Source organism: Hibiscus syriacus, unplaced genomic scaffold, assembly GCF_006381635.1.
Source record: "Hibiscus syriacus cultivar Baekdansim isolate YM2019G1 unplaced genomic scaffold, ASM638163v2 tig00110705_pilon, whole genome shotgun sequence".
Classification (NCBI taxonomy): domain Eukaryota; kingdom Viridiplantae; phylum Streptophyta; class Magnoliopsida; order Malvales; family Malvaceae; genus Hibiscus; species Hibiscus syriacus.
Window position 1 is genome coordinate 629384 of NW_024062831.1, and position 72089 is coordinate 701472.

General features: G+C 34.6%; 6 protein-coding genes and 3 pseudogenes across 7 annotated transcripts; 7 read left to right on the forward strand and 2 right to left on the reverse strand.

Moving 5' to 3' along the window:
- Positions 1-1410: 1410 nt before the first annotated feature.
- On the forward strand, positions 1411-8349 carry LOC120138806 (protein root UVB sensitive 6-like; the record flags this gene model as incomplete). The annotated part of the gene is made up of 13 exons (XM_039154211.1): positions 1411-1833; positions 2066-2164; positions 2288-2401; positions 3905-3976; positions 4066-4176; positions 4256-4375; positions 5914-6015; positions 6123-6195; positions 6337-6420; positions 6519-6583; positions 6685-6786; positions 6886-7056; positions 7960-8349. Coding segments are annotated over 13 exons (1590 nt in total), but the record flags the coding sequence as incomplete, so codon positions are not given.
- A 9923-nt stretch (positions 8350-18272) lies between these two features.
- Positions 18273-26133, reverse strand: LOC120138740 (annotated as a pseudogene).
- A 1738-nt stretch (positions 26134-27871) lies between these two features.
- On the forward strand, positions 27872-32833 carry LOC120138741 (annotated as a pseudogene).
- Positions 32834-33992: 1159 nt separating this feature from the next.
- LOC120138807 (U3 snoRNP-associated protein-like YAO) lies at positions 33993-37544 on the forward strand. Its single transcript, XM_039154212.1, has 6 exons — positions 33993-34017; positions 34519-34915; positions 35032-35374; positions 35601-35825; positions 36131-36359; positions 37210-37544. The coding sequence occupies exons 1-6, from the start codon at positions 33993-33995 to the stop codon at positions 37389-37391; spliced, it is 1401 nt and encodes a 466-aa protein (XP_039010143.1). The 3' UTR covers positions 37392-37544.
- Positions 37545-37663: 119 nt separating this feature from the next.
- Positions 37664-38257, forward strand: LOC120138747. Its single transcript, XM_039154161.1, has one exon. The coding sequence runs from the start codon at positions 37748-37750 to the stop codon at positions 38180-38182; it is 435 nt and encodes a 144-aa protein (XP_039010092.1). The 5' UTR covers positions 37664-37747; the 3' UTR covers positions 38183-38257.
- A 7413-nt stretch (positions 38258-45670) lies between these two features.
- On the forward strand, positions 45671-48483 carry LOC120138744. Of its 2 annotated transcripts, XM_039154159.1 has the most exons (4): positions 45671-45681; positions 46152-46154; positions 47175-47723; positions 47763-48483. In XM_039154159.1, exons 3-4 carry the CDS (start codon positions 47218-47220, stop codon positions 48184-48186), a joined length of 930 nt encoding a protein of 309 aa, XP_039010090.1. In that variant the 5' UTR covers positions 45671-45681; positions 46152-46154; positions 47175-47217; the 3' UTR covers positions 48187-48483. The 2 variants fall into 2 exon arrangements, with proteins under 2 accessions (XP_039010090.1, XP_039010089.1); XM_039154158.1 differs by having other exon boundaries at positions 47175-48483.
- A 5533-nt stretch (positions 48484-54016) lies between these two features.
- Positions 54017-58483, forward strand: LOC120138745 (RNA-binding protein 24-B-like). The gene is made up of 6 exons (XM_039154160.1): positions 54017-54407; positions 54584-54716; positions 55438-55573; positions 55923-55962; positions 57054-57318; positions 57411-58483. Exons 1-6 carry the CDS (start codon positions 54225-54227, stop codon positions 57452-57454), a joined length of 801 nt encoding a protein of 266 aa, XP_039010091.1. The 5' UTR covers positions 54017-54224; the 3' UTR covers positions 57455-58483.
- Positions 58484-60587: 2104 nt separating this feature from the next.
- On the forward strand, positions 60588-63265 carry LOC120138743 (GDSL esterase/lipase At1g71250-like). Its single transcript, XM_039154157.1, has 5 exons — positions 60588-60819; positions 61063-61190; positions 61430-61672; positions 61925-62174; positions 63042-63265. The coding sequence occupies exons 1-5, from the start codon at positions 60588-60590 to the stop codon at positions 63263-63265; spliced, it is 1077 nt and encodes a 358-aa protein (XP_039010088.1).
- A 5166-nt stretch (positions 63266-68431) lies between these two features.
- LOC120138742 lies at positions 68432-70592 on the reverse strand (annotated as a pseudogene).
- Positions 70593-72089: the final 1497 nt, after the last annotated feature.

Here is a 72089-nt window from a genome sequence, read left to right on the forward strand (position 1 = left end):
GAATTTTTGACTAACCCGACTAGAAAAATATATATACTCCACTTGAAACTCGACCTGACTTGGGTTAAGGATAACTTCATCTGACCCGATCTCGACCCATTTTTAAAGAATAAATTTGAATCCGACCCCACCCAACACATAAAACTATATTTATAAAAAATATTATTTGTAATCGATAAAAATAGGAATCTAATTAAAAAATAATATAAATAAGGGTATTATTACAATTATCCCTAAATTATTTTTTGAAACCCAACCTGACCTGAATGTATCCTCTAAAAAACTCGATCCGAACCTGATTTTTTTTTAAAACACGATCCAATAGGGTTAAGTCGAGTTAGAACCCACTGGGTTCGAGTCTCGTATTTATACCTATATGTAAGATGTGTTTGGTTACCAATAATTAAAAATAATTTTAAACATATATTATTTTATAATTACTCTCAACTATTCAAAAATAAAAGAAATAAAAAGAATTCATAGTTTATATTTGTTTTGATATATTAGTTTATATATTTATTAAGCCCTAAAAATTACAAAATAATTATGGTAAAAGTAGAAATAAAAGCGAAACAAACAGTCCCTAACAGAAAAAAAGGCGTTTTAATTTCAAGGGTAAATTACACCGTCCCTCATTGTATTTTATTCTCTCTTTTATTTTATTTATTGTACTCTCAATTTTTTAATTTGATCACAAACTTTACAAATTGAATTATTTTACTCACTTTGCTGTTAACTATTTAATGGTGTTATGACATTGTATTATTTATTTTAATATAAAATAATTAAAAATAAATTTTTTGAAGGTGGTCGGATGCCACTGTCGGCCACCGTCTACCGTCGTTGATGGTGGTCGTTGGTCTCAAAATTCATGGGTCGGTTCATCTCAATGCCCTAAGGTCGAATTTGGTGGTTGTTTCAACAGAAAATGTCTTAAACCCCGTGAATCTAAACTGAAACTTTTTGGCTTCCTCATTTTCAATATCAAATTCATGGATTTCAGAGTAAATTTTGACAAAATGGAGGTCAAATTAAGACTCACGGTGCAAGGTGAAGCGACCCGTAAAATTTAAGATTGAACGACCACCATCTAAGGTGGCCAGCAATGGTATCCGACCACCTTCAACTTTTTTTTTATATTAAAAAATAAATAAATAAATTCCATGTCATCAAAACATTAGAGAGTAATGGGGAGTGAGCAAAATGATTTTATATGTAAAATTCAGTGAGTAAGTTAGAAAAATTAAAAGTATAGTAAGTAAAAGAGGATAGAGAATAAATTACAGTGAGAAACTGTGAAGTTTACCCTAATTTCAATTGGAGTGAGTAGCTGTAGAGCGTAGGCCACGGCCACCTTGGCTTCCCCAATGTCATTTCATTTCGTTAAAATCAAAGTGTCCAAAATCATAAAAGCAAACCAAAAGCGCCTTCCTTTCCATTTTCAAGTCAATCATTCAAGTAAAATCCTCTCAATTCCCATTGCTAACAAAGATGAAGCAATCCCCCAACTCCACCTCCCAAACCCTCACCGCCCAGGAGTCCCGTCTCCTCGTCCGCGAAACGCTGCGTATAAGCGCCAGCCTCGCCTCCAATGCCGGCATAAGTAGCACTGGCGGAGGCGTTACTGAAGGAGCCTCGATTCCGTTGATGGTTGAAAATCGGAGGATGGGACTGGTCGGTGACGAATTCCGAGATTCTAGTTTGAAATTGATTTGTTGCGAGGAAATCGACGGCAGGAGATGGAAGTACGTGGCCGAGAGAGATTCCTTTGGGAATTTCAAGAACAATTCCATGCGCGCTCTCACTTTGCACACCCCTCAGACACCTCTTGATGTCAGTTTCTCTACTTTGTTTCGCATCTTTTTTTTACGAGTGTACACATAGCTTGTACCGAACAACATGGAAGAAAAAGAATTAACTAGTTTGCGCCTTAAATCCATACTTAATATTCCAAGTGAAGCCGCTAGATCTTACACTTTCTGTTAGATTTGCGTCTGTTTTGATTTTATATCGTTTTCGTTTTGCTTGCGGGGTGACTTGGACTGTTATTCATTTGATTGTTCAGGAATTGATGTCATTCGTACGATCGTATGTTGTACCGGAGGGTTTCCCTGACAGTGTTACTCCCTCATACGTGCCATACATGACTTGGAGAGCGTTGAAGGTGGGGTTTCAAGCATGTTGAGAAAATGGAGGGCATTGTAGGGCTCCAATCTTGCCCATGCCTCTCGCTTTAGGATTTCAGCTTCGCTAAATACCATACTGAATACCATCTTGTTCAATGCAGCATTTCTTTGGTGGAGCAATGGGGGTTTTCACGACTCAAACCCTCTTGAGCTCAGTTGGAATCTCCAGAAATAGAGCAACGCCTGGTGCTGTCGCAATTAATTGGATTCTCAAGGTAGGGATTAAGGAAGACATAAGATGCTTGAAGTCAGAGACATATCTCCTTCTTTAAGTTTAGCGGCTAAAAGATATCAGCTTACACTTGCTTCAACAATTACTTTTTCACAACTGTCTTGGCATTTCTTGTTGTCTAGTTTCCAAGTCTATGAGCGTTATCTTTCTCTGGTTTGCATCTATTAACCATTAATGTATTACAGGACTAGACTGGAGTTTATGAAAGAAAAAAAAGCGTACTGAATATTCTGAATCTCTGATATGAACAGTTATTTTAGGATATAGTGAGCCACTGAGTCTATTTGGAAATCCTAAAGGCTGTTTGTCTTGGCACATCTTGAATTTTCTGAGATTGGCATTTCTTTTGCTGAAATTATGTTTCTCATATTAGTATTTCCTTAAGTTGAGGTTCAAAATGTTTGAAGAAGCACCAATTTTACTCCTTATTGGCATCTGTAAAGCATTCAAGAAGTAATGTCATAGAATTTATTAAAAAGCCAAATGGGGTCTGCGATGTGAAAATGTTCATCTATTTCTAAACTGGGTTTCTCCTTTCAGATCACATTATCTTAACATCCTTATTATGTCGAGTTTCCATATAACTGAGATATCTAGTGAACAGTTTCTGATTTTCATCATGTCAATATCTTGATTTATACCTTAGATCATCTTTGCTGTTTCCGTACCTATACTTTGCTTCAGCAATACACTTCTGGAATATTAGGTTGCAAATGCATAATGTAATTTCCAATTGCTTTGTTGATTTGTTCACTGGCTTGGCTTTTGTCATATTAATTTTTAGGAAGCATCTGCTCTTCAAAAGTAAATATGTTAGCAATGCTAGCATCTTATTGTAGTTTTTCTCCCTAAAGAAACTGTGTTGTTTGTCCTAATGAGTTTTTCCTAGTGCAAAACTGGCTAGTAAGTGCTTATGAAATATTGTTCATGTTGGAAGCTTGTCTTGGAGTTCAAATTTTCTCTATACATATTTTCTACCAGATGCAAAGCTGGTGAATTGTTTTACACAATGTTTGAGGATAAAGTTATAAATTCAGATTGTTGTACTCAAAATTGGTTACATACCTATTTGCAAATATTCCTTCCCACCTGGATACTGGAATACTTGTCAGAAAGATGATGTGAGTCTACGATTGATATGACCTTTTGCCATAAATACAGTTTAGTATTTTTCCTGATTGAGCTGCCATTGGCCATTTTAAAAATTAAAACATCTACTTTATTCATCTAAAAGGAAATGCTTCTATGCTCAATTTTGCTCATTTTTGGCACCTGTAAAGCATTCAAAAAGTAATTTCATAGAATTCATAAAATGGACAGACTGCCATCGGTTCATAAACTTTTCATTTCTAACTTAGTAGTCTTTATTATTTTATTTTATTTCCTTTTATTTTGTCGCCTTTTTTTAATTTAATGTCGTATTATAAAGAAAAAAAAATTGTCGAAACTGATTATCTATCAAGCTAAAGTATAACTATTCTTGCAGGATGGTGCTGGACGTGTTGGTAAAATGCTTTTTTCCCGACAAGGGAAAAAATTTGATTACGATCTAAAACAGGTCTTTTTCTTGTTTTACTTTTTGATGATGGATGTTGTAGAAGCGGCAGATTATTTTATAAGGAATTTTTTACATTCCATTGTTTTTAGCTGCGGTTTACTGGTGACCTACTAATGGAGCTGGGTGCTGGGGTAGAGTTGGCAACTGCAGCTGTGCCTCATCTTTTTCTTCCTTTGGCTTGTGCTGCAAATGTGTTAAAGGTGATTATTTTGACCTTACAACTTGTTTCTTTGCAGCCTTTTTAGTATTGCCATCTTATTCTTTGTTGCTTACTTGCAGAATGTTGCTGCTGTAACATCAACATCAACTCGGACTCCAATTTACAAAGCCTTTGCTAAAGGAGAAAACATTGGAGATGTCACTGCTAAAGGAGAATGTGTTGGCAATATTGCAGATCTGGTATGCTTTAAAATATCTTGATATAACCTGAAGCAGTGTTCTTCACAGACACAATTTTCTAAAACATCAGTGATATGAGAGTTTGGTATAACAGTCACTTTAAAGTATAAACCAACATATAGAGAGTTCCCTTTGCAGCAATGTCATTTATAATGACCATGATGGTCTGGGCTTTCTTGTCAACATTTTGTGTTGAGAAAGAGCAAACCATAAGTATTAGTTTGCTGTTTGCTTCTGCTACATGATGGTTTGATACTTCGTATACCATCTACAACTATGACCACAGGAATAAAAGGCAAAAAAGGGGTTGAAATTAGAATTCTCTTAATGCACGATAGTAAATATTATTAGTTTTTGTTTCTAGCCTAAGTCAAAGTGTTGACAGACATCTCAATATTTGACTCAAAATACCATTTAGTTCTTATTTTTTATCCAACATTAAATACATTAAAAATAGGTAGAGACTCAATTTAAATATAGAAGCGCAAGAGCTGTGATAAACACCTGTCAATACCTTCTTTCATATCATTTGTTTCTAGAATAGCAACTTAATTGTTGGAGGCGGTTAGTGATAGAGATCAATTATAGAAGAAATTTAGAAATGCATAAAGGAATACATTTCACAGCAATATATTACAAAAGAGAATCGTACCTCCCAAGTTAGGAACAAGCTTCCGTCCAACCTCTCATTTCTTGTAATTTCAATCTAAGTATCTTTTAAGGTTATCTTTGTTTCTAATCTTAGCATTCATAAAATAATTAAATTGATATTCGGGTAATTAATGACGAATAGTTACATCATGCAGTTTTAACAGTAGTTGATTCTTTGCATTAGAAGGCACTATGGCCATTAACTACAGACCCAGTGGTCTGCTTAGGGGTGTTCAAATGGTGGGTTCGGTTAATAACTGAACTGAGTAGGCATTAGTTGAATTAACCAAAATTTTAAAATTCTTAACCCTTATCCGAATTGAATTAATTTTGGTTAATTCAGTCAGTTTTTAAATTAACTGAAATTTATATCAACTTTTTAGTTTTTTAAAACAACTAAATAAAAAGGAAAAAATATTTATAATAAAAAGGCAAAATTTATAATACCTAAACAGTATTGATGGGTTTAAAAAATAAAATTTGGGTTTTAAAAATTATGGGCCATTGATGGGATTTTGGCTTAAAATTAGAAATATATTAGTTATGTATATTTAAATTTTGGTTAATTAATACCTGAACAAAATCTTTAACTAATACCTGACCAAAATTATTTTGGCCACCGACTGATTAACCAAATTAATTTGTTTAAAACCGAAATATACACTCCCCTAAGCCCATCGACTGTAGAATGTTGGAAATATTCTGTCATGAAAAATTAGTAGTATGTTTGGGTTTTGTGCTTTTGCAATTAATATATGTCTTGCATCTACCCTAATGTTTTCTATCCAATTTCTCATATCATAAATTGTCATGCATTTTTTGTTTGCCTTATTTTATTTAGTTTAGATTTGAGGTTTATCAACTGAACTGCTCAATTTTGTTTGTAGTTAGGAACTGGACTGAGCATTCTTATCTCGAAAAGAAACCCATCCTTGGTTACCACGTTTTCTCTTCTTTCATGTGGATATGTCTTCAGTTCTTACAGAGAGGTTTCATTGCACACTAGCAATTTTGTTATTTTTGGCTAAACCATCTACCTAGTTTTGTTTTTGGAAGTTTACGTTCTGCTAATAGCTTATGATAATTTTCTTTCCAGGTTAGCTCTGTAGTGTTGGACACATTAAATAGAGCGAGATTCAGTGTGGCTGTAGAGTCCTTCCTAAAGACTGGTTAGTAAAACTGTAATAGAACTTCACTGCATTTAGACTATATATTCTTTCTGTTATTGTCAGTGCAATTTCAATGAATTAGAAGTATTTGGAGAATTTCTTCAGATATAAAATGATTCATTGTGTTTCTTTGTGTTGCAGGACGAGTTCCCTCATTGCAGGAGGGAAATATGCAGGAAACAATATTCACTCTTCCATGGTTAAAGGACAGACCTGTTGTTCTTGGTTTGTATTAAACTGCGGTTTCCCCTAACAAAAAAAAAAAAAGGTTCTAGTGGCTATATTGTTTGAGCTCAGTCTAAAAGCTGTCCAATTGTTTGCAGGCTCAAGATTTAGGGATGCTTTCCAAGATCCTGGTGCCTATCTTGCAATAGAACCTCTCTTTGAGGTACACTCCCTCGGAATGGAGATTGATTGAATTTCTAGGTTTTCTTTCTCTTACCCATAAAGCATGTATAAACTTACATGGATTATTCAATTATATGGCAGAAAGAAAGATATATAGTGACATATAATCCTTCCAAGGGAAAAGTATATGCATTGCTCAAGGATCAAGCCAAGTCAGATGACATTCTAAAAGCTGCATTCCACGTGAGATAATTCTCTTGGCTTTACATACTTATTATGTTGGCTAGCCAAACTTTGCTTGCATTTTTTTGTGCTTAGCAGTAATTCCACCTTTTATTACAGGCAAATGTGCTCTTGCATTTCATTCATTCAGCAAATAATCGTCAATCTTCATCTATAAGCCAGCAAGAAGATCTTGTGCCCACAACTACTGATTTTGAGCCTCACGTTGCTGAATCATGTAAGATGGTTTCAACATCATATGGACATTTCAAGAACAAAGCTGCAGAACAGGTTAGCCGTTCTTGTCAGGAATATTCCATTCTTTGTTCACATTGTTCGCCACATAATTTCTCCTTCGTGTTATCAACTTACCCTTCATCTGATTTTAGGTTACTGAGGTTTGTTGCTTGTCATATGTTCAAATATAAAGAGATGTTCAACTTTTCTTTTTCAAATTTCCCATTTCGTATGCAATTTTCTTTTTTCGGGGGTGGAACTCATGCTTACTCATTACATAATGCTAACACGCCTTATTGTGGTAATATCCCATCTTCACTTTTTGAAATATTAGAAAATACTCTTTTATCGTATATGATCTTAATCTGTCAGGTCAATAGCCTACTAAAATGTGTTATGAATGATATTAGTGAGTGATTAGAAAGGGGCAAAATATCAGTATGAAGAAAACAAATGTGGAAATAGGTTTTATAAATGTCCTAACTATTGATTTTGATGAGTCTATTCACTCGTAACTAGAAGTAAAACCATTGAAGTTTATTCGGTGTTGCTTATAAACGTCGTGTTCATGCAAAACACAGATGGCTAGTATGTGATGCATGCTCAATGAGTGACGAATGAATGGGGTTCATTTGATTAATCTTGCAAGTGCAGAGGAAGGCGCTGCTAAAATTAAAAGTGTTGTTGCATGCATGCATATGTTCTAAAGTGCAAAGGATGGCATGCGTATTACCCATATTTAAAAGTATAGTTGTTGGTTGCAAATTTTTGATTTGGTAAATCAAGTTTGCTATAATTTCCTAGACATTAGAGTTGAAGCATATCTTCCACAAGAATTTAGCAGGGTAGTATTTCAGGGCATAGTATATTGGCTGTAAATTACACATTGCATGTTTATAATTTGTGTTTCTGCATGTCCTTATGTTTCTTTTCATGCGCTATCTTGTTGTTTGGCAGGGTTGGAGGATGTCAGAATCACTTCTTAATCCGGGTCGGGCTCGATTGCATTAATGGGATCAACAAGTTTCAAACTCTTCTGCTTATTATCCAAAATCGGGTGTTGAGATCCAATTTCCGACCATGCATTACACTACAGTCTAATATACAGCAACCGGAAGAGCATGTATACATGACGCAGGAGGTTCTGAAGTCGGAATTGGCGCTATACCGAAGATGCCTCTTTGTGCAAACACCCGATTTTCTGGCCTTGGGTCTCTTTTATTTGTGGAAAAAAGCATTTTCTGAAAATATATAATGGTGTAATTCCATCGTGTTTAATATTGTCAGATAGTGTAGTGTGCAAACCATACCATTTACTGACTAAATAACACACTAGTTTTGATTGAATTCTCAGAAATTGAAAGCAAAACTATTAAAGGGTCAGGATTAGAAGCTCCTTAAATCTGTTTATTACTTGATAAAAAAGCACCTGGGGATGAGAATAGGTAAGCATGATAATTTTAGATGTAGAGAAAATACAAAATTCTGTTAAGATATCTCGGTGTTGTTGACAGCACAGCCCGTGACGAAGCCCTTTGATGATTGCTATGATCATATTTTTTAGTGAGCATATGTATATTAACACAACTTTTAAGTGAGATGGACATTGTCAGTAAAATAGATAATTAACTAAAGAAAATTCGGTTAATTCGGTCACTAACCAAGGCAGTCGTGTTTCTTTCATGCGCACCCCTTGATAAATTGGATTGTGGACAACATCTTGGCACCTACTTCAGCATCGCAGCTCACTGAAACATTGCATTCATGGTGTGGGTTAAGGATAGATAGGCAAAAAGTACACGAAGTGCATTAATTAGGTCAAAGAAATTAAGTCCAATAACAAAACAAACAAAAAAGTACATCCAGTGATATTTACATTGATGGCTTCATTACTAGTTCACTCTCGAAAATTAAGCTTTTTCACTCCCACAATCGGCGTTTCTTTGGAATTAACAGTTTTAACCACCTAGTTGTCTTTTCAACACAAATGTAAAGTCTCTTGACAATTTGCTCGAATATGAAGAACCACGAGGCACTTATGTCAACTAGTGCATTCATCTTCTTGCTTGCCACGATGAGGTCTACGAAAATCGATCTCTTCTCCTTGCTGCCTTGTTGACCTGGATGTAACGGATAATCGAGCCAAGCTTGAGAGTCTCCCTTTCTGCATCGTCATCTCCCTTGATGGCAGAAAGCTTGATCTTCTCGAAACAATCCCTCGTCATGTTGATGGCAGAAAGCTTGATCATTCTTTCCCCACGACTTGTAAAGTTTGTCGTCTCCCATTCAAAGGCTCCTCATATTCATTCTTAGACGTCCTTTTCTTATCTCCTCCACCGTTACCCTTGACTTTGGCTTAGGCGACTCAAGACTTCCTGCTTCCAAACTCGAACAACGATTCAGCTATGATTAGAGCATATCTATTATTAAATTTCATAAATAAAAGACTACATTGATTTTAAAAAGAATCCTTGGGAATATTCCATTGGCATCAAGTCATTCACTTTTTACCATAACCATAAGCTCCTCAACATTCTCCAAGGGAAAGGTCAACCTCGGATGGATTGAATAAGCCCAAGATTCTATAAAGGGCGTCCTACTGAAGCATCTCATTCTCTCAACTTTTTTTTGGAATAAAATAAAGTATTAAATACCAAATTAAACGAAGCAGACAAGGTTGATAGCTGTTTTCATTACAGTTTGGACTAAAATATAGTGACCCCTTTTAGTTGCAGATGGGGGGTTTTAGGCTTTGCTCCGTTGGATTGTTATTTGGAATAAAGGATGGATGGAGAGGACGGGTCAAAGCATTCGCCTCTCCTAATATTTTAAAATTCTCTTATATTTTAGGTTTTTTCTGTGTATTTTCTATTTATATTCTATTTTTCTCCTAAAATTTTAAATTAGCTTTCATCTAAAATTTTATAAGTTCGTTTTTTAACATAAAATCTTACGTATGTACCTATTTAGAATTGTGTTTGAAACTGAGGCTGGCCACTAGAGCCATATTATATAGAGAAAATCGCCTCAGTGACCAAAAAAAAGTTATAATATACGATTTTAACCAACTTTTTTTGGATTTGCCAAAATGACCAACAAAATCGCAACGCGAAATGAAAATCGCAACGCGATCCCCAGAATCGCAAATCAGTTTCCAGAATCGCAACGCGATTCTTGAAAATCGCGATGCGATAGTACAAATTCGCATTGCGATTTTCCATAATCGCAACGCGAATATGAAAATCGCAACGCGAACACATAAATCGCAACGCGTATCCGTAAATCGCAACGTGTATCCGTAAATCGCAACGCGTATGGGTAAATCGCAATGCGTATCCGTATATCGCAACGCGTATCCGTAAATCGCAACGCGTATCCGTAAACCGCAACGTGTATCCGTAAATCGCAACGCGTATCCGTAAATCGCAATGCGTATCCGTAAATCGCAACGCGTATCCGTAAATCGCAACGATAATCCGTAAATCGCAACGCGTATCCGTAAATCGCAACGATAATCCGTAAATCGCAACGAGAATCTGTAAATCGCAACGATAATCCGTAAATCGCAACGAGAATCTGTAAATCACAACACTGAAATTTTGGGTATATAACACTGAAATCATAAACTAAATCCCTAAATCGCAACTCATTCCATCTCCATCTATCACTCTCTCCGGCGACATCCGTTCCTATATCCAACGACATCCTTCCCCATCCGGCAACAGGTCTTAGTTTCGCATCTCGTTTGTTTAGTTACAACCATGAAATCATCTAATGTTGATCATGTTTGGATAGATTTGTGTTTTGGAGGGTCATGGGATAATGTTAATGGTGTTTTACAATATATGCCTTTACCCATAAATCTTCAACTAAAATTGTCTTTACAAAAGTTAACTTATGAAACTCTAATGCTACGTGTTTCAAATAAATTGAATTTAGAGCCCCTAAGTGGATTTAGGCTATCTTATCAGAGAAATGGTAAAGTTTATTTGTTAACCGACAATGAAGATGTTGAACGATTCATTGCTTACATTAGTGTTTCACAAGATGATGTTACATTGTATGTTGTTGAACCTAGAAGTAGTATTGTTGGGTCAGTAGCGGGTAGTAATCAACTAAGTTTTTCTCAAAACCCACAACCTTTCTCTAATCCAAATCCCAATCAACTTTCAGCACCAAATTCCGGTTTTCGTATTGACCAGTTAGACGATGATGAGCCAACAGAAAAAATTGTGAGTACTAGTCAGTATTCGAAATTTGGTCTTGGTCAATATCCGGACTTTGATATTGGTCAATACACGGATTTTGATGATGTTTCAGAAGAAGAAACAGACCATGCGTGTAATGATATTGATATTGGTCAATACCCGAATTTTGATGATGAAACAGCCGTTGCCGAAGAATGTAATGTTGATGATAATGAGGAGGAAGTTACGACTGTGAATGAACATGTTGAACATCCATTCTGTAATTCATATAATCCTGAAGAAGAAAAAGAAGAAGAAAAAGTCCCCGAAGAAAAGAAAATGCCACGGGCGTATAACTGGAATATGCCAGAATTACTTCAGATACCGGAAGAAGAGTTGATAAAGAAAGCAGTTGATTGTTACACAAAAGTTATTCGTATCAAGAAAGATGATTGTTTTGATACAAAGGAAGACTTGAAGATAGCTTTATATACGAAATGTGTGGAAGATGGCTATCAACTAAAAGTTAACAAATCAAGCAAAGATCGTTTCGAAACAAGGTGTATGATTGACAAAAACTGTACGTGGCGTATGATTGCAAAGAGAATAAAAGATTGCAAAATGTTTCAAGTTAGGACTTTTATTGATAAACATACATGTTCAAGAACCCAAGTTTTTCCTCACCATAGACAGGCAAACAAAAAGGTGTTGGGTGGTTTTCTGGCTGAGTTAATGTTTTTGAATGGCAGGGTATATCGGGGACATGAAATTATGACTGACATGAATGCTCGGTTCAAGATTAGTATATCATATTCTCAAGCTTGGAGAGCCAAATGTTATGCCTTGGAATTGTTGAGGGGTCGCCAGAAGCATCGTTTGCCCAACTGCCGGCTTATTGTCACAATTTAAAGCTGAAAAATCCTGGGTCGGTAACTCATATCAAAACAGATAGAGATGGACGCTTTGAGTTGCTGTTTATCGCCATTGGTGCTACGGTTAGTAAATCAATATAATTTTGTTGACTCATTTTTGTTAGTTACATGCATTTCACATTTAAATGATTATATTTCTTGTGTATATTATTTTGTAGATTCGTTCGTTTATTACTTGCATGCGCCCAGTTATTATAGTTGACGGAGCACATTTGAAAGGTCGATACCTTGGAGTAAACTTATTAGCAGTAGCTATGGATGCTAACAATGGGATATTGCCAATAGCTTACGGGTTGGCAAATCTGAAACCTCTGATTCATGGACATGGTTTATGGGGCATCTTAGGGATTGCATAGGTCCTATTAGCAATCTGACAATCATATCCGATAGGGCAAACTCAATTGACAACGCTGTTAGAAGGTGTTTCCCAGATGCTTTTCATGGACTTTGTGGTGTTCATTTGTATAGAAATCTAAAATCAAGGTCTGCTGGTATAAAAAAGCACAAATGGACATACTGGAAGGCTGTAAAAGCTTATCGGGAAGTGGATTTCAATAAGCATATAAATTGTTTAAGACGTGTTTTGCCTCAGTGTGCTCAAACACTAGAAGATGTCGGGTTTGAAAGATGGTCAAGAGTACATCAACTTGGAGCAAGATATGGTTTCATGACGTCTAATAGTGCAGAATCAATCAACGCTCTAAGTCGTCATTCCCGAAAATTACCCATTACTATGTTAATGGAGTTTTTTCGAGCCTCTATTCAACAGTGGTACTACAAGAAAGAAACCATGCAGGTATTATTTCTTTGAATTCGTAACTTATCATATTTATATATTTTACTAAGTATTGTTTATTTAAATTTACAGGAACATTGGAACATCGTGTTACACCATGGACTGAAAAAAAGATAACGAAACGTGTTGTGAAGTCAACGTCATGGAGAGTTGAACCATGTTCAAACACTTTGTTTCAAGTACTGGATAATAACTTAAATGGGCTAGTCGATCTAAATGCAAAGACGTGTAGTTGTATGAAATGGCAAACATCTGGTTATCCGTGTGGCCATGTTATAAAAGTTGCTCTTCATTTAAACCAAGATGATTCAAGCGCATACGCTATGGATTGCTACACTACAGAAGTTTATCGACAGACTTATGCCGAGATTGTCTACCCTATTCCACATCCTTCTGAGTGGGACATACCAGATGACTTACAAACAGTTTTGCCACCAGCCATGGACAGAAGGCTACCTGGCCGACCAAAAAGTCACGATCGTATACCGTCTAAGGGTGAAGAGAAGAAGAGATCGACATGTAGTCGGTGCAAGGAAAGTGGTCATACAAGGTTGACATGTGGATCACCAGTGCCATCAAAATCATCTTTTCCTCTACCAAAATATGGATCCTCATCAAAATCCAAAGCTCATATGGTGTAAACTTTGTATTATGTAAACGTTGTTATTCAGTTGTATTATGTAAACGTTTTAACATTTAACATTTTATGTGTATTATGTAAACGTTGCCATCAAAAGCTCATATGCAAACGTTGTATTATGTGGATTTTATGTGTGAACTTTTAACATTTTCAGTTGAATTAATGACTCAGGCCAACCATTTTGACTTAACCAACTCTTGTTATTCAGTTGTTATCACTATTAGGCATGCATTTGACTATCGCAACACGGAAAATACAATCGCAACGCGAAATGAAAATCCCAACATGAAAATCGCAATGCGGAAATGAAAATCGCAACGAGAGAATCGCAATGCGAAATGAAAATCGCAACGAGAGAATCGCAATGCGAAATGAAAATCGCAATGCGAAATGAAAATCGAACCGACATAATCGCAATGCGAAATTAAAATCGCAATACGAAATGAAAATCGCAACACGGAAAATACAATCGCAACGCGAAATGAAAATCCCAACATGAAAATCGCAATGCGGAAATGAAAATCGCAACGAGAGAATCGCAATGCGAAATGAAAATCGCAATGCGAAATGAAAATCGCAACGAGAGAATCGCAATGCGAAATGAAAATCGAACCGACATAATCGCAATGCGAAATTAAAATCGCAATACGAAATGAAAATCGCAATGCGAAATTATAAACGCATTGCGATTTTCATTTCCGCATTGCGATTTTCATTTCGCATTGCGATTCTCTCGTTGCGATTTTCATTTCGCATTGCGATAGTCATTTTTGCCTTCAACATAATGCAGATTGAAATCAACAAAATCAACCATTACATTTCAATCAATTAAACAAGCACAAATAAGAATACACAGTTTAGCAGAATTGGCAGCAACCGAACAAATTTACTTTCAACCAAAAGACAAAACAAAGACAAATACTATTTCACAGTGTTAAAGAATACACAGTTTAGCAGAATTGGCAGCAACCGAACAAATTTACTTTCAACCAAAAGACAAAACAAAGACAAATATATTTCACAGTGTTAAAGAATACACAGTTTAGCAGAATTGGCAGCAACCGAACAAATTTACTTTCAACCAAAAGACAAAACAAAGACAAATACTATTTCACAGTGTTAAAGAATACACAGTTTAGCAGAATTGGCAGCAACCGAACAAATTTACTTTCAACCAAAAGACAAAACAAAGACAAATACTATTTCACAGTGTTAAAGAATACACAGTTTAGCAGAATTGGCAGCAACCGAACAAATTTACTTTCAACCAAAAGACAAAACAAAGACAAATATATTTCACAGTGTTAAAGAATACACAGTTTAGCAGAATTGGCAGCAACCGAACAAATTTACTAAGCAATCTAAGTGAAATGGCTAATCTAAGTGAAATTACGAGTAAATTTATCATTAAGTTAATATGGAAAATCTTAAACTTACCTCGTTGCGTAGAGTATGAACCTCATTCTGCAACGATACTATCATCTCACGTAGAGCGGCAACCTCACCACGTAAAGTTGACACCTCCACACGCCATGCACCATCGTTATCGCGTAGAGTACCGATCTCCTCACGCAAGGCATTGACCTCATCACGTAACTCCCTTGACTCATCCCGTTGAGGTGGAGGTGGAGAACAGGGAGATAGGAGTCGTGGCATCTTTGCCGGTCGCCTATCATGAGGTGATGGTGGAGAAGAGGCTCGATGATGTGACGGGATAGGTGATGGCTCTCGTTCTAGAGATGTATAGTCGGGTCGATCGGGTGATGGCTCTAGGTGAGGTGATGGCTCTCGAATTGGAGGAAGTGGATGCTGCTCATCATCCGTGCCATCAAAAAAATTCTGACTAGCTTGCCACCAATCAGTGGCAAGCTCTTCCTCCGTGGGTGTCAGTCTTTGTAATGGAATGTTGGCCTCCTAAAATATAAAAACTCAAACAAAGTTAAACGTCTACTATTAATAACTTGTTTATATATTATATGAAAGTATTTGTGTTAACTTACATTATTTATTGTGGCATATGGTATTAAGTCTTCCCAATCCAACAGAGTTTTCCTCTTCCAGGAAATAGCCCTGGGAATATCATTTGACGTTTTTATTGCATATGTACGCATGCTGGGGAAAGCCTCGAATATCCAAATCTACAAACAATATAATAACAAAATTAGTAATTGTTAAATAATTAATTATAATTTTAGAAACATTATATAGAAATTCTTACCTTAAAGGCCCAAACAAAGCCTGACAAAGTGTATTTGGACCCATCGCCCCGCAAACTTTTGCGGTCATCAAAGGCAGACGACAACTTAGTCCAGGTAGCTTTCCATATATACGAACCCCACGGAAACAGATTCCATGCATTCAGGTCCTCTACCAATATTATTAGCTCCCGATGAATAGGTTGTCTGGCCTCTCTGCCTAAAAAGCCGGCATACACAAGTAGTAGAAGGCATACTCGGACAACATCGACGTCTTCCATCCGAGTGAAACCAGCTTTCTTATTAAATAATTTCTTCAGGTCGTCGACATGTAGGTTCGGCTTCTCCATTGACTCATCCGGAAAAACCCGGGATAACCATGATGGGCGGGCGATATGACGAGTGTACCGGCCTACATCATCGTGTCCGAATCGTAGACCAGTGATTAAGCAGAACTCCTTCCGCCCAAAGCAAGTATACGCTGGTGGAAAATGAAACCATATCTCTTCCTCACCACGTTGTATACTGTCGGGTAGATTTGATGTCATGGTCTGAAGCCACAAATGGGTCAAATTAGCATCTCCACCCGGATGCTGTACTCTCAGCCATGGCCCGAAGCAGGTTTCCTCAAACAATTGTCTTTGAGCAGGTGAAAGCTTCTTTGCAATTGTAGTGGCCAGGCTGACTTTATTTCTCAAGGTCAATTGAGCCGAAAAAAATTTCTACAAAAACAATAAACATACCAAGTTAGATATACCAAAAACTACACTGTGAAGATATACCAAAAACAATAAACATAAAAAGTAGTAGTTTATTCTTTAAACTAAATTTGCAACACTGTTTTGTCTTTTGGTTGAAATGAAAATCGCAACGAGAGAATCGCAACGCGAGATGACAATCGCAACGAGAGAATCGCAACGCGAAATGAAAATCGCAACGAGAGAATCGCAACGCGAAATGAAAATCGCAATGCGATTTTGGTTTCGCGTTGCGATTCTCTCGTTGCGATTTCCATTTCGCGTTGCGATTCTCTCGTTGCGACAGTCATTCTCTCGTTGCGATTTTCATTTATCTCGTTGCGACTCTTCTGCAAATTGAAACTTGAATGGATTGCATTACTTCAACCAAAAGACAGAACAAAGACAAAGACAAATACTAACTTGAAAATCGCAACGAGAGAATAGCAACGCGAAATGAAAATCGCAACGACAGAATCGTAACGCGAAATGAAATCTAAGTGAAATGGTTAATCTATTATTGAAATGACCAGTAAACTTATCATCAGTTTCAATATGAAAAACCTACAATAATGCAAACATTTCAAAATAAAATAATTAAAAAAACTAACCCTCGGAGGTTGATTTTCCATTTCTGAATATTGTGAGGGATTTCTGACCGTGAATGGTTGTGAGGGATTTCGCCGGAGATGGGGACGGAAATCTTCGGAGATGGGGACGGATTTCTTCGCCGTAGAGAGTGAGAGATGGAGATGGGACTGAGTTGTGATTTTAGGTTTTAGGTTATGAGTTGCGATTACGGGATTTTGTCTTAATATTCTTTTTGTAATTTGAAAATAAAATACGCGTAGCGATTATAATGGCGCTTTAAATATCGCGTTGCGATTTACGGATACGCGTTGCGATTTTATGTATTATCGTTGCGATTTACGGATACGCGTTGCGATATACGGATACGCATTGCGATTTACCCATACGCGTTGCGATTTACGGATACACGTTGCGATTTACGGATACGCGTTGCGATTTATGTGTTCGCGTTGCGATTTTCATATTCGCGTTGCGATTTTGGAAAATCGCAATGCGAATTTGTACTATCGCATCGCGATTTTCAAGAATCGCGTTGCGATTTTGGAAACTGATTTGCGATTCTGGAAACTGATTTGCGATTCTGGGGATCGCGTTGCGATTTTTATTTCGCGTTGCGATTTTGTTGGTCATTTTGGCAAATCCAAAAAAAGTTGGTTAAAATCGTATATTATAACTTTTTTTTGGTCACTGAGGCGATTTTCTCTATTATATAACATATAAGTGTTGCTGGAGTTTTTCTAGATTTAATTTTTTTTCTGCTCATTTGTTTCATTATTATTTTATATTTTCCTCTTATTTCCTTGCATTTTACCAATAATCGGTGTGGTTGCACAGTTAATAAAACAAGGAATATAACTTCAAAATTACTCTCATGTTTCCAAGAGGGGTCAGTGTGCTCAATTTCAAAATTAAAAAGGATGTTGGAGCCAAAATATTTAAGCCACATAACTATAACTTCAAAATTTTGGAGCAAAATATTCACTTATTAAACCTACACGGACTAAAATGTCCCTTTCTACAATAGGCAGACTAAAAATGAACTTTTTTGGTATAGGGCCGGGAGTTGTAATATACTTTAACCCAAGTGGTAAAATTTAGAGGAAAAAGAGGAACCAAAACCAATTTGACATGGAATTCAGAAAATGGAGAGTTCCATACAAAGTTTAGGCCAAAATAAATAAGGTTAAAAACACATGGTGGAGAGTTACAAAGGTCACTGTTCCTTACGAGCTTTAGATATGGCAGGCTTTGCTGGTACTTTGTAACCAAGAAGAATCAATGTTATTGGAACTATGTTTCCGATATAATACACACTCCCGTACAACCCTACTGACTCTTGCAAGTTCAATACCTGTATCATACAATTATGGAAAAACATACTCGATTATAATCCCCATACAACACAGTTTCTGAAAAATAAACATACAATTATAACAAAAGAGAAATTCTATAATACAACTTGTTAATATAAGATTAAAAACCGGCAGAAATCCGTGTAACTGAAAATTTTATCAAGAGCTTAACTTTTTAGGTTAGACACGTTCTCCCCTCAAATGATTGTTTTAAGTACCTAGGGTCTATGATACATAAAGATGGGAGTGTAGATGATGACGTTACACACCGTATAAAGGCGGGATTGTAACACCCCCAACCCGTACCTGACTCGGATACGAGTCCAAGGTGTCACATTGACCAGTCAAAGTATATACTTTTATAAAAAACCATAGAAAATTTAAAACTTTTATTCTATAAAGAAATTCTTTTACATAAACATATTTAAAACCTTAACAGACTCCATCAGAGCGTACATATATATCATGACTTAGTTACATGCCAACATACTAAATTATATGACAATACATACTTTACAAAATATTTCTGATCTAAACTTTGCGCAGAGGTATGCTGCTTTACGAATCCGAAGCATGATCTTCTGACTTTTCACACCTATGTGTAAAACACTTACACGCTAAGTCATAGACTTAGTGAGACATATAAATACATATGTAAATTATCAAATGCATGTACATATCATGTAATACAACGTCATACTGGTATACCTACTTTTTTCATGTAACAATTACATACACACATGCATGTCACCATATCCTTTCTATCTCTTATCTCTTGTTCATATGATCTCTTATTTTCATATTCTATATCTTATAACATGTTCTTACATCATCATATGAGTCCTTGATATTCATTCATATATATATATACCTTAACATATATTCATGTACATCTCATAACAAATGCCCTAACCCATAACACACATTCTTTCCTGTAACATATACACACATTCACATATATCATCATATAAAACATGTAACACATTTCTCATTGCAACTCACATTTTATTGTTATCTTTTTGGTTAGCCCATGCACACTACTGAGAACTTAAGGTATGTGAGTACATAGAGGTTGTGCACTATGTTGTCACCACAACTCGTATAAATCCCACTAGGGGTGCATAGAATTTGTCCCGAAAGACCACGTAGATGTCCCGAAGGACCACATATAACACATATGTCCCGAAGGACCACTATGTCCCTAAGGACCGCGTAGACCCTCGACTCTTGGCATGCCAACTATACCTATAGCTCTCATAACACATGACACGGGCATTATCTTTTACCTCATTACACATTCACATATTCATATCACATAGTTCTTTATCACATTTCATATGATCACATAGTCACGTAGTTTACTTTCACGTAACATTTTCCATGAAATTCACATTATTCATCTGTTTCAAACATGGTCACATCACATACACCTTTTTCTCATATGCATATAACATATTATTTCTTATCTTTTAACTTATATTACATATACATGTAATCTTATGTCTTATTATCAATATCTCATAGATCACTATTATACAACACATGTATTCATGTCATTCATTTCATATATATAACATATCATATATCTCATGCTCACATGACCTATTTTCATAATACAGGCATTTACATAGTTCACACATAAAAAAGCATTCAACAATTAAACATGTGCATTTACTCATATACCATCACCAAATGTTTATGCTTTAGTACTTATATCATATAATATCGGAATTGGACTCGTCGCAAGTCTTAATTCCTTAACATAACGTACACTTACTATCATGTACTCACCTGGTCTCAATGAACACTCTTAAGCTCTTGTTTTCTTTGCGTATCTTACTCTGTCGACCTATCCGAACTTTGCTTTCGATCGATGTCTACACAATCATATATTTATACTATCAGTATCCCATTGATATACTATAATCTATAATTTCTTAGATTGAAAGAAAGATTTATTCCATTTCCCATTGAAGTGCATCGATGCATTCTACAGTGCATCGATGCATTCTTTAATAGGTGCATCAATGCGCTACCATGCATCGATACACAATTTACATTCGATGTTTCCATTTTAAGGGGATGCATCGATGCACCAACTGTACTCGATGTTTATTTATTTGAGAGTGCATCGATGCACATTGAAGATGCATCGATGCACACAACCCAGAAATTACATTTTGAGCCCGAAAATGTCTTGTTTAACCCCAAATTCTCCTTATTAATCCCTCCTTATACCTTAAAACTTATCCATACATATTTAAACCTTCTTATAATACTATAACACTTCACCATATCTTATAATTCACCATAATTCTTGAATCAAAGAATTTCATCAAATTTTCCATGTGTTTTAAATTCAATTCTATCACCTCTAACTTCTTAATTAATCATTTGACAAGTCAAATCCATCCTTAGAACTTCAAAAACCTCTTTAAATCAAGAATTCATTTCTCAACCCTTAATCAAATTTCCTTTCAAATTTTCTCTGCTTAATGTTTTAAGCTTATATAAGCTTACCTTAAGCTTATATAATACCCAAATACTTCATCCCAACTTATAAATTCAAGAAATTAATCAACTGAAGCAAACTTACCTTTATAGACTTGAGCTTGAACCCACGAGAAGAAGAAAGCAAGAAGAAGAAAGAAAGCTTCCAGATATCTCTATTCTCACGTGTTATCTCCTTAAATAAGGGAGATAAAATATTTTTCAAACTAAATTACCATAATACCCTTATAATCCTTTCATATTTACTATTTAATCCAATACTGAAATATCCTTATTAAATCCTTAAACTTTTCAATTTTCCTAAATTGATCCCCAAATTTAAAAAATTCTCATTTTAGTCACTAACCCAGATTTGGAATGTTACAGGGATGGCTAAAGTGGAGGCCTGCTACTGGAGTTTTGTGTGACAAGAAGGTGCCTCTAAAACTTAAGGGAAAATTTTATAGAATGACAATTAGACCAGTGCTACTGTATGGATCAAAATGTTGGGCAATCAAGAAGGATCATATAAGGAGGATGGAGGCCGCAGAAATGAGAATGCTTCGATGGGCATGTGGTAGGACTTTGTGGGATATGACACCAAACTCTGCAATTAGGATGTCCTTGGGGGTGGTGACTGTATCCGAAAAATTGAGGGAGGGAAGACTACGGTGGTTTGGGCATGTCCTTAGGCGACAACCGTCGGATGCGGTCAAGAGGGTAGAGTCGATTACAGTCGAGGGTGCCAGAAGGAGAGGACAACCAAGGAGGAAGTGGTTAGAGTGCTTGAGATCAGATTTGAAGGATTTAGCCCTTACCGAGGACATGACCTCTGATAGGAAATTATGGAGACTTAAGACCAGGGTAGCCGAGTAGTTGTGGGTCACAGCCATAGGGTGTAGCATCTCTGTCTTCTTTTTAATGCCTCTGTAGTAATTTCCATGACTTCTACTTTTTATTTGTTTCTGTCATTGGAATTTATGAAGGATTAGAATTAGGGTAGCGGAGTAGTGTTGCTTTAGTTTAGGTTTTAACCCATTTGACTTTATTACTTCTCATAGCTTGCTATCGATGACTTCTGTGTATCATTCTCTTCATGTTTTCTTTTTCTAAATTTAGCCGGGAATTACGTTACTGTCTATATGCAGAGATTTTTACATAGGGATTTATTTGCAGTAGGGATTTATTTGCAGGAATTACTTCCCATTACAGATGCACGTATGAAAACTGCATATGATGACTGTTCAACTATGTATTTATTTATTTATACATGCATTGGATTTTTATCTTTATTTTTAATTTTTCTGACTGCCGGAGGTCTTCTACGGAAGCTGTTCTCAACCTGGCGTTGGGGGCAGCCTACTACCCTACCTCCCCCTTACCCCATTGCATATGGGAATAGGGTTTTGTTGTTGTTGTTGTTGACAGGTTGCAACTGAAAATGTTGCCTTCTTCATAACATTTTTTTGTTGTAAGCACTAAACACCCGCAATGTAACTTTTCGGTTGCAACCGAAAATGTTACAAATTCGTATAACTTTTTAGGTTGATATGACAACATTTTAAGTTGGAAAGGATGTCGCACAGCAGAATCACACACAATAAAGCAGGTCAAAAAATATAAATACTGCACCTACTCAATTCTCCGACAAAATTTGGGTTCTAGCAACTAAAAAAAGTTCAATCTTTTGGCGTTTATCATTCAATAACACACAAAAGTAAATCCCTTTTTCTTTTCCATTTGTTTAGGATTTCGAGTTTTTAGTATTTAGTAAATCCATAAATCAAACCCAAGTCCATGGCTGACAATCAAATACCAAATACTCCTCTTACAGCTTCCAAGTAATCTGTTCATCCCTTAATAACTTGATTAATGAAGTATTTTCTTTCCTACTTTTTTAATAAGAGAGCTTGTACGTTTTTCTAAACCCAGCCCCTCAGGAAAGTTAGTTTAGCTTTAAGCACGCCTTGACATAGCTAGGTCAGGTCAAACACATCTTGGAATCAAACATTTGGCCACCACAATTCCCACCCAAAACTTCTTCCTTTCTTACTCTAACCAGAGTCCTGTCTACACATGTTGGACCATTTCCAATTTGATTAGTTCATTCTACAACGTTCAGTACATCATGTCGACGGTGTTTCCATGTGGGACACTATTATGAAAACAGTACAAGAGGTTTCTCATGTCTGTGATTTATAGATGATACATGATGGATGGCTTGGTTGGATGCATGTAATACCCAAAAATTATATAATCTCTGCCTCATCTCAAATAAATGGAAGTTTGAGAGAACTAACCAGAAACCCAATGGCGGAGTAGTTGAGAACCATCAGTGTGTAAGTCATGTTGATGAAGACAAGTGCTTTCTTCAGGAGACCCATGTTTGTAGGAATAGCTTGTTCCCATCGGTAAATAACTGCTCCGAAGGGAAGTGAGGGAGTTAAACAAATAATAACTATAAATAAATCCCAATAACAATAAGGATGCCTATATCAGTACCTCTTGAACCAGCAATCATCAATGCTGACTGAACAAAGAATAGCATGTACCCGGGATATAGTCCCTATTTACAAACGAGGGGAAAAAAGGCAAGAACTAATGAGACAAGTGCCATGGAAAATCTGGGTGAAATCTATCATATTATTTACGATTTTTTGTACAAATAAACAGAGTATAGTGAACGACAGAAATGTTTTCAGCAAAGTAAAATGGCTCACATGCCAAACAGTGCTGACGGTCTGCGTGGCCAGTAACTCGAAGAAACCAGGTTTCTTTCCCTTGTAATAAGTCTCTCGTACACATCTGTACCAACACAATTTGAGTTAAAAAATTTCACTCAACTTATGGCTTCAGCTATGTTTACTTCCATGCCGTCCTAATAGATGGTTGATGTTAACAACAGTAAAGTAAATGCTGTCACTATAAAACGCTATACCATATTTGTAATCCAGCTTATAGTAACTTATTAATGAATTGATTTTCCTTCTTACATGTTTTTCACTCGTTAAAAATAAAATAATTTTTGGAGACTGACAAAAAGATACCATTGGATTGTACCGATCCATTATGAATCCTCAACAAATAAATAAACAAAAACTTTACTCCAGAGGATTAGAGGAACAAACAGAGTTGAGTCCAGAAACCAGTCCCAAAAGTTGTGTAGATTTTAAGAAATATTTATATGTATAGGCATCCACACACACATCATATTTAAGAAAAACTAACACAAACAACATAGAAAAGAACAGTGGCTGGAAAGACTCACAGTGACGGAGCCAGGTGCAGACTTGTATATTCCAGACAAGTGGTAACACCACCGAACTCTTAGCTAACTCAACCCCTAGGATGTCAACATTCTTTGCACGATCCCATTTTGGTTTTGGGGGTGAAGATTCTGTCCATCCACTAAAACCCAGGCCAGATATAATAATGGAGGCCTCTGAAATGGACCAGATAAAATAATATTTCCATCGTGCTGTAAAGCCAGACATATACTGGAAACTTAACCTCCTCCAGAATCCCCATTCTTGGTATATGGGTTCACTGAACCGTGACAAGGGATGATACGGAACAAGGTAAAGATACACTGCCATGCAAATAGCAGCTTGTACAATTGCTCGGAGAGTTGCTCCATAAGGTGATGGTGAAGGTCCTTTATCTGAATGAGCCCAAATCTTCAAAGGGAAAAAGAGTGACAAGATTATTGAAGCTGCATACTGGTAACTTCAGAGTAAAAAAGGTATGCGAGTGCACAAACAACATGATAGACCTACCCCCTTCCCTTCAGTCCACTCAAGGTAGTCCTTTCATCTCAAAAACTGGACCAGCAAAGTGACTGCCACAGCAGAGGCAGTACCCGAAGAATTCAATTAATGAGGGCAACTTAATCAACCGATTTTTCTTCTGAGCCTCCCGTAAGTCTTCCTCTTTCAACAACCCATCATTGTAATTTATTGCACATGAAATGACTTTCAGCATTAACACCATCAATGCTCCTACATATTAGAAGATAATGCTTCAGAATTAACCAGCATCTATAAAGTACTACAAAAGCATTTTCCAGAGAAATCGTGACAAAACTACGGAAAATCTGATCAAATCAATAAAAGGTCAATGTGGGAACATATTTTCTATTACTATCCATGAATAGCAATAAACAAGGTTTGAAATTCATCATAACTGAAGAGCAGCAATATGAAGATTTACCTAACTTATCCATTTGACTGAAGTATAGCAGATCTACAATTTATTTAAACTTCAACACAAGTAACGAAATTTTAAAGAACAATTTCTTACATGTGAAGGAGAAATTACAAATATGCTTACCAGTGGCATCAATGCCTCCTTCCTTCCACGCATCCCCACTCATGTAATATACATGGCTAGAAACATACATGAATAGTTAATAATTATGAAATAACAAAACATTATTTAGAAGTACTGAATTATCAAGCATGAATAGTCGATTTGACCCAAACATAAAGCTTTTGGCAGCAAGATTTCCTATTTGGGTAATAGATTTCATCATTAACTAATAAGATTAAAATTTTAACAATCTCCATATCCTATTAATCTCTCATCCATCATAAATTCTCATTCATGGAAGGAGAATGCAGTCCCAAAATAAAATACCCTTCTATAAACCTTTACTTTGGTCCTAAAAAGAAAGTATCAGTAAGCTATCTAGACATGCATTTCAGTTTAACGGAAATTGAATCATAATTAAGCGTGCAGGCTAACCCAAAATTGATTTTTTTTTCTCACCATTCAGCTCGATAAAATGCATCAATGAATAAAAAAAGATTTGTTAAACAAAATCTACCGATGAGACTTTTCCAGGAAAAAAATTACAAGAAAAAACAATGGGAAATAAATAAAAACACTAACCAGCCAGTCAAATAGCCAAAACTCAAGAAAAACGTAATAATCCCGCACTTGGGCCGATATAGAACCATGGCAGCATAACCCAACAGCATGGGCACCAAGAAAAGCAAATTGGAAGAGACCCCAAACGACAAATAGGAAAGCAACACGCCTGAAAAGGCTGAGTAAACATGCTTAAGTAGCCTACCCGGAAAAACTCGCGACAGGAAACTCACCGGAATGGTGGCCACGAAACACAAGAGGAAACGAAGGACCGGCACAGATACGCCGATGGACGCCGCCATAGTTTCCATGTGAAGCTCCATTATTTTGGTGGTTCCAGAGGATTTAGACTCCTTTCAAGTTAGTTATAAAAATTGTAGATCGAAAATGATTTTTAATATTTGTTGTGAGTGAGATTAGATTTGTGGATTACGAAATAGGCCTGCGCCTGCCATGGGTTTCAGATCCGGGTTAGGTGTGCTTCAATGTACAACAAGGGAAGAGCGGTAAATGGTGATGATTTTGTGGATGATGTTTGAGTGGAGTGAAGAAATTGATGGATACCTCAAAACAATAGAAACAAATGAGCATTAAGGCGCGATTTTCATAGGGGATTCGATTTTAACTGAATTATTCAACCAAATCAAAAATTTATTCGATTAATTTTAAATCCGGTTATCGACTTAGTTTAAAATACTAAGATTATTAATATTTAATATATTATTTAATATATTATAAAATACTAAAATTATATATATTAAATTCGCTTATTTTTTGGATGATAGAGATTTGGGGAGAACAATGAAGAAATTAACCTTGTGGTCGTGTGATCGAATCCCACGGTGAGTAATTCATAATTCTGATTGTCGGATGTCTCCCACGAAAGCTGCTCTTAACCTGGCATTGGGGGTAGCCTACTACCCTACCTCTCCTCACCCCATTACATATGATAATATTGTCAGTTAATTAATGAAGAAATTAAATAAATTAAAGGTAAGAGTTCAATGAGAATGGATATGAATTAAACTTATATAATATAAAAATATCTGGGGTTAATGAACATTTTAGATTTAGGATTGTTACGACAACTAGTTTATTCCATTGGTAGTTGATGGTTCATCCCATCTAGACTGAACAGAGACACATGGTCAATAAAGAAACGATCGTTGGTTGATGTTTTTCTGTGAGAAAAGAGTGATCGTGAGAAAAAAATGATGGGATGGGAGGGATGGGAGGACGAATAAGGGAGGTTCGTTTCTTTTTCCAACCATAATCGAGGATATTTATAGTGAACTTTAGTGCACATATTAAATAAATTATTTCTTCTCTATATTTAATCGTAACTTCGATAATAATTATATAACACCTTAAAAGGAGTAAAGTCTCTCTTTCTAACAACTTCATTTGATACTTATCAATACCCTAGTCAGCATCGATGTTTGAATTTCACAAACAATTTCATTTTTTACATATATATATTATCATAAAAAGTTTACGCGCGTAACAGAATTTAGTCTATATAAATATAAGGATAAAATACATAAATAGTCTCCCGACTATATAATACTGTTTTATTGAATTTTTTTGATTATTTAAAGTTACAAAATAATTCTTCGTCTATAGGGAGTCACTTTGCTGAGTCAATCAATTATTAAAAGTTATAAAATGGTCATCCTACTATTCATTATATTTCAAACTCGTTCTTTTCTATTAAAAAGTTAACAATCTTCTAAGTTTAACGTTAACATGTCGACTAAGATATGATAGTCATTTGAAATTATGATATTAGATTTTATCATATCGCAGTCAGCAAGTTAATGTCTAACTTAGATTATAGTTAATTTTTTAACGAAAAAGATGAGTTTGAAACATAACGAATAGTCAGGTGATCATTTTGTAACTTTTAATAGTAGAGGGACTCAACAAAGTAACTTTGACAATTTTGTAACTTTTAATAGTAAAAGAATTCAAAAAAATAATATCATATAATCAGAGGACCATTTGTGTACTTTACCCTAAATATAAATATGTATGATGGGTATACAAAAATAAATGATTAATTACATATAATAGCAATTGTTCCATCATCCAGCCATTTGTTTATACATTTTGATTGATTTTAATGTGTTGCTGTCATATTCTCCTAACAGCCTCTCCGATCTCCTTCGCTTCACCGCCATCTCACCTCTCCCATTTCTCTCCATTCAAGCTTTCTCTCATCTCTCACTTATTGAATGCTGTATTTCTCTCTAACTTTGCATTCATCCGACAGTTAAGTAAGATCTTCCTTCTTCTTCTTCAATTCATTCAAGATTGATGATATTCTTTCTTCTGGGAATCCGTGCCTGTTTTTCTTGAGATTTGGGAAGAACCCATTTTGTTTTATTCCCCACTGATGCGAAATGGGTTGTTATATAGATGGTAGCTTCCAGCTTGAATTTTTGAAAGAAAAAAAACTGTAATTTGAGCGTTAGATATGTATAGGTGTGTTGGTTTCTTTGTACTTGAATGGTTTACTTTGATGTGATGTGTTGCTCTACTGTGGAATTCTTGTACTTTTATGATCTGAATGGGGGAACATTGATTTGAACTGATGCTGGAATTTTGTTAATCGTTAGTTTGGTACTTATAAATGTGTTTGGAGGTGTTTATAGAGAAAAGGGTTATTGAAGATCTTGAAGTTATAAACTTTTCATTGTTTTTGGTTGGGAGTTCGTTTAATGTTGTGGTGAGCCTAGATGGTAAAAGAAAGATCCTTAGTTTCAAGAATGGTTCTGTGAATATAATGACATTATGAATTGATTGAGATGGTGAATACTTTTAGTAGGAGTACATCATTTAACAGAAGGGCGTTGAATGTTGAAGCCCCTAGAATTTTGAATGTTGCAAGCCCCAAAGCTTTGAATGTTGTAAGCACTAAACCTTTGTGTTTCACTAGTCCTAGAGTTTATCATAGGTTGTGCTGGGTTTCACGCTTGTTTACTGTCCTTACTCTTGTTGGGGCTTTCCTTTCATTTATTATACTACTTAATGGGGGTTATATACATGTTCTCCCTAGTCCGAGTCAAGCATTTCATGGATATGGCGGGTTAACAATCAATGATTCGAGAAATGTGTGTGATATTTTTTATGGAAGTTGGGTTATAGATGATGATTACCCATTATACAATGCTTCAGATTGTCCATTTGTGGAAAAAGGATTCAATTGCTTGGGATATGTCCGGAAAGATAAAGATTATCTCAAATGGAGATGGAAACCTAAAAGTTGTGATATTCCAAGGTTTAACGTTCACAATGTTCTGGAAATGCTTCGAGATAAAAGGATTGTTTTTGTTGGAGATTCTATGAGTAGAACGCAGTGGGAATCATTGATATGCTTGCTTATGACCGGAGTAGAAGATAAGAAGAGTGTTTATGAAGTTAATGGCAATAAGATAACAAAACATTTCAGATTTCTAGGTGTTCGGTTTGCTTCCTTCAACTTTACCATTGAGTTCTTTCGCTCAGTTTTCTTGGTGCAGCATGGTTGGATGCCTAGCATGCACCAAAGCGTGTTAGGTCAACCCTTAAGTTGGATAAACTGGATGATATTAGCAATGAGTGGATTAATGCAGATGTTCTCATATTCAACACTGGACAATGGTGGGTTCCAGGGAAGCTCTTTGAAACGTAAGTTGCCTTCAGTCTGTTTATAAACCTATATTATGGAAAATATATAATTTCATGTTGACTTCTAGAGCAATATCCTCTAATTTCTGGGTTCTCATGAATAATTTGGTAGCACTTACAAAACATTGCTCTAGTCTCTTTTGCATTATTATTTTCCAAATTTACATAATTTAGGTGGGTAAATGGTACCCTGTATTTTGTCTGTATATATGTTTTTCCTTTATTCAAAGTCCACATTACTTAATAATGAAGGAAAGTCCCCCCCTCTCTTCTCCCTTCCCTTTCCTTTTTCTACCTTTCCTCTGCTGACCTTATGGAGTGGAAAATTAGCTGTGGCAGCAGCGTGTGGAAGGTTTCGTAGATAGTTGTATTGTATAAATGCTTTGTATTTCTATTTATTGTTTAACATTTATTCTATTGTCACTTTGTCCAATGGATGTCAGAATTCTGACTATGAAGGATGCTTTTGTTTGGGAACTCTTAACCTGTTGCACTGCAGAATCAGGGCAAATCATGAAACCCACAATCTTTCTTGCTAATAAGAGTCATTTTAGTGTTTTGTTTCTAGGTGACTACCTGAACTGGGATTAGTTTACTGCATTTAGTAATAGTTTCTGGTTTTTTAGGTTGTGATGATTCAATTATTTGGTAATGGATCTTTCGGCCTCAACTGAGTAGCTCGAGACTAAATTTTATAAGATAATAATTAATGAGTGTGTTTCTACATGGATTCTTATGGTGCTTATTTTTCAATTTGAATCCCTACTACTGCTAGCTTCCAGCTTTTGCCCTTTTTGAAGGTTGGAAAGCTAAACCCATTCCTGAAGTGAGGATTAAGGTCTATCAAAGTATAGAATTCAATGCATAAAAAATGTTGATTGGAAACCAAGAAATAGTTCATGATTACCTTCATGTATAATTTTCACCCTACTTTTTTCCCTCTTGCAGTTTGTTCAATAAACATTTCTCTTTTTCACTGCCTCTTCAAGTTTAGCTTCAATTTGAATGATTAGTTAAACTGATTCGTGAAGTGTACAATTCAAAATATTCTAAACTGAAAGATAAAACTGGTGAGGCCTCGCTGGCCATTGTTGTACTCTATTTTTTCTGTCAAATGTGTTATTTATTTTTACCATTTAGTATCCAATGAACTTACTATGACTAGCTGAAAAAACATTTCCCAGATGCTTTTACATACACATGCAAGAAAATTTCCTAAATGTCTTCTTTGGCAGTGGTTGCTACTTCCAGGTTAGGAACTCAGTAAAGCTTGGAATGTCAATTCCTGCCGCCTATAAAACAGCATTAAGTACTTGGGCATCATGGGTTGAGAACACGATTGACGCCAACAGAACACTTGTCTTCTTCCGAACATTTGAGCCATCGCACTGGAGGTAACCAATAATACTATGACACTTGCACCTATGACTGAGCGGAATGCTCTCATGCACCATAATGCTCTTTCAGAAAACACATCCAAAGCTAACTCCTTTTGGTTGCTAAATTAAACAAGTTTTTTGTTCTTATTTTGGATTGCCATCCTGTTAATCAGTGGCATACACACACACATATGTTGCAGCTTTTTCTCTTTTTCAACAAACAACCCTGAATTGATTTCTATGTACAATTTGAACTGCTTCACAACTTGATATCTGCTTCACAGTTTCCCAAATATTTTTTCGTTCTTCAATCTTCTGATAAAAAGGCTTTGGAGTTGGGTCTATTTCATGGGTTCCTTGCGCGGTCAATAATCTAATACCATTTATCTACATATTATCTATTACAATATTTGCTTATTTGGTTAATTTCCAAATGAAATATGTTTGTCAATTTACAAATGATTACTATTTTTTGGTTTCTGCATCAGTGAAAAATCCCGCAGGTTTTGCAATGTGACCCAGAATCCATTGTCAGAAACCGAAGGGAGGGATCAAAGCATTTTCTCAGAGACCGTATTTGATGTGGTAAAGAATATGACTGTCCCCATAACCATTCTGCAAGTAACTTCAATGTCAGCCTACCGGAGAGATGCACATGTGGGTGGAGTGACAATCCGTTGGTACCTGATTGTAGCCATTGGTGTCTTCCTGGCTTACCTGATGTCTGGAACGAAATTTTCCTCTTGTACCTGCTTGCTGATTATGGACTTCCTGCAGGGAACGGAAAGCAAGGTGAGTTCATTTCCTTTCTAGTTTCACTTCTTTCTGTTGTAATTTTTTACACTGCTCAGTTTCATATTTATCTTCTAAGATGAATGCAAACTATTAGAGGCTTGAATGGCTTGCTTGTGTTCCTTTGTTACTATAGTCTATGTTACTCGGGCTGGAGTATAAATGTTGAATACGGGTATGTATCTTACTTGGGTGTTCCATGTATTTGGAGGTCATATCCTCGAATTAATGTTTCAGACACTAGAGCAACATAGACTAGGTTTTCCAGGACTTTTACTTGTTCTCCTTGTTCCCGAAAATCATTCCTTCTCTACCAGTATCAGAGTTAGGAAGGAAACCATTTTATGTTTTTGAGATGATATCCATAATGTGAATGAACTGTCTCATCGATTGATTAGGTGTTGAATGAGTAGTCGGGTTGGGTTTGGTTCGGAGTACTTTAGGTCGGGTTAGTTTGGATCTGAAGAAGTCGGGTCAATTTTTGGTTATTGTGATTTCTGACCCTGGTCATTTAGGTTTGACCTTCGGGATTAGATCATTCTCGAGTTTAAGTCAGTGACTTATAAAGTCGAATCAGATTGGATCTTGAATGAATAGGGTAGATAAAGTCGGATTTTTTGAACCTCTCTTATCAACTCATAGAATATCTCCCGTTTTGATTTTTAATATCGTAGAAAAATATTTGGTAGTAAATAGGTCACATTGCAAATGTTTATGTATGATCAAAAGGATACTCATGCATTTTATATTCGAGCCATTTCCTTTCTAATAATTTGGGTCTGAATCATTTTATACTCGAGTCGTTTCCTTTCTAGTTATTTGGATTTAGTTGTTTTCGAGTTGAAGTCATTAAGGGTTTAAGTTGATTGTTCTAGTTAATTTTTTATGATCATATCGAATTTGATTCTAGTTCGTGTTTCTGAACAAATTAGGTGAGTTTTTTTTCTTTTCAGATCAGCTTTGACAGCTCTATGATTGATGCAGATTGGATGGGCAAGTATCATGACTGAACCCTCTTGGCCGAACTCGAAATGAACACGGATTGAAGTTTCTTGGCTCACATGAAGGAAGCACCCAATTTTTAATTTTGATTTTTACAGAGACGAGAAATTTGTAAGAGAAGCTAATCTATTTGTTTCATTCATTGCCTTAATTTTTTTTAACATTTACACTGACAAGATGAGGTCAAAATTGGGGTATTAGGATGTTTGTCTGTCAAAATTTTGATGATTCAACACATAAAAATACATACAATATACTTGCTGTTGTACCCTTCATTGCATTACATCCGCATTTTTGTTTAATACCCCATACTCCAAGCTTCATTAAACTTCTCTTCCACTCTAATTTCGTTGCTTCAGTGTGTCGTCAATGCAGGCTTTCAAAAAGTATGTTAGTATCATTAGGGAGGGGATAAATTGTTCAGTTTACAGGATTTAAAAGGTATTTTAGTCAAAAATTAAGATTCAAGGTTTAACTTTAGAATTAATAGGGACTTAAATCAAAAATTAAGATTTAAAGTTTAAGTTAGACAATTTATTTTGACTAATTCTAAAATTTATGGGGACTTAAAAAGTAATTCAAGAAGAATATTAGTTAGTGCTTAATTGTAATGTCTTCAAATTTAATATAATTTTTTATATTAATTTAGGAAATAAACATCCAGTTCAGTTGGTAGAGTACAAGGTTCTTAACATTGAGATCGTGGGATCGAGTCTCATGGAGGGCATTTTATAATTTGGAGGTCTCTTACGGAAGCTGCTCTCAACCTAGTGTTGGGGGCAACCTACTATCTTACCTCCCCTTACCCCATTACATATGGGAACAAGGGACAACCATGATTTTATATTAATTTAGGATGATTATAAGGTAGTACATGTTCAAAATCTTTTTTAATTATTGACGATAACAGCCGTAAACGCAGTTGCTTGAATCGAAGACCTTTAGAGAAAATAACACTTTCTTTATTTATCTATGACTACTTAATAGGTTAAAAATAATATAAATTTTAAAAATAATTAAACTAAATATATGAGAATCTGCTTATCGAATGTTGTTAAGTCCGTATCTTTTCTATTGTTGTTAGGACTTTGGGATGAATACATAAAGAAATCTAATCACCTACGATGTTAAAAATTTTAAACAAAATCAAAACTAAATTCAAAGATTATTAATAAAACATATTTTATTGAAAAAGACTAATTACGATGAGATAATCAGTCAAAGAGTTAAATATCGGCGATTATAAAAAAAATTAAAACAATATTAAATTAAACTTTTCTATTTGTATAAGGGTAAATTATATAGATGGTTCCTAATGTTTTTGGTTTAACCGCTTTTGATCACTGATTCAAAAAAAAAATGGTTTCAATCTTGTACATCATCGGTCTGTTCAATTTTAATATCTCATTCGTTAACTTACATTAACCCTTTAATAAAAGTATTGTGGTAATTAAAAAATTAAAAAAAATACGTGTTGCACTTCTTCTTCTTTTTTGATTAAAAAAATAAAACCGAACGGACCGATAACATAAGGATCAAATCACTCATTTTTAAATTGGTGACCAAAATCAATCAGACTGAAAATATAAGAAACCATTTGTACAGTTTACCCATACAACATTGTACATTCAATGAAAATTTAAGAGTAAAATATGATATTGACCCATTCTTTCATATTCTTTTTGCGACTTCAGTACTATCCAAATTCTTACTCGCAGCCGAAACCCGGCCAGTATTTAGATCACACAAGTACATAAAACCATCTTTCTTACAGAAAAACCCAAGTTTAAACCCTTGCTTCTCCTTGGGGTTTTGAATAACACTTCATTTATTTATTTATTTTGTTTCCATCACTGGTTGTTGAAGCCTGAAGAGCAAGAATGAGAAGAAGTAGGGGTCTTCGGCCCCAAGGGGAACAAATTTTCGATAAAAAACGATACCTTCTTCGACACGGAGAGCAAGAAGCGGCGGAAAATAGCGTATGAGGATGATGACATTGATTCAGGGGGTTCCGAAGAGGAAGCGGAGATTCTGGGGGGTTCTGACGCGATCGGCGGAGAGCATGATGAGGACGAGATTGAGGACACCCCTGGTGAGATTCGGAAAAGGGTGGCGACTGAGCTTTTGGATAAGATGCGGGCAATAGCAAGGAAGGAGAAAGAAGACAAGGATGGGGACGAGGAAATGGATGAGGAAGAGGCCGGAGATTCGCTTGTGGCCAAGATTTTGCAGCAAGAGCAGCTTGAGGAGAGTGGTAGGATTAGGAGAGTCATTGCTTCCAGGTAAAAAAATAATTCTTTTATATGTTTAAACTACGGAAATATCGTAGGAGGACTTTTGTTTGGTGATTGAGAGATTGTTGTTTTAGATGCTTTAATTGTTGAATTACTCAACTCAGTGTTAAAAAACCGGAAACTGCTGATGGATTTAAAGTCTTGGTCCAGCATCGACAATCTGTTACTGCTGTAGCTCTCTCCAATGATGACTTGAAGGGCTTCTCGGCATCCAAGGACGGTACTATTTTACAGTGGGATGTAGAGAGTGGGAAAACTGAAAGGTACCAATGGCCTAGTGAAGATATCCTTAAAAGTCACAGGGCCAAGGATCCACGAGGTCGATTTAAAAAGAATAGTAAAAGTGTTTTAGCATTGGCTGTTAGTTCGGATGGCCGGTATTTGGAAAGTGGAGGCTTAGACCGCCATGTTCATCTATGGGATACTCGTACAAGAGAACATTTACAGGTAATTTTGCCTTATTTATTAAACATGGCAGATATGCTTGATGATGTTTTATACCATTTTTTTCTGAGAAAGAAGCCCCAAAACTGAATGAAAAAGAAGAGGAAAAATGACATTTTTGTTTTTAGTTTAGACATTAATCAGTGCATCTCAGCAGCTTAACCCGTTCCTGTTTTCCAAAAATGAACGGTACAGTTTTCTCATTTGGTCTTTCATGTGTGCTTGACAGGCATTCTCATGTCATCAAAAGCCTGTGTCTTGTTTAAGTTTTCGGCAAGGTACCACAGATCTTTTTTCTGGATCTTTTGATCGAACAATCAAGTATTGGAACATGGAGGACCGAGCTTACATTGACACAATATGTGGTCATGAAAGTGAAGTATTGACTCTTGATTGCCTAAGCAAAGAACGAGTATTGACTGTTGGACGTGATCGATGTATGATGTTGTTTAAGGTAAACATAATTTTGAAGTTTTTAGATCATTATCCAAGTAGTCAAGTAGAAAATCATGAACAAAAATAACAATGTGAGTTGGAGTAACACTTGCACCAAAATTTCGCTTGTGTTTCCATTACAATAAAAATTGTTGGATACCTTCTAACATTCACACCCTATGACCCCTCCATCTCTCATATTATGTGCATTGTCTTGAACTACTAATAGAATTTCTGGCATTTGACTGTAGTCTGGATGGTTACCAGGTTATTGCTTTACTTCTCCATATCTAATAGGCATCTCTTCTGAACCATGCTAAATAGGTTCTTGATCAGTCTCGATTGGTTTTTCGTCCTCCACCAACATCTTTGGAGTGCTGCTGCTTTATTAACAATGATGAATTCTTATCTGGCTCGGATGATGGGAGTATTCAACTTTGGAATGTATTAAGAAAGAAACCTGTATATGTTGTGAAGAATGCTCATGCTCTGCTGCCTGCAGGCCAGAATGTTGAACAAAATGGCAGTGAAAAGATCCCTGATAATGGTTTAGGTAATAAAATATATTTCAATTTTCCCTGTTTTGCATCCATCTTGATTATTGTGCATTATATATATTTATGTTAGCTTTTAATCTCACCGTGAGTAATTATTTATGGTGAGATGATTGATTAGTGTTTTTAATTTTGTGTGTGTGTGTGTGTGTGCATGTCTGATTTCGTTAGTGATGTCAATTGGTTTCTTAAAGTTACTTTTCTATTGCACACAACTTGTGTTATTCCTAGCTATATGATGCCTGATAAAGCTGAGAGGTGCCTACAGGTTAGCCTCACAGAATCTCAGTGACATTCTCTAAGTTGTGCCTGTTTGTGTGCACATTATAATTGATGTTTGCTTTAAATCTGACTAGGGCTAATGCCGATGTAATCATTTTATGATAATATGATAAATTGGAAAATTTAATCCTTCTTTTTCTGAGTTTCTTATGGAACTTCAAAGCCTAACCCGACCACTCATATATGTATGTCTTATCTTTTAAATATATAAAAATACTCCTAATGATTATTTTAATAATTTATATATATATTATTAGACTTCGGTTAAAGCAAAATATCTGATTTGTTTAATAAGTATACCTTTGGGGAAGAATCAAGCTTAAAATATCTTACCCTAAGCCTTGCCTGAAGTGGGCTGAGTAGTACATCCCTTGGACACCTCTTTTGTTTCATTTTCATTCCTTAATGATTATTTCAAATTTTTTCTTTTGCCTATGAGAGAATTTTCTCTCATATTTGTTTGAATATAGAAAGCAACTAAATTGGAAAGGTTTTAAATATGGTTTTAGCTTCACTGTACGGATTTTTAACATCTTTGATTAATTTGCTTCATACTACACGATGCAGAAAATGGTGATCGCAAAATTGAGTGCTATAATTGTTCGTCATCATATTCTTGGGACAGTTCAATCAGTGTTTGCAGAGGCAGTGACCTTGCTGCATCAGGAGCTGGTAATGGTTGTGTTCGATTATGGGCAGTTGAGACAGGGAAAAAGGACATCCGCCTTTATATGACATTCCATTGGTAAGTTAATGTCACCTACTCAATACCTCTTTAACAGTTTACCAATGTTTCTATCAAATCTTAGGTAGGGGCCTTTTTGTCATGAAATGAAACGTTAGGAGCCAAAATGCTCTAAAAATATAATAGGGGCAAAATAATCATTTTGATAAACAGTGGGGGCTAATTTTGGTATTATGCCAAAAAGGGAAAGAATAAAGTTTATGTGATACTGAAACGACGTCGGTGAGGTTCCTTAAGGCATATATATCAGTAGTCTTGTTATCTGTAACATGCAAAGTGAAAGTGGCTTAATCTTGCCCTTCACTCACCTTGTCCTCCACTCAAAGCCAAAAGGGAAAAGCAAAGCTGTTAGAGGCACCTATGCCTTCTTTCCACGCAACACCAATCGCTGCTGCCATCACCATCTTCATCCTCATCATCGCTGAGTCAACGGCGAGGGAGCTACGCCCCTCCGATCACGGCTTGGAGTACCAGAGCCTGCCGCCGACGGGGCTCAACTCCCCGGACGCTATGTCCTTCTTCGGAACAACATCCAACTCTTCCTCGTCTCCGTCCACGGTGGCGTTCCCCAAGGCCTTGAATTCCTCCGACGACAGCTCGTGGTTGGGCGGCGGCAATCAGCGGGGGAGTGATCACGTGAGACAGGTATTGCTGTTTGGGAGCTTGGCTTGTGGGGTCACGGGTCTGGCATTGTTAACTGTTTCTGCTTTGGTTTATTTGATTAAAATCAGATCCACTCATAATACCAACAACAATACTAATAATAGTTTAGTCCCCATTAGGATTAGCAAGTGATTTTTGTATGGTTTTTGATGTTCATAAGGATCATTCGAAGAGGATTAGATTTGATGGTCAAACAAGAGATATGCTGCACATGATTTGTTTTCTTTTTCCTCCTTAATTTGTTTGTTGCTTGTCTCCTTGAACTTCAATGATTTAAGCAAAAGCTATGGACTTTTGATTTTGGAATTCAAGTTATTATTTTTTAAATATTAGAGTGTGATTAGGAGCTAATATATTTCAAAATTCTTTTTAATTATTGACGATATATTCATAGATGTAATTGTTTGAACACAAGACCTCTCGATGGGATAGATGCAAGATCTTAGGCAAACTTCTAAATTTCTAAATGGGACGAACTTAAAAAAAATTAGGAGATAAAAATAGATTATGAATTAAAAATATAATATAAATATATATATATATATATATATATATATATATTAATTTAAAATTTTCAATAGGTTACTGCCCATTTGTTCTTTTTTGATTTATCCTTATTTTTAAAAGAGATAATATTTTTTTCGTTTAAAACTATTAATGGGCGGGTCGGATTCATAAGTTTTCTATTGTTATGAAAAAAAAATTACCCAGAAAAAAAACCATAGTTGAAACAATTTGGAATAAGCTATAAGATTAAGTTAACCCGAATATATGCAACTTAGATTGGTCGGGTCACGTGTGCTCATTAAATGAATAATAAAAGTAATTAATTGTGATTTCATGTCACATATATTTTCAAAATATACATTTTAAATTTTAATTTAATTGTTTTTTAAAAAAAAGGGTAAAGTATAGTAATGGTCATTGAACTTTTTAAAGCTTTCATTTAGGTCCCCCAATTTTTAAAACTTGCAATACAGTCCCCCAACATTTAATCTGTTTTGCAAAATGATCCCCCAACATTTAGTCTGTTTGCAATATTATCCTCGACCATTTGACGCCGTTATACTGTTGTTAGTACGTTTGCAATATGGTCACTAAACTTTTCAAACACTTGCATTTAGGTCCCCCAACTTTTAAAAATTGCAACACAGTCCTAAATTTCATTCTAAACCCCAAATTTCTTTTCGATCTCAAATTTCCTTTTTCGCTTCTCTCTTCTCATTTCCAGCGTAACTTTTCAGTTGAGGATGCATGGAAAATTATAATCTAACTTTGAATTATGTGGAGGTGTTGACTTGAATAAGGGCCCATTGAGAGAAGACCCGACCAAGGGACTATCGAGACCATCAACGATTCAAGGTGTAATGTTAGATACATGTCATCTCAGGTGAAGCATAGATGTTTGATGAAATGTTTGTGAGAAAAAAATGGGGTTAAAAATGCAAAGTTGACAAATATTACTAAGATGAACTAATTAGGGTATGTTTGTTTGGCTGTAATTGGTTTTCCGGAAAATGAATTACTGGAATTTGAATTACTGGAAAATGAATTACTGGAATTTGAATTATGGAAAATGAATTACATTTCTGGAAAACATCTGGAAAACGTTTTATGATGTTTGGAAGATGTTATTTAAACATTTTTTTGGTATATTTTAGTGAAATAAAATATTATAAATTATATTAATTATTTATTAAAGTAATAGTGCTATATTATATTTTAAAAATTAATTAGTATATTTTAATATCTTACTAAAATATTATTGAAATATATAAATATATTATTCATTATTAAATATAAAAAAAATTATTATATATTATTAAAATAAAAATATAATATCTTATATTATAAATATAATTGATTATTTTATATAATATTAAAAATATAATATATTATTAAAATATTAATAAATATATTTTAAATATTTTAATAATTAATATTTTGATGAAAATGATATTAAAATATTTTATTAATATTAAATTCATAAAATAAAATTATTTTGAGTATTTTTTGCTTTGAAGTGAAAAATTCGGAAAATGACTTACGGAAAATGAATCTGTAAGTCATTTTACAGAAAACACAAAGGAAATTCTGTTTCTAGGAAAATGAATTACATTCCGGAAAACGAATTACGTGAAACAAACACAGGAAAACGTTTTCCGAAAAACGAATTACGTGAAACAAACACGGGAAAACATTTTCCGGAAAAACAAATTACGTGAAACAAACACAGGAATTCGGGGAAAACCAATTCCGTAATTCCAATTACGGGAAACAAACAGACCCTAAGTATCATTGTTGAAAGTCACCAACAAAGCTGGAATTATTTTTGTATAAATGACATATAATAATTTCTTCATTTAATCATTGTTCTTAAGGATTTCCAACAAATGATCAAATATAATGAAATCCCAAATAGCGCATTCACCTCTTGTTTGGTTTTTGTTCTTTAATTTTCCGCAATGTAAAATTGTAAACCCAAGCAGTGCTTTGTCTTTCAGCTTTTTATTTACAAAGAAAAAATGAAGGAAGAATTGCTTGAATGCAACACCGATTGCGTTTATTTCTTAGCCTCTCCCTCACTTGCAAGAAGGTATTATTTCTCTTTTGGGCTATCCGGAAGTAAGCTTTTCCTCTTTCGCACTTTTTTATTTTCAGCTCGCATTGTGTGTTTTTTGTTGAAATTTTTATGTTTCTGGAACTGCATGTCAATGATTTGGATATTCGGTGTTAGTTTTGAACCAAAACCATCTAATTTTCTTTCTTTCTTCTTAATCAAAACTTTTAGTACTCATTATGAAATATATTCAATCCATCATAGTATAAGTGAAATAGGGTCCTTGGCTAAATTTTTTTGATCTTCTTGTTTGGTTTTTCTTTAAATCAGGGAATTGGTTGTGAGTATCGACATAGTGAAATCGCCATGCTCAATCCGAGAGACTGTTGGAACTAGTTTACTTGGAATTGTATTGATCCGACCTGTGGTTTTCGGCGTCATGTGAGCTCGTATTCTTTTTAATAAGTTCATGTTGATTATGAGACTGATATATCGTGAACGAATTAATTTTTTTTACATGTTTTTGGAAATTTTATAGTTGAATTTTATTGAATTATAGCTTTAGAAGACAATTCTGCATGCACGCAACTCGAAAGGCGTCATGACAGCGTAGTATATTTGGAGCAGCTACTTGACCCTGTCATGATGCCTTTCGAGTTACGAAAGAGACTGAGAGGTGATTGCGCTATTTGAGATTTCATTATATTTGATCATCTGTTGGAAAATCTTTAAGCACAAGGATTAAACGAAGAAATTATTATATGTCATTTATAGAAAATAATTTCAGCTTTGTTGGTGACTTTCAACAATGATATTTACTTCATCTCAGTAGTATTTGTCAACTCTGCATTTCTAACCCCATTTTTTCTCACAAGCATTTCATCGAACATCCTGAGATTACCTGTATCTAACATTACACCTTGAATCGTTGATGGTCCCAATAGTCCCTTGGTCAGGTATTCTCTCAATGGACCCTTATTCAAGTCAACACCTCCACATAATTCAAAGTTAGATTAGAATTTCTCATACATCCCCGACTGAAAAGTTACGCTGGAAATGAAAAGAGAGAAATGAAAAGAGAGAAATGAAAAATGAAATTCGAGATCGAAAAGGAATTTGGAGTTTAGAATGAAATTTAGGGTTGTGTTGCAAGTTTTAAAAGTTGAGGGACCTAAATGCAAGTGCCTGAAAAGTTTAGTGATCATATTGCAAACATACTAACGGCAGTGTAATGGCGTCAAACGGTTGGGGACCATTTTGCAAACAGACAAAATGTTGGTGGACCATATTGCAAACGGACTAAATGTTAGGGGACTGTATTGCAAGTTTTAAAAGTTAGGGGACATAAATAAAAGCTTTAGAAAAGTTCAGTGACCATTACTATACTTTACCCTAAAAATATTATATTATAAATTTTAATTTAATTGTTTTTTTATAAAAATTTATTAATTGATTTTTTTTTCTACATCTCTCTCATCATCCCTCTTAAGCCCGTCAAGGAAACCTCTTCGTGTAGCCTGTTTTGCAGGGTTATAGGGCCGGGGCAGCTTCCATCCAAGAATTTTGACAATTTACAAATCCATCAAAGTTTTTTGAAAAACTTAATTTAGCCCCTGAATTTTAAAAATCAATACTAAACACTAGAATTTTTTAATATTTTTAATTAAATCTTATAATTTTTAATTAAACCTTCATTTTTTATTATTCTCATTGAATCTCTAACTTTTTTTCAAAAATTTAATTTCATCTTAAATTATTGGCTAAAACTTACCACAGTTGATTAATGTAATATCCTAATCTCAATCTGACAATTTCGATGGATCCAAGATGTCACATTGAGTCACTAGAGGGATAAATTTTTTCAAACTCTTTTTTAGTAAAAAATAGTTACTTGTTTAAAATAATTCATATAAATAAAATAAACGAACAAGTAAAACATTTACTTAAAATACGAACCTCCATAATATAAATTAGTATAATAACAAAATAATTTCATATCAAAATATAATAGAATTACATACCTCAAAATATAAGGTAAGATTGTATGTGTACACGTGTCTATTAATGTAATATAATATTACACTATGAGAAAAAACATTAAGAATCTTTTATCGACGATCCTCCTCTAACTCGAGCAAAATCTAATAACATACAAGCTCAACAACATATTTCTACTATACTATACTTTATGCACATCATACACATAAGTATGAATGATAACATATAAAATAGGCATGAGTACAACGTTATCAACTAGAGGTTTTGGGATCAAGTAGTCATGCCTATGGGTGTGTGCACATTATCAATTGCTAAGAAAAATTATGAATACATATTATATTGTAATTATCCTAAGACTATTAAGAAAAGAATCACACAAACATTTGATGAACCAATTTCCTCCTACAATGGAGGCTCCTGGACTATATAGTTTTAGGCAAATTCGGATATCAGATTCGATTCGATCTAAAAATTTCGACATCGAAATTTCGAATAACAAAAATAGTGATCTAGATCTGATCGAGAATAACCAAGTATATGAATATTCGGATGAGATATCTAGATATCCATTGCTATAATTGATGGGGTTTTAAAGACTTTAATTCTTTTTACTGCCCGGCAAATACTATTGAAGAGACGAAGCTTGGTCCACTAAGAAGAAATTGCAAAATTCTTCTGCAATAATCATGCATTATTCTTCCACTTTCACTAGTTGGGGCTGGTACATATTACCTTCAATCGTTATCGGCTTGAATGGTTGAAACCATTGATGATGGTTTGATAAATATGAAGATGGAGAAGATTCATTTACTTGAAAAGAAGAAGTTGGTGACATCAATAATTTGAGCATTAACGTTGTTCTTTTAGATGGGAAATTATGGCATTTCTCACTTATATGCATCATATTTCAGCGATTTCCCATTTATTTTTCAGATATTCAGTTAAAATTATAATTTTCTTGATCTGTCTTTGATTGGATTATCCAATTTTTTAATAAGATATCCAATTTGAATTATCCGAAAAAATCATATAAAATATTTGAATATTCGGATCATATCATTAAATCAATAGATCGAATATCTTTGCATATCCCTATATAGTAACAAGATATCCATTAGTAAGTAATCGAACCATACAATATCATGTACAACATGGGTGAGGCATGTGGCCACACATCATTAGGAACATACCTCCAACATCGAATGAGGCCTAATGTCACACAGTATTAATAATGTATACTCGACAAATTGTATCTTTGGATTCGCTAAAAGCATTGGAAAATGCTCGGTAATCCTATGTACGAAACCCTTAAACATGCGGTGAGAATGGAGATTCAGTTCAATCAGATGAAACGTGAACAAACTCAAGTAGTTGATTCTCTTACGAAGTTATGTTGTGGTCAACCCCTAGGCGAGTTCTTTTTTCACTGCGGTGCCCACCGGAGTTAGAGGCCATTGTTGCACATGAAGCATTGCTGGCTGCTGAATAATCTTTACACTGTTTAAGCCACACAAAAAAATCATCCAAACATGCTTGCACTCGAAACAACCAATACTCATGAATTCAACACTCAAAGCATCAAATTTAGGATGCATAAAACACTTGAAAGCACGAACTGTGTTACTTTGAAGTCAAAACACAAGGGATCTTCCTAGGTTAGTCTTCCACAAACTTGTTCTTTCTTCTTTCCTGGTATCAGTTTATTTATGAAGTGTGTGTGCTCCATATCGTTCCAAGTGTCATGGAACAGAGAATTGACAGAATCTTTTAAGCCTGCTAGAGGTATTCGTCAAGAGAATCCTATATCTCCATATTTATACGCGCTGTGTATGGAGAGACTTTCGTAAGCCATCGAAATGCTTGTTCAAATGGGGCTCGGAAGGATATCAAATTGTCTCGTAATGGTCCCGACATCTTCCAATTTTTCTTTGTATACGATTTGATATTATTCGTGGAGGCTTCAATACCCCAAATGCATGTATTGAAGAAGTTTTTCCGATGTTCTGGTCATCGGATTAGTAGTCTCCAAAACGCATACTTTTTCTCGAGCAACATAGATAATGAAACATCATGTATAACCTTTAATTGTTCACGAGGACAAACTTTGGGCTTGTGTCCTTTGCACAAAGCATAAATGGGGAAATGAAATTTCAATCTATTTATGGAATAATCGAAATTGCTATCGCCTTTAGAAGAGCCCAAGTAATATTTGAGAGGCAGGGTGTACTGGTTCAGTATGGAACATGGATAATGGCCGATGAACTGATTTTTGGTTTGATTTATGGCTGAATGATGCATAACCTTTGCATTGGGCATTTGAAACATGGCGTTATTGCAATCCATCCAAGAGGAAACAAACAGGGACGTTGTTTCAGGACATGTTGCCGATTTGAACCATACTCTACGTGCTGATATTCGTTGGGAGAGACCAAAAGGCAGATGCTGACGGCGCAGCGCGGGCATCAACTGCTTAGAGGTTGGGATTTAATAAAGTCGAAATTGAGATGGATAATCAAGAGGTTGCAAGAATTTTAAATGAAAAAACCAACTCCAACAAATCAAATATTATTTGATCTGAAATTTTAAATATATGAAATTTGAAATTACTAAAAGTATTATTTACATCTGAAGCTAAAAGAAATGAGATATCTAAATTTTTGGATCGAATATCAGGATATCTGGATCTGAATATAATCTTTAATTTAATATGTTGGAAGATTTAAAGACACCGCATGAGATTATATATTCTTCCATCCAACTATGGAATCTAAACAATCTGTTTTAATACTTTTTACGTTTCACGCTTCTATATTAATTTAAGTATTGTTTTTATATTTTTTTATTAATTATATTTTATTTTTCATAATTTTACTTCATTATGGCTTTGATTTTATAAAAATTAATTAAAATTTTATTTAATGAAACTCTAGTTTAATTAAAATACAATTTTATTATATTTTTTCATTCTTATTTTTATTATTGAAGTTTTAAATTATTTCCATTTTAATCACTCGAATATGACATGACTTATTTTATTAATATCTTTTTATGACATTACATATTCTAATTTAATGTCATGTAAAATTATTTATAAAAAAACCCCTAAAATCCAAACCCCAAATTAAAAGAAAGCACTTTTCCTAGCATTCAAGTCAATATTCCTTCATTTTTGGTCACCCTTAGTCCATCGATCCTTTTTCCCCGACCGCCCTCTATCCATCGACCACTTCCTTTTCGATGACCCTCTGTCCACTAGTGTTGCACATCCCTAACCCTCATTGTGCAACCCCCTAAATCATAAACTCCAAATCAAAAGAAAGCCCTAAAACCCTATATTTTTTCGATCCCTTTTCCTTTTCGACCACCCTCCATCCATTGGCAATGCACGACCCCATAAATCCCAAACCCTCCTGATCACGCTCAAGAACCTCTCTCCCACCCCTGCTCCAAACACTCACTAATCTTACCAACACTTTACTTTGGTCGCGTGCCCTTACTCCCCTACCTAGCACGAGCTGCCCATATGTTCTACGACATCATCAGCCCGCCCTAACTTGCGTATTATACTCCAACACCGGAGACGAAGCTATGTTAGGGCCCAAAGGGCCCGTCCCCTATAAAAAAATTATATATTCAATAGATTTTGGTCTAATAATATTTTGGTTTATTTAAAAATAATTATTCAAATTAAAAAATATCACAATTTATTAAATATTTAATCAAGAAGGGGTCAAACTAAAGAAAAATAATCATGTGTTCCTAATTTTTTTTTGTCTAATAACAATTTATGATATTGTAAGTTTAAATATTAAACTAATTATCATTGTCTTCTTAATTTTGAGTTTAAATACCTAATAAACACTATATTTTTCCTAAAAAGTTCAATATTTCTGCCTCTGCAAATATTTAATCATGGCTCCGTCCCTGTCCAACACCTTGATCGTCTCAGATCCATATCCATATGCAACTACCTGACTTCAGTAATAAACAAAAACCTCAAAATCTTTGAACTTTAATTGAAATCTAAACCCTTAAACCCTAAATCATACCCCATAACATAATATAAAAATATTATAATCCTATATATTATATTTAAAACATAATATAAAAAATGTTTTTCTCAAAATATTATCAAACCAATTTTAACTCTATACTATTATTAGTTAAAAAAATTAAAATTAATTTTAATTTATTAAGTGATTTCAATGATAATATATATATATATATATATTTATAAATACCTTAAGTTTGATCAATTTCGTGAAGAGGGTGTATATTATCATTTAGTTAAAATTTTAAAACATATATTATTTTATAATTATATTATACTATTAAATAAAAAAAAAGTTATGTCCCTAGTACGTGTGAATATATTAGGCTCCTAGAAATCCCTTGGGTTGGGTCCGGAACTCCCTCACGCGTCTGTCACTTTAATTATCGTCTCCTCTTGTCTCAACCAACATGGCAACATCCATCATGTAAATTTCAGTCTCTGTTTCGCGTGTCTTCTCCACCGATTTTTCTCATTCATTTAATACCCTTTCCCTTCATCCAAACAACTCAAAGCATCCCCAAGAAAATATTCTGTTTTTAGGGGGTTTATTCTACCATGACTTTTCCATGGAAGAAAGCTAAATCAACCCTTCTCTCGCGGCTGGTTGCCGACCTCCACCGACCCCCCCAAAGCGGCAGAACCCTCGTGCTGGAGACTGGCTTCCCCACCTCCCTCGTCGATCTCTTCGTCAAGAATCGTGATCGGTTGAGAAAATCCCCTAAAAGGAAGTCCACTTCCCAGATCCAAACCCCTGTTGTTACCCGTCTACCTTCCTCGCCTCCCCGATCGTTCCCCGACCCTCCCTGCGAAGAAAAGGCACAATCTTCTGGGATAGATATTGGAAAATCGGTGATGGTTCAGAGAAAATGCGCGGGTGGTAGTAGGATCGGGTTCCGTGCGGCGGTTAAAGTTATTATTGTGGCGGCTCTAGCTGTTAGTACTAAACAGCTTACGCTTTGGATCATGATGGCTGCATTCTTGCTTTTTCTGTTAGAGTTTGGTTTCTCGCTGCCAGAATTTCAGTCCATTTTGTTGGGTTTTAAGAAATGGGATCGGGAACAAACACCATCAGCTGGGGAATTAAATGCGAAACAAGAAGCAACAACTGTTCTCCCTGGTTATGTTGAGTTGATTGATATGGAAATTGAATCGGAATTCAATTGCGTAGAGGAGACGCAGATGGAGACGAGAAGAGAAAGGAGTCGGAGTGGAAGATTCAAAAGACATTTGATTAAGAAATTAGTGCCGAAGAAATTGCGACCTGGAAAGAAGAAAAACGAGGATCAATGGAGAGCTGATATGCATAAAAGGGAGGAGCTTGAAGATGAATCACAACAAGTAAAGATATCAAGAGATGATCAAGTTTTATTGGTCAAAGAAGAAAAGTTGGAGAGAGGGTCATCGGGGCAGTGTCTGAGTGTGATTGTTCTAGCCGGGCTGCTTCTAGGTGGCCGGGGGGCTGCACTTTTGATTACACTTGTATGGTGCTTGATGCTAACATATATTAGGAGACTCAGATGTTGAAATCATCCATTCATGGTGACAATATCGATCGACACCCTAACTTCCGGTGACAATATCGATCGACACGTAACTTCCCATGACAATTTGAAGATACTGGTGACATTCAAAGAAGGCCTTACTTGATTTGTATGTAGTGAGGTAGTTGCAACGATTTTTTGTTGTAATTTGAAGTGAAAATTTACATTTACGTTCACATACAAGTTCAGAGAAGTGGGGGATTGGTAGTTGAGGTTTCCAAATGAGAAGTAAAAAAAATTCCAATTAAGGCACACATAATCACTTTCCACTAACGCACAACAGAGAAATGCCTTGAAAGAATCCGAAGAAACAACAAAAATGTAATAAAGTAAAAGCAATTAAACCGGTCATCCAGCTCCTTGCTCTCCAAAATGAAACCGTGATAGAACATGCGCACATAAACCTTCCATGTTGTCTCATCTACGGAGGATTCAATCAACGTTTGTCTATCACTGCCTGATGCATGACCCATCGAGGAGCTTCTTCCACCCAAAAGAGATCCTCCGACCCTGAGGAGGAGTCAGATGCCAGAAGGTGTGCAGCTTAGTTACTAGATCTCGGAATGAAACGAAATGCACACTCGGAAAACTTCTCGCCCGACGCCGTGCTTCCCAGGTAAGAGAGATCATTTCGGAGCCTCCATGTAGTGCATCGGTAAAGACTTGGTGAGTATTGAGTAGTTGCATTCATATGAAATGCAAAGTGTTAATTAAGGGCTTAAGTTTAGGATAATCACCAAAGTCAAATCTTAATTTTAAGTGAGATCATTCTTTTTATTAATTTCAATTATTTCGGTTGGTTAAGAATATATAGTGTTTCAAGTATGAAATTGCAACATGGGTGCCCTATTTTAATTAGGGTGTTTATTTTTCAGTTTTAACCAAATTAATCAATTGAATCGAATTAGCTCGATTAAAAAGATCTGTCACCAAATTGGTTCGATCAGAAAACCTTTAATTACGTTCAAAATCGATTAATTAATCAAATTAATTGAATTAACTGAAAATATTAAATATTAAATATATATTATATATAAAGCTCAAACTCATTAAAAATTAAGACTCAGTTATTTTTTAACCAAACTAGACCTATTAAATTATCAAGACCTAATTAAATTTTAACCCAATAAAATATATATATATTAAAATCAAATTAATCTAACTTAAAAAAATTATTAAAAAATTTGGTTTATTCGACTATCGACCGAAGTAACCGAAATTTATTTGGTTCGGTTAATATTTTCAAAAAAAGTTTGGTACGATTAACAGTTAAAGAAAAATAGTTTGGTTAATTCTGTTAATGAAAATTCGATTCGGTCAGTAGCCAAATTAACCATTTGAACACCCCTAATTTTGATACATATATTTCATAACGTGAAAAATTGGTTTTATTTTTTAAGGAGTATAGAGAATGGTTTTTCTCAATGTTTTAAAAATCGGACCAGACATTGAACCGGTGAAGGTACTGGTTCAACCGCGGTTGAACCAGATTTTATATAAAATAATATTTTTTTAATTTTACATAATATTCAAAGCAATATTAATATATATGTAACACTTTTTTTAAGTTTACAGTATTAAAAGGTATAAAAATATCACAAGTTATAACATATATAAATTAAAACCCATAAAATCAAGTGAAACATAATATTTAAAGTAAAACATATTAAATAATAAATATAATTATATAAATATAACCAAAAAAATAAAATTGGGGCTTAAAAAAAGCATAACAAATGATGTCATTTGGTTTAATTTTTTTAAAAACAATCTTACATGACTAAGAAACATAGAAGAGCATCCCAAAAGTTTAAAGAGTAAAAATATGAGAACAAAACAATCCTACATGGCTAAGAAACATAGAAGAGCATCCCAACTTACTTCTATAAATAATAGAGGTAATTTGACATTCAAAATCATGGAGCCTTTGGTGAGCACAGAGTGAACTATTCTTTCGCTTCAATTGAGCTCAAATTTTAGGCTTCAATCGAACTTCTAATTTTTTTTTTTAGTTTGAGCCTTTTCGAGTTCAAGTTTTAATATTATATTTCGAGTTCGAGTTGAACTTGATAATTTTTAGCTCGTGAGTTTTTGAGTCGAGTTGTGCTTACTTTTAAAGTTTTCGAGTTCGAGTCGAGCTCAGCAATACTCTAATTTAACTTGGCTCGTTGAACAAACGACGTCGTTTGGTTTAAAAAAAATTTAAAAGAAAAAAAGTGAACCGGCGGTTCAAACCGGTTTTGCCGGTTTTCAGTCGGTTCTCCCCGGTTCTACCGATTTCCAGCCGGTTCTATTGGTTTTCAGGCGGTTTGTTGCCAGACCGGTTTTGTCAGGTAACCGGACCGGACAGGCCACCGGTTCACGGTTCAACCGGCTGGTCCGATTTTGATAACCATGATTTTTCTAATAGTCGGTTCTCCCCGGTTCTACCGATTTCCAGCCGGTTCTACTGGTTTTCAGACGGTTCGTTGCCAGACCGGTTTTGTCAGGTAACCGGACCGGACAGACCACCGGTTCACGGTTCAACCTGTTGAACCGACTGGTCCGATTTTGATAACCATGATTTTTCTAATACTGTCGAAGTCGTTAAGAAACTTACAACTGATATTATTTTTTTATCAAAGACGTCAAATAATTTTTTTTTTGATATTTTAATTTTTTAAGCGTGTTAATTATTTTTCCAATACAATTATTGCATATATGATATTGCTAACTATTCCTGTGATAGTTACAACATTCAAAAGAAGTTTTTCAAAGTTAAAATTACTCAAATCATACTTGTGTAGTTCTATGACACGGGAAAAGTTTAAGGACTAATTTTGGTGACGATCGAAAATGAGGTTTTGGATAAAGTTATGTATGAGGATTTGATTGATGAATTTACTTCAAATAATGCTTGGAGGATGAGATTTATTAAGTTACAATCTTGTAAGTTATTGAATATCTCTTATTGATTTGGCTTTGCTTTCTTAACAAAACAATTAAAACAATTTGTTTGATAAAGTTAAATTATTTTTCTGTGGCTTATCGATGAAATATTAAATTAATTGTTTAAAATAATAGAATATGTTTTCGTTTATAACAACATATTTTTTAGTTTTCACTAAAGACCCCGAAAATATCCGAGATAGCTCCACCCATTCTTAGGTGGCGTTTGGTTCGCTAGAATGTTTCTGAGGGAATTGAAATCTGTGAAGGAATTGGAATCTATCCGGAATTGGAATTTGAATTGTAAACATGTTTGGTTGGCAGGAAATTGAATTGGAATCCAATTCCATATTCTGTTTGGTTCGCAGACATGTTAGATGAATTTGATTTCAGTAATGTAAAATGACATAATTGCCCTTCTTGCTTTTTTTTTTGCTTTATTTTAGTTTGTTTTATAACTCACATGTAGCAATATATTATAAAAATTTAAAAAATATTACATTTTCATTTTATTGGTTGATTATTCATTTCAATAAATTATAAAAATCATGCTAATAAACATCATCAGTTAAAATCATCGCAATTAGGGATGACCGTGGGTCGGGTTGGGTAGGGTTTTTGGTCCACCCGATTTGACCCGAGAACAAGGGAACCTCCGCCCGAGACCCGACCAAAATAAAGTTTCACCCGACCCGAGAACAATGACTTAATTGAAAAAAAAATTATATATAGAGGTGTATTATTGTAATTATTCATAAACCCTAGACCCTAAACCCAACCCGAATAGCACACTTAAAAAAGCCTGACCCGACCCCAAAAATTTAAAAAAAAAATCTGACTCGATCCCGAATTTAAAAAAAAAACCCGACCGGACCCCAACCCGAATATCAAACTTAAAAAAACCTGACCCGACCCGATCTCGATTTTTTTAAATCTGACCCGAATACCAAAAGATTAATGAGGATAGTATGGTCAAATTTCATATTCCCTCTTCCGAAGGATTTCAATTCCATCATGTTATGGATGGAATTTACTTTCCCTCGTTTAATGGAATTGGATTCCAATTCCCCCTTTGAAATCTTGAACCAAACATGGGAAAGTGTTAGAATTGGATTTTAATTCCCCCTAATTCCAAAGGATTCAACGAACCAAACGCCACCTTAGTATTATCATTGAATACTTAATTATAATACTTTCCAACTTTAAAAGCACAGCTCTTATGTAATACAATAATGTTTTTTTTACAAAAAAACTAAGGTAGTGTTGAGAAAATTCAACCTTCATGTTTTGGATCTTCAATGTAATAAAAAAATCTAATTAAATCACTTCACAATAATATTTAAAGACCATCATTTATATGTGTAAGTCCTCTAGAAAAATAAATAAATTATTTTGAGCATAAAATCTTGTTAAAATAATTTTAAAAAAAACTGTGATCGACTATCCAGAGAAGTGGTAGTAAGGGTGGGCACTTCACCAATCACATTGGGTTTCTGAATTAATTGAAAAAATAAGTTAAAATTAAAATTGACAGCCACATAAGTATTGACATACATCCATCCATTTAATAGATTAAACGTTTCAAAAAAAATGATCACAAATGACTGAGAGATAAACTCCCTTTATGTTTTTGTCTCTCCCACATAAAAATATCGATTAATGATCGTTATCTTATCGACTACGACTTTTAATCTGAAGAAAAAGTAGATCTCAAATGACTGACGAGATAATATGATTCTCATTAACTATTATTTTATTTGCACCATTTAAATTGAACATATTTTACGTTTAATATTTCTATTCAAATTAGTTTATGTTGGAATAATTACGGGTTAAAACAGGTAGACATAATAATTTATTTTTTAACGCCACAGCTGAAATCGTAATTCCTTTGTATTTGTTTTTTTGGGTTCAAAAAAAGGAAGATACACAGAATCACAGCTTTAGACAGAAGCAACAAGGAATTGGATGATTGACCGTTGACCTCCCGCATTTCCTTAATTTCCCCGTTCCGTTTCTGCCACTAAGGACCAATAATTACAAATCTATATGGTAATCCCCGTAGTTATCTCAAAAGTCAGAGGGCATAAACGTTATTTCCGTAATGTATTTAAAACTAAAATAATAGAAGGTACAGCTAAGCCAAGCGGACATAATAATTCTGCGGATAGTAAACCCCACTTTTAAAAGCGCGCGTGATGACCCGAGCTGCCAAAACACAAGTAGAGGGAGAGAACGAGAAGTAGGGTTATATTATCGAATACTACCAAGTTTGACTCAACTCGTTTTGTAAATATATAATTGAGTTCAATTATTAAGTTCGACTTACACTTAAAATAAAATATTGAAGTTTGACTTCAGTCAAAAATTCGTGAGCTTAAAATTTTTAAACTCAATTTAATATTAAAATTGAAGCTCGACTCAAATTTAAAAAAAAATTTGAACTCAAAATATTCTCACACTTATTTCAATTGAAGCTCAAATTTAAGTTTAAACCTGAATCTGAAGTATATGAAAGACTTATATTATATTTAAAAAAACCACATATAAATCTTAAAATTATTAATAATTTAATTTAAAAAATCTAAAAAATTATTTATATTTTGAATTATTCATGAGATTTTTAAGTGGGATATCAAATAATTCGTTTCTGCTCGTTAAGAATTTGAGCATAAATCAAACATGAATCAAGTTTATTTGATATAATAATTAATTAAACTTTAACCGAATTAATATCGAATAACTCACAATTTATCTTATTTAATTTAGGATGAAGGCGACGACGGTCGCGTGAGAAATCGAAATTCAGAATGTAAAGCGGTGGTAGGGCAAACGATGTATAATTAATTCAAGAGTCTTTTTCTCTTTTATCTAACTTTTGCTTTCTCTTCCCTCCCAACTCTCTCTCTCTCTCCCTCTCCCTCTCTCCCTCTCTCTCTCTCTCCCCCACCTAAACCTAATTCATTTTGATTGTTAGAGGAGAGGGTGAACTGAAGAAGAAGAAGAAGAAGAAGACATCAGAGAAAGCTCTTGTGAATTCTGATTTGTTAGATTTTTGGAGTAACGCAGAAGAAGATTAAAAGGAAGAAGAAGATGACTCCAGCTAATTTGACAGGGCTATTCGGTGACACCACTTACACTAAGGTGTTCGTTGGAGGTCTGGCATGGGAGACTCACAAGGATACCATGAAGAAGTACTTTGAGCAATTCGGTGACATCTTGGAGGCTGTCGTCATCACTGATAAGGCCACCGGCAGATCTAAAGGCTATGGATTCGTATACTCCCTTTTCCTTTCTGTTTTTCAACTTCATTCACATATAATATTTCTTATTGATCTAGTAACTAGCCATGTGTTCTAAAAGAAAAATGAAACGGAATTGATCGTTTGGGGAAAATGGAGATTGAAAATGTAATGTTTTCTTTTGGATAATTATTGTTATTGATGTGATAGGTGACGTTTAAAGAACCGGATGCGGCCACGAGAGCTTGCGTGGATGCTGCTCCGGTGATCGATGGGAGAAGGGCTAACTGCAACCTTGCTTCTTTGGGTGTTCAAAGATCCAAGCCCTCTACTCCAAAACATGGTGATGAACCGCTTTCTTTTTTCCATCCCACTTGTTTCCCAATGATCTGTGGGATTTTTTTTAATCTGAATTTATTAGGATTTAGGTGATCGCATAAATATCTCAGATCTGGAGTAAAAGATCAAATATGTCATTTCTTTTTTGCTTTATTGTTAGTTAGTTATCATCAAGTTTAGCAAGTGGTTACTATATACTTAACGTTATCAGTAAAAAAGAAAGTTGATATCCAGGGCCCAAGCAAACATTCCATTTTCATGCAAAAAAAATAAAATTCACCACGGAATATAGCGACGAATATTCCTCAACAAGTGGAAACTTTACTAAATTATGATCGTAATGCTGCATGGGAAGCGTACTAAATCATGTCTTCTTCTGTTTGTAAAATTCTGCGAAGTAAGAATAGTAGTAGAAAATATCGAAATATTACCATTATATTTGTTGTTGTTATTAGGGTTTGTAATTCATTCGTGCATTAAAGGAGCAATATTGTTAGTTGTTTTGGTTTAAAAAGTGAGTGATTTAGTAAATATGAAATGGTGGGCTGGTGTTTGCAGATTGAGGAGGTTGGGTGGGGAAAATTATTATATATTTTTAAATATTTTCTTTGTATTTTGTATTGACAGATTGTTTTCACTCCTAAAATTTCATAAGTTCATCTCCTCTCAAAATTTTAAAATTATCTCCTATTATAAAATATATGGCCGTCCTCGTTTACTTGCAGGCAGGAATTTTAGGGTAGTGAGCGCATTTCAGACAGGGTTAGGAGGAGGAGCGGGGAATGCAACAGCTTTTGCTTCGGCAGCAACCTTCCCCCCTCATTATGCCATCCAACAAGGGATCCCTTGTAATCTTTATGGGTACGCATACTTCTCTCTTCTCTTCTTCTCCTCGCGTGCCATTAAACTAATTAACAAACACATTAATTATTACATCTTCTCTCTCTATCTTCTTCTACCTATTTCTCTCTCTCTATATATAAATATGTCTCGAATATAATGATGACCATTCATGTGATGTTTTGAATGTAGTACACATGACATTTCATATATAAGTTATATTAATATATTAAAGAGCATGTTATGTTTTGCTTTTGCATGCAAAATGCACATGCATGCCCCAGCTATAATAGCATATTGCATGTTTCTGCTTTGATTTAAAATGCTAATATCATTTGGCTAAACTTTATTTCTGCACCCATTCTTTTAGGTACTCTTCATACTCGCCAGATTACTCTAATTACCCCACGGTTTGTACACATTTCTTTCTCTTTCTCTTTCTCTCTCTAAATATTTATATTTTCTTTTTGCTTTATCTTCAATGCACCTTAGGATGCGTTTCAAGTTCACTTTTTTCTTTAATTAATCTCCTCTTAAAATGGAAAATAATCATAATTACGTGAAGCGATTAATAATAAATTTTACGATGGTTTAAATTAATAATCACTAATAAAAAAACACTAATCATGGGTGGCGGCAAGAGGAAAAGCTAATTTTCCTTACTTTTTCGCTGGTTGTACCTGGCGGTTGGAAGATAGCTTTGTTCCACTTTTTGTGATTCTTTTTTGACAATAATTTAATATAGTTTTGTGCTTGATAAAATGCGCGTCTATAAATTTATAAATTAACAGAAGATTTTGATTATCGACGGAATTAGTATAACTGGTAAACAGTTTGACATCACTTAAGTGTCGAGTTTAAGGTCTTATGTACGTAAAAAATTCATGTTGAAAGAATCAACTATCAAAATTAAATGTGTGACAAGGGTCATTTTAAATTAATCAAAACAAAGTCCTAAGGAATCGAGAGAGCAACAAAAGAAATATATAAGATCTCGATTGTACTTCTTTTTAATAACTAATATCCTACGATAATTTAATGTCAGTGTATACATTTATATTATTAGCATGCATCAAACATAAATCTGGTTAATGTTACCGAATAAAGTGTTTTTCGTGTTGGTAATATTAGCCAATAAAGTTAAAGAATGACAAACATGGGGTGAAACATGTTATCTGTACGTCTGACTAGGGTCAGACCCTTTGTACTGATTGGCCCAGCATTTGACATTAGCACTTGCATTTCCATATGCATACAGTTGTTGGTGTCTTTGCTTTGTCCTCAACAGCTTCATCATTAGAAATTGGAACGGTGGTCCATCCCCCTCCATTATTCTTCTAAAATTTTGTGAACATTTACCAGTCTTCATTCCTACTCCTAGCTAGGTTTGTTCCAATGGAGTGTGTCTTTACCAGTGATTCTGAAACTTACATTTTCATGGCCATAAAGTCTGTTGTTGCCCCCATATGCATATATTGAGCAATTGTGTGTTATGGTTCAGAGCTACTATAATGTGTATGGAGGAGCCGCTGCACAGTTCCCGATGTACGGTGCCGGGCCGGGTGGGTTGATCACCAGTGCCGGAACAACATTCTACCCCTATCTTCAATTCGGAGAAGGAACCGGGGGCGGAGCCACTGCCTACTCTTCCGGCCAAGGATATGGTGTTCAGTATCCACATCATCTCTTTCAGTTCTCTACTGGGAGTTACCCGCAGCACTATGGTGCACCCATGTCTCTTGCTCCTACTCCGGCCTTGCAATCAGGTTTGTAGTAATAGTATTTAAATCAATTTCCTCCAATGACATGCAATCAAATTTGTATTCACTGGAATAAGATGGTAATTTCTGTTCCACAGGCGTGACCATGTCTCTTCATACATCTGCAATCCCACATCGTTGAAGAGACTCATTCCAAGCAAAGTTTAATCGGCTGCTCTAAATTCTACCTTTGGTCTAACCATGGTTCTATTTCTCCCTCTAACTCGAATCAAAGGCCCAGCCCAAGGTTGGCATCTGGGTCATTGAACACTGGATAAGCCCCCCATAGTGGCACCACTCCAATGACATGCATGTTTATTTTTCCCACTGCATCGTTTTCAAACAAGGGTTCCATGAAGAGAACCAAAGCATTTTTATCTGAATGCCAACTTCAGCTATTGGATCAGCTAAGTTGGGAGAAGTTTTTGTGCCCTGGAAAAAGGCAAACTAAAACAGACTTTTTTGTTACTTTTAGCCTAGGCAAGGCTCATAAACAAAACAAAATGGTTTGCAATAACTGTAAATTTCAACAACACAAAAAGCAAGCCTCACATAAATGGCAAATCACCTCTTTTGACAATGAGGCAGTTTTTAGCAGAAAAACTGAGGGCATCGTATGCCCCCAAGTTATTTTTTATTCCCTTTTTTGTGCATTGACATCTAGTCATAGGGGTTTAGAAACTAGGAGAACATGTAGTCATATTTTTAAAAATGTTTTTTTTTTATAAAAAAACATCACTTCAGATCTTATTATAATATGTCTGAAGCAAACAGTGTCTTCTCTTAGGGAAAGGGAAGATAATGTTTTACTAACACTTGTAAATCCAATGTGGCTAAACTTTGGGAAGTATTAGCCCCTTTTTCTATTAAACTATAACTAGTGTTTGCATCTAGTAGTAACTCCATGAATGGATGTGGAGTTCAAAGCATTTGCATGCAACCCTAGGAGATATTTTGGTTCCTTAGGGTTCTTCTCTTCTAACGGACCAACCATGGTTAGGACTTAGGTAATCTTCATCGCTCTCCTTTCCTTTTTTCCTCCATCTCTTCTCGTTGAACTTGTCAATCTTTATATGTGTATGCCTATGGATTTGGATTGTAAACTAGGGATATTCTTCTCCATCCATGACCATGATGCGTGGTTTGAGAATGAATTTGCTACTTTCAACTATGCTGAATTTCAGACTCTCTATGTCTATGTTGCTAATGCTTTGTTCTTGATGTCCCAAACTTCAAATTTTGTCGTGTTTTATTATATTTGCCTCAAATTAACTAGTTTACTACATATATGTCAACTATTTCCTTTCGACTTTTTTTTTTTTGGTTTTTTGGCAACATAAACTACTGCCTCAGCCCATTTTATCCTTGGAGAAAAGCTGCTTCATCTCAACCAAGATTTAGTTAATCAAAAGAGTGGGAAAACATTTTAAAGATGAGATCACAGCTCCATATCACTGAACTAGAATATTTCCAGAACTTTTGTTTCCCCCCCTTATATGTTTGGGTTTTGATTAGTTTGATGGTGAAGTCAAGTTTTCAAACAAACCGTGGAGTCTCAATCCCACTATATTTGGGGCCAACTACAACAACCAACCAATATTTACACCGGCTACACATTTTTTTAGTCATTCACAGGACTTTGATGAGTAACACTGTAAACAATACTTATTATTGTTATTTAAATATAATTTAAATACTTTAAAATAATACATAAATCATATTCTATGTATTGAATCAGAGGAAATATGCTTTGGAGTTAGCTGACGATACACGGATAAGGAGAGCAAATATGCTTTGGAGTTAGTTGACGATACATGGACAAGGAGAGCCAAAACTACTTTGACTCCTCTAGAACAAAACAAGAAACTCACCATAGTTAAGTTTGACACGATTATAGAGTCATACAATCAAGATGATTTGCCGCAATACAGAATAATATTTCAAAGATTGGTTGGAAGGTTGGTTTATTTTCCCACACAAGAAGGCCGCATAGCACAATTGTAGTACATTTTCTGAGTAAATATATGCAGCAGTCGAAACAATCACATCTTGAATCAGTTCTGAGGTGGTGATCAGGTACATTAAGAAAAATATAGGATAGGGTGCTTCAAGTAAAAGTCAACTTATTATTTAGATTGGACATCATGCCCTATGACTAGAAGATCAGTAACATGGTTTTGTGTTAAACTTGGACATTCTTTGGTTTCTTGGAAGTCAAAAAAGTAAAGCACTGTTGCAAGATCATCAGCAGAAGCTGAACATAGAAGCATGATTGTTACCGCTACTGAAATAGTCTGTAAAATGGTTTGTTGAAGGAGTTTGGGGTAAAAGAAACATAACCTGCTCGATTGATGTGTGATAGTAAAGTTGCTCTTCAAATCGAGTTTTTTATGAGAGAACTAAACACATAAAATTAGATTATGCTGAAAGTGTAAAAAGATGTCATCCAAACTGAGTACATCAGATCAGGGGAATGTATAATCGGTAGACGTAATGACAAAAGCTTGAAATTATACATTGAAGTGTCTATACATTGAATCTTCGCATTTACAAATAGTTTGTTTAAATCCTCTCAAATTTCATATGAATCTTCGCATTTACAAATATTTTCTTGAAATAAATCTAATATCCACAAAGTGATTATAATCTTAATTAGTAACTGGACATTTTCTTTGTTTCTAATTTGGCACACCAAAACTTAGAAATTATACATTGAAGTGTCTATACTTATAAGCCCCTAACTTTATTAGAGACTAAATCCATTTAACTTCTTTTATCTTTTACCAAAATCCCATTTAAAAAATGACAATAAAATATTATTATTTAATGTTATATATAATATTATACGTAACAACACTAATCAAATGACCTCACTAATTAAAGGATTGTTATCATCCATTGAGGTCTCAAGTTTTGACACTACATCTGCATGGGTATATGAGTGTTCACTGTCGAATGATTGACAGCTTTTCGAACAAATACTATCTTGTATTCACTCCGGACAAATAAAAAAAATATTATATATAATATTATAAAAGTCAAAATCCAACGTTTTCCATCACTTGTAAAGAAAGAATACGTTAAGAAACGGACCTTCAAAGGAGCAGCCGAAAACAAGGGGTAAAAAAGCCAATCACATTCACACTATACTCGTCCGTTTCAATAACGGATATATAATTACCCTTCACCATCACGTTATGTTCACATGAAAAAGCAAAAGCTATCTATACAATAAGAGTTTGATTATCCTCTTTCTACATCCATATTTTGAAGTTATGGGTATTCTTTACCAACCAAACTTAACCTTCTTCATTTTCTTTACTATTTTGATTCGAGTAGTTGTGTGCCAACGAGCGCTCTTTGTGTTCGGAGACTCATTAGTTGATGTTGGCAACAACAATTTCCTCAACTCCGTTGCCAAATCTAACTATTTCCCTTACGGTATTGATTTCAACATGCAGCCTACCGGAAGATTTAGCAATGGAAAAACCTTTGTTGACATCATTGGTATACTATTCATATTCACTCTCTTTTGGTTCCTATATAACCAATGATGGATCGAGGGTGACTGGGGACCGTTGTTCCCTTAAAAATTTCAATTTATCATATATATATATATATTATTTTGTATTTTTTATTAATAATTTGTTATCCCTTAGAATCTTATAAATCCGTTCCTAACATAAATCCTGCTATGTCACTGAATATATGCATTGAATTCTATATGATAAAATGATTGTGTATATGTAGGAGAGATGATGGGTCTCCCTTATCCTTCTGCCTTTGCTGATCCCAGCACAAGAGGAGCTAAATTACTTGAAGGAGTAAATTATGCTTCTGCAGCTGCTGGTATCCTTGATGAGAGTGGCCAACATTATGTATGTATTTTGCTTGCAAAATCAATTTACTCAGGAAAGATTGAAGGGGTGGTTAAGACAGTCGCTTGTCTTAAAATTTTTAAATTAGCATATTTTTTAATTATGTTTTATATTTTTTTATTAATAATTCGTTCTCTTCGTCTAAAATTTCATAAGTTCGTACTTAATATAAAACCATGCATTCGCTCATGGATTAGGCCCTATATTATCATTGATTCCTTTGTATGTGATGGATGCAGGGGGAAAGGTATAGCCTAAACCAACAAGTAGTGAATTTTGAAACAACATTGGATCAACTACGAGCAATGATGGGGGGTGATAATTTGACGAGTTTCCTTGCCAAATCCGTTGCCGTTTTGGTGTTTGGTAGTAACGATTACATCAACAATTACCTAATGCCTTCCATCTACTCCTCTAGCTTCAATTACAATCCTGTACAGTTTGGCAACCTGCTTCTCAACCGCTATGCCTCCCAACTTCTGGTAAAAACTAACTATTCTTAGACTAAAATATGTACACCCACTAAGGGATATATCGAGAGGGAACGTGTGAGAGCAATTACCTTTAATAATTTTAAATATTTTCTATCAAAAATCTATTTTGTTTCTTCTTTCAAATATTATAAATTCACTCCTTATAATATAAAATTATGTGACAGTCTCTCTGTACTGACCACTAATTATTTTATGTCGTAAGTGGTAGATTTTTACTTATCTTTTGGGTTATTGGCGTAGACACTGTACAATCTAGGATTGAGGAGGATGTTCATAGCCGGAATCGGACCGCTCGGCTGCATCCCTAACCAAAGGGCGGGGCAGGCCACGACGGGGAGATGCGTGGATTCGGTGAACAATGTACTGGGTACATTCAACGAAGGGTTAAAATCTTTGGTAGATGAACTAAATAAGCGTCAAGGTGCAGTGGTTGCATATGGCAATACTTACGGTGCTGTGGGTGACATACTAAATAATCCTGCAACTCACGGTAACAAAGCACAAAATCTATCTATTGTATTTCTATTTTCCTTTTATATAAGGGTAAATTACTCAAGTGACCATTTAACTATGAGATTGATGTTGATATGACCACCATACTTTTAATTTTGACAATATGACCACATAATTATTTTATTTAAGTGGTTTCAACGTAACCATATGCCGTTACAAAACAAACAACGTAGCTGATGTGGAACTCTAACTTGTTGCTAGTCAATAGAAGCCACATCATCAGCTACACTATTTGTTTTTCAACATGTGACTACATTGAAATCACTTAAATAGTTATGTGATCATATTGTCAAAATTGAAAGTATAGATCATTTCGACACAATATTGATTTCAAATTGGTTCTTAAACTTTTGAGTATTCCAATTTCATCCTCAAACTATGACTCTCATTCTAAATTAATCTTCAAAATTTTGAACAGTCTAATTTCATCCCTAAATTATGACCCTCTTTCTAAATTAATCCCAAACCTTTTAAATATTCAAATTTCATCCCCAAGTTCATCCAAATATGTAATTAGTTTCAACCACAAATTAACCTAAATTTTGGTTTTTTCAGACATATAATAGTATAACTTGGCCTAACAGTTTTATTTACAAGGGATGCGATTAGTATATAATTATAGTTTGGGATGAAATTGGAATATTCAAAAAGATTGGGGATCAATTTAGAATGAAGGTCATAGTTTGGAGATGAAATTGAAATGTTCAAAAATTTAAGAATTAATTTAGAATGATAGTCATAATTTAAGGATGGTATTGAAACATTTAAAATGAGAATCATACTTTGAGGACACATGACTTTATATTATTAGTATTGCATATAATAATGAAGAAGAAAATGGCAGGGTTCAATGTAGTTGACAGAGGATGCTGTGGAATAGGGAGGAACCAAGGGCAAATAACATGTCTGCCATTTGAGAATCCATGCACCAACAGAAACCAGTACGTGTTTTGGGATGCCTTCCATCCCACGGAAGCTGTTAATGCGATTCTGGCTCGTCGTGCTATCTACGGCCCTCCTTTGCATGCTTATCCATTTAACATCCAACAAATGACTCTTCTCAACTGATTTCCCTCTTTCTTTTTTATTCTTAATAATGGATGATGATACAAAAAAGATTGGGGACGACAACTGAAAACTCTTTGATAATTAGAAAATTAATGTTGAAAACTTCATTTGATTGTTTTTCTTGGTGCTGCAATCACTCTCACTTGTTTACCATCAACAATACTCGGTCTAATCCAAGCTCCAAACCTCCGTTTGATCTAACCCGTTGAAATTGTTAACTCTCTACCAATCAAGGTCTTCAGACAGACCTCTACATCCACCAGAGTGTTCGACTAGCTAGTCTACATCCTCTAAACACATGCTTTTGGTAAACTACAATGCTTAGACGAGACTTTTAACAGTCGCACGTGATGCTTTAGAACGAAATCTAAAATTTGACTACAAGATAAATAATAGCCATGATGACTATACGTAATAAGGACACTATAATACCCCAATCAAAACTAGAAAAGGAGATAGAACCCTCACTTCCTCTATGTCGTCTTTTTATCCTCCATGATCAACTATCCTCTTCACCTATACTCTAGCCAATGGTTGTTGTTTATTTATTGGTTGCGACTCTTCACCTAAACTAAAAAGAATGAATCATCAACAATCGACGAGTTCATTTTGTAGTCATCAACAAATTCTGAATTCTCCAAGTGAGCATCGGACATAGTTGTAATAACAAAGTCTCAAACTAATAGTACGAGGTAGTGGATCCAAACAAACAACCGAACAACACTTGCTTTGATATCAGGCCATTTTCTACTTGATGTGCAATTGACATCCTTGGTAGTTGACTACAGTCAAGATTATATTTAAAGGAATCGAAATTTCGAGGCTCCTTCACTGAATCATAGGGTTCCTAGGGGTGGATATGATTTGAGCGTAAACATATATTAAACATAAACGCAACGAAAATGATCAGTTATAAGTACCTCCAGCTATTGTCTATATCATATGTCAAAATTGGGATATGATTGCATCACTGTTGACCACAATGAACCACCGTGGACCACCGTCAAGTGTTACAAATTTGGCTACGCGAAAACTAGAATAGCCTAGGATCTTCTAAGCACTCAAGACCTCACTCAGATGGAATAAATTTTCAAATGCTCTCAAATGAGAATACTTTGGAATGAATTGGAGCTTAAAGATTTTAACTTAAATGAATATTTTTTATAGTAGTTTTTTCATTAAAAAATCACCTAAAAACTGCTTACAGCCGTGAGATATATACCCCATTATTTTGAGAAAAATATTAAATTTAGTTTAATTTGTTAATAGGAATAGGAAAAAATAAAAAAATTTGCATACCCAAATTTATTTAGAATAGTGTATTAAAATTTTGGATCCTTATTTTTTAATTTCTAGATCCGCCACTGTCTGAAACCATAAAAGATACTGCCAACATTGAGCAGGCAAAATATATGATGATTAATTGCATATGACATGAGTGCAACGCTAATGAAAATTCCAATTTAAACGGTTTCGTAACGATATATCATGTAAAGTTAAGGGACTCGATTTAAATTTAAAAATCAATCAATTATTTATTAAAAAATTAAATTATTCAAAATTTATTTTATCACTCGATTGAATTTAAAAAATTTCAAATTAAATCATAAAAATTAATTTTTTAATTTTTTTGGAATTTAAAAAAATTGTAATATATATATATATATTAATGGTCACGAGACACGTCACGTCGGTGTGGCGAGTTTCAATAGGTAAAATTTTGAAATTTTCGATCGTTGGACTATTGGTCAACTGTTATTTTTTTAAAAAACAATTCAATGGAACTCGTCACGCCGATACGAAAAGTTCCAACGGCTATTTTCAATTTAAAAAACCTAACCGTTTATAGTCGTTGAATAAAGTAATATAAATAGGGGTTTGAGTTGGATTGATTTTTCACTTGAAATCAAACATTTTATTGAGAGTAGCAAAATTTTTGTTGAAGATTTTATGTTGAATTTGCCTCAAGAAAAGAAATGTTATGTCTTGATGATGTTCATATTTCGTCGACCGAGTTAACTACAGTAAATTTAATTTGTTTTAATTTACTTTTAAAAATTATAGTATTAATAATAATTATTTATATAATTTTATTAATTAATTTATTTTCAAATTGTAGCAAGATGAACGAGGCCTTCGTCATCAATGAAGGACGAATGAAGAGCCACATCAGCATATTATGATATATCTTCAACAATCTGGATTATATCCAACAATGTTTCTTCGTGGTTTTAAGGTGATGTTGGCACTGATATCAACGTTGATTGAGTATTGGAGGCCCGAAACATATGTTTCATTTTTCTTTTGGTGAAGTGACCATAACATTGGAAGATGTTACGTATCAACTTGACGTTTTGACTTTGCAACAATTATGCACGAGATGAAGTTATTTATGATTTATTGGGAAAGGAGTCTCCAACAGATGTCATTGATGAGATGCGAATACGGATGATGTGGTTGGAAAGAGAATTTAGAGTAGATGGACAATCAACGGAGCAAGAGGTGAAATATGCAGCCCAAGCATATCTTATGACGTTGATTGGAGAGATCTTGCTACCGAATAAATCGGGCAATTTGGTGCACACCCAATATCTTCTGGTATTAAAGGATTTCCTTGTATGTCGCCAATATAGTTTGGGTTCTGCAATTTTGGCTTTTTTGTATCGTGAACTTTGCAAGGCGACCATAGTGGTTAGAAGACAAAAAGCGGATGTAGCGAGTTGTTTAGTTTTGCTCCAATCATGTGTGTGGTATCGTCTCCCTTTTTTTTACGCCTATTACATCTGCTCATATGGAGTTTTCTCTCGTTGCAAGGTAAATTCCTATATTTAAAGTTTTGATATTTTATAATAGTTATTTGAATATTTTAAAAATGACAATAAAATAATGTAGTTGTTAATTTTTTTTGTTTAGATGGTGACACTGAATAACTGATACAAAGTTATCGGGTGCAACCAAAGTAGATATCCGAATGAGGATCGATATAATCGGTAGACATGCGGTAAATATTAATAATTTTTGCATTAACATTGAAATTTTTAATATTAATTCGTTAATTATAGTAACATAATACTTTTGACAGTTTAATCGGTTATTGTATTGTGAGTCGGAGATCCAATGGTGTTTACCTCCATTTTTCTTTGAAGGAACAGAGACATGGTGTGCCGTAACATCATTGCTCCATTTTGCAATTGTTGAAATCTATGATGCCGGTCGAGTTTTACGACAATTTGGGTTTCACCAACTGATGGAAATATCCGCATATAACATGGACGATTTCCATAAAATAGATGCGAGCGGAAAGCATAAGGAAGATTGGCCGAGGAAGCATGTTATATACATACAACAATGGCATAAGAGGCATTTACATTTGTCTAATTGTTCCGAGATTCAACTGGAAGATTTTGATTTCACAGTTTCTCCTTATCTCCAAAATTCTGAAACAAATGGGAAACCATACTTGAGAACGTCGGGGATCGAGCCGAATGGGAGGAAATGAAGGCAAAATATGCCAAAAAATAATCATATTCATCTTAAGCTTCCGTCGATTATTATTCATCTCAAGCAAGTTATAGTGGATATGCTTCATATCAAGCATCGATGGAGAGTCGAGCGGTGTGTGTAAGAAGTTCCTTGGGTCAAATGCCACCTCGCAACAATTTTCAGCACAAGAAACGGAAGCTAGTGGTGCATGGGATGATCTTCAATACAGTCAATCTCATGACGATTTAGGTGTGCAATTTGAATCAATGATGACGTCAAATACATTGAATATTCTATCGTTTTCATCCGAATGTAAAAATCAAAATGGTAGAGTAATGTTTAATATGCCGACGTGACGAGTTTTAGATACACTATAACTTTTATCGTATATCCCAAATTAAAATTAAAATTACCTTATTGGGTTAAATAATCAGCCCGGTATCAATATTTTACTAATTCTGCCTCAGTACTTAGCCTGGAAATCGTTCTAAAAGAGGGTCCACACTATTGGCTTCAATTTGACGAAGAAAAAGAATAATATAAAAGAGGGTCCACACTATTTGCAGCTTCATAGAGGACTTTGTCTTTGGTGAGAAAGGGTTAGGCGTTAATTTCAAGGATATGCGGTTGAGGGAAAGGCTGTTGGAATAATGTTTTAATATTTATTTTAATTCATATTTTTAAAATATTTTGACACTGATATTTTTAAATAAAAAATCCCTTTATGAATAAAAAAATTTAGTTAATAAATAATTTAAAATAAGAATATTTTTGTTTTAAAATAGAGATTTTTCCCTAAAATAAAATTTTAAAAATCAAAATGTTCTAAAAAATAATAACCAAAGTAATTATTTAGTCAAACATTAAGATTTTTTTTCTTAAAATAAAATATTGAGGATTGAAATAAATATTTAAACAAATATTAAAAAAAATTGTCATTGTCATAATATATTGGATGAACTACATTGTTATAGGGTTATATTTAAAGGGGGATTCGAATTATAGAGCTTTGAATATAAAGGTTACAACTTAATCATTATGTGAATTTGAACTTTTTCATTTTAATAATTTAAAATGATTATAAGGTATCATTTATTCAGAATTTTCTTAATCAATTAATAATATACATACTGCAAACACAGCTACTCAAACCTAAAATTTCTAAGAATATAAGTATTACATTTTACCACTATCACTACTCGATAAATTCCAATTTGAGCTTTTAGTATACTCCAATAAAAATAATATAGATATCAAACTAGATTTGAAATTATTTATAATTTATGTTCTAAAATTAAAATATTATGATTTATAAATAATATAGTTTATAGGTAATTTAATTTTAACATGATATTAAAAAAGCATATTTAATCGACTGATCAAATTATTTATTTTTGTTTTCTCATATTTCTTTAGATCATAGATTCTAAACCCGATAAAAACATTCCCCTTCCTTTAGAGTTCATCATTCTCCTCCCTTCCGGATATGATTATTCATCATTCTCCTCCCTTCTAGATATAATTATGATTAGATTTAAAATTTATAAAAATTAAATAAAAAAGTTAATATGCCTAACTTTATGTCCGTTCTTATTTATATTAGTAATAGCGGTGGAGGTTTGATGAAACACTTCCTCAAACTAACACTTCCTCCACTTATTTAAATTACAACTAAACACAAAGTTTTCAGCATATTTTGACCTAGCCCCTTCTCTTCTTGCATGACAAGTTACTTGGAGGATACGGAATTTAGAGCTTAACTTGTCTTCCAGAAACCCAGCTGAATGGAACACTGGGTGTTTCCTCAGTAGCCTTCAATTGAGCTCTCTCCTCCAGCCTTCTAATTCTCGGTGCAAGTCGGCAGACGAAGTCTTGAGCTTCACGGCCTTCCGGTGAAAGTCCGTTGAGTTCCTCCACTTTCCATCTCTCCACCAGATACTCGACTATATCAGCATAGTCCTTAACCGTGTAAACCCCGATTCGTTGTGCAACGGACGAGTAGTGGTCGAAAAGGTTTTCGTCTTGGCCGTCGTACATCAAGTGGGCTGGCATTGAGATTTTCTTCCTCATCATGTCGGCGAAGGACTGGACGGATCCATCAGGATCGATCTCGAAGAGCTTCTCGAGGATTTTAGTGTATGCTGTCTCGTGACGCTTTTCGTCTGCAGCAATCGAACCACATAACTGGGCCAAATTCATGTCACCATGCACCTTGGCTAGCCTAGCTGTATTCCCATGGGAGATAAAAGTTGCCCTTTCTTGGAAAGTTGTGTAGATGAATCCCAGGTAAGGACTATTCTCCGTACCCGGATCCTACAAAAAATAGGATATCATTAAGTAAGCAGAAACGACCTTAGTCGACGCATTCATTTTGCAATTGAGGTAACAAGGTAAATCATGTGGCCAAAGCATCTTACCATTCCGGATCCGATCAAATACTGAATCGTCTTCTCAACTTGCCTCATGTCCACTCTCCCACACAAGTAGAGATACTTGTTAAGTAGATCGGTGTGCCGGTTTTCTTCTGCGGTCCACGCCCTCGTCCAAGTAGCCCAAGAAGTAGGACTAGCACCGGTTTCATCACGAGTTCCATCTAAGGTATTAAGCATTGTTTGGTACGTCGGAAGCGCTTCCTCCGTGATCATGTCACCGACCAACACGACGAAGTACTCATCCGGAATCTCATTTGCCCGCTCTCTGAGTTCTCGGACCTGGTCCTCGAATCCGTCGGATGAGGGATCGGGAAGGAAATCTTTAGGCTGCCAACATTTATCAACTTGTTTAAGATGAATGAGGATGTTGTCCCTAGCCCAATCATCTAAAGATTTAAAGATCTCGATCTTCTGGGGTGGCATTGTGTGGGAGGCCTGGTGCACCAGCTTCGGTGCCATGAACGGCTGCTTCAGACTTTCACCCTCTCTGCATCAAGTAAAACCACAATAACTTAACTTATACATTAATTAAGAAATTCAAATTATAAAATAAAACAATATAATTTGATACATCAATAATTAGAAATTTTTTATGATGTACATTTTTATTATTTTTAAAATAATTTAGATTATGTGACAATATTTAATTTTATTTGTAATTAAAAAACACTATTAATGTCGGTCTTCAACTTTCATCTAATATTTTATTGTCTTTTCTACTTTTCTCTTTCTTTTCTATTTGTGTCTGTTTTTTCTATTTCCATTTCTATTTCTAGTATTTACCACCTACCACCGGCCAGAACATGTCGCCGGAGCTTCTTTATAGCGGCTTTGGGATATAGGTTGCGGGAATTACTGATCTGGTAACTGGTCACCACTCAATCCTTTATGGCTGCCGGTGCAGCATCTGGTTGCTCGATCAACGCCTTTTGACTATGAAAAACCCCATCGGCGGAAAAGTTCATCGGTAACTTCGCCGGAAAACGGCGAAAAAACAAAATAATAAAAACACAACATAAGTTTGAAGTTTTATATTTTCATGACAACAAAATGGTCACATAAACTGTGCTAAACATAGCTTCTCCTTGTCACTTTGAGATGGAATAATAAAGGTTAATAATCTAGCTATTTCAACTTCATATCAAAACCCGTATTATAAGTATATGTTAACTTAGAAATGAAGAAAATAAAAAGATCCAAAAGACAAAAACTAAAGGAAAAGGGAGAGATCCATGATTTTAACAAGCAAAAAGAAAGGGAAGAAGGAGACTTACTTGGAGCGAGAGGGAAGAGTGGAGACCATAGAAACCTTGGGAGATCTAAGGGTGGCCATGGGTGGAAGAGCAAAAGAAGGGAGTTTCTTAGTTTGGAAGCCATGGAGTGAGTTGCAGAGCCATTTTGCTTTGCTTAGGGGGCGACGATAGACTGTGTGTGTGTGTGGGGTTCAAAGCACTCAAGTCTTCCATTAAAAAACATGATGGTGGAAGACACAATTTTGTGATTTCAACATTGACTCTAAACTTCGTTATAATTACTCATCTGTCCATTACTTTTTGTTTTGTTTAATGTTGGTTGTTCGGTCATTATATTTTTTATTTACAAAATTAATAATTTGTTTTCACGATTAACTCCTCAAGCGATATTAGTGCTAAAAGTGAATACTTGCATGTGGATATATTGCTAATGACTATATAACAAAATAGAGTAAACTATGTATTTAGTACTTAAACTATTAGTTTTAGTCTATTTTAGTACCTAAACTTTAATTTTTTTTAAAATCATACCTAACGTTTAGTTTTTGCTTCATTTTAGTACCTTATCGTTAAAAATTAATGGCAATATCATTTTTATGGATAAATTACATCATTCATCAGTTAATTATCTTCTCACTCCTATTTTGACACTAAAATTTAAAAAAAATCAATTTAACTACTTTAATGTATATATTATATATATAAATATATTTCTATAGTTATGATATATATTTCATTTCTTTTAAATTTTTAATAGTATTTTTAATATATATATATAATTATTTGTAGTAATTTTTAATTTTTGAATATTTTTTATTTAAAATTTAAAATAATTTACTTTTTAAAAAAAAAAAGCTATTAAACTTTAAAAAAAATCAATTTGACCCTTGAATAAGACCAAACGTCAATTTAGCACATTTGTCATGTCACCCGCCACCTAGACCACTAGGTCAACATCGTGAACCGCATGTTAGCACCATAATGGTTAACGACGAAAAACGTTGGTCAAAAGACACATGATTTATTTTATGAGTTGGAGGGCCATATTGAGTGAAAAATAATTTGAGGGCCACTTTGATTTTTTAAAAGTACAAGGGCCTTAAATGCCTTTTTACCTAATTTTTTAATTGAGTTATTTAATTATCTAAATGATATCAATTAAGCCTCATGTCATTAAACCCTAATAGATGGATGACATGACAATTAATAAAATCAATATAATTACACATTTAATTTTTGTTACTCAAAAACTATAATTAAGTGATCCATTTATGGAATTTACCCAAACAAGTTATAGTTTTGAACTCGTGATTACTAAGTTAAGGATGGGAATGGGACTCAAATCAGACGGATTTCGACCTAACCTGATTATGTCATATTTTTTTTTAAATTGGATTCAGGTTGGGTCGGGTTGAGTTCGGATTTAGGGTGAAAAATAACTAACCCGAGAAAAAAAATTTACATTTATATTCAGGGATAATTACAATAATATTCATCTATATATTGATTTTTCAATTAAATCTCTATTTTAATTGACGGGGCGAGTTCAACAAAATTATATTTGAGTACATTATGTAAATAGAGCGCCTCAATTATAGAATGATTCTATTTTGAGCGTTGATCTATTAATTTCTTCAATTATTGCACTTAATTATC

Excerpts from the sequence above, each read along its gene's own strand:
- LOC120138807 (XM_039154212.1), top strand. The coding sequence starts at position 33,993 with ATGGTTTCAATCTTGTACATCATCG. Across the intron at positions 34,018-34,518 it reads TTCAATCTTGTACATCATCG|AAGAAGTAGGGGTCTTCGGC; the intron begins GTCTGTTCAATT and ends AGCAAGAATGAG. Across the intron at positions 35,375-35,600 it reads GTACAAGAGAACATTTACAG|GCATTCTCATGTCATCAAAA; the intron begins GTAATTTTGCCT and ends TGTGCTTGACAG.
- LOC120138747 (XM_039154161.1), top strand. The coding sequence starts at position 37,748 with ATGCCTTCTTTCCACGCAACACCAATCGCTGCTGCCATCACCATCTTC.
- LOC120138744 (XM_039154158.1), top strand. The coding sequence starts at position 47,218 with ATGACTTTTCCATGGAAGAAAGCTAAATCAACCCTTCTCTCGCGGCTG.
- LOC120138745 (XM_039154160.1), top strand. The coding sequence starts at position 54,225 with ATGACTCCAGCTAATTTGACAGGGCTATTCGGTGACACCACTTACACT. Across the intron at positions 54,408-54,583 it reads GATCTAAAGGCTATGGATTC|GTGACGTTTAAAGAACCGGA; the intron begins GTATACTCCCTT and ends TTGATGTGATAG. Across the intron at positions 57,319-57,410 it reads TACTCCGGCCTTGCAATCAG|GCGTGACCATGTCTCTTCAT; the intron begins GTTTGTAGTAAT and ends TCTGTTCCACAG.
- LOC120138743 (XM_039154157.1), top strand. The coding sequence starts at position 60,588 with ATGGGTATTCTTTACCAACCAAACTTAACCTTCTTCATTTTCTTTACT. Across the intron at positions 61,191-61,429 it reads ATGAGAGTGGCCAACATTAT|GGGGAAAGGTATAGCCTAAA; the intron begins GTATGTATTTTG and ends TGATGGATGCAG. Across the intron at positions 61,673-61,924 it reads GCTATGCCTCCCAACTTCTG|ACACTGTACAATCTAGGATT; the intron begins GTAAAAACTAAC and ends TTATTGGCGTAG.